The sequence below is a fragment of the Macrotis lagotis genome, chromosome X (assembly GCF_037893015.1).
Source record: "Macrotis lagotis isolate mMagLag1 chromosome X, bilby.v1.9.chrom.fasta, whole genome shotgun sequence".
Classification (NCBI taxonomy): Eukaryota; Metazoa; Chordata; class Mammalia; order Peramelemorphia; family Peramelidae; genus Macrotis; species Macrotis lagotis.
This window is the reverse complement of record NC_133666.1, coordinates 619,400,325-619,468,619: the sequence shown is the minus strand read 5'-3', so window position 1 is coordinate 619,468,619 and position 68,295 is coordinate 619,400,325. Positions and strand designations below refer to the sequence as shown.

Sequence of the window (68,295 nt, the reverse complement as noted above, 5' to 3'; positions counted from 1 at the left end):
GGGAGAGAGGAGCCTTCCCTTTTTTTTTAAATCAAGTCAACCATTGGTTGATCTGTTTTATTGATTTCTTCCCCTCTTTCCCAATCAACTTTTAATTTTATTCATTAGTTCAATAGTTTTATTACTTTCATTTCTGTTAATCTCTCCATTAGTTTTTAGGATTTCCAATTTGGTGTTTAATTGAGGATTTCTAATTTGTTCTCTTTCTAGCGCAGTTGATCATTTCTTTATTTTATTGATGCAAGCATTTAGAGTTATACGTTTTCCCCTAAGTACAGCTTTTGCTACATCCCATAAATTTTGGCATATTGTCTCATTGTTGTCAGTCTTTAATGATATTATTTCAGATTAGATTTAGTTTCCAGTTAATCTTCAATTGATGCTTCCATAGCCCTTTATTAAATGCTATTTTTATTATTGAAAACATTTATACATTTCTACATTTGGTGGAAGTTTTTATACCCTAAGAGAAGATCAATTGTCATGAAGGTGCCAAGTACCACTGCAAAAATGTTCCTTTCTATTCTTATTCAATTTTCTTCAGAAAGAAAATTTTTCTAAAATTCTACTTCATTTATTTGCCTTCATTCATTCACTCATTCATTCTTTACTTATATTTATCTAGTTCTGAGAGGGAAAAGTTGTTTAGAGGGTAATTTGGGAGAGACTGGATGAGTCCCTGCCTTCATTTTGCCTTCTTGCCTCTCTGCCCTCCTTACTTTCTTTCAATGAGGCTTCAACTAGACTTGCTTTGGGATAGGTTATATGCCTTAAGGATCTAATACCAAGGTATTTTCTCAGTAATCAGAATTTCCCTTGGTTTGTTCATCTCCTGAAATCTTCAGGAGCTGCATACACCCAGCCCTCCACCCAACCTGGTGTTTTTCCTTATGTCTCTTCAAAACTTATATGGCTTTTCTGTAGATTCTTAGGTTGGATGAAGGAGTCCAGAGTAGGGGGAGTAGAATAGGAGCATATTAGGTGCCTACTATGTGTCAGACAGTATGCTAAGTGCTTTCAAAATATTATCTCATTTTTGGCTATAGGTGATTCTCATTTCATTGCATAGTAGTGTGTTTCCAAGTCCTGCTATCATGTTGTATGTGAAGTAAGGGTGGGGAATTGTTACTTGCTATTTCCTAGCTTTGCATTTTCTTATCAAACTAACACTGCTCAGATTATCCTGGTAACTTTTTTCCTGCTTTATTTGGGAAAAAAAAATGGGATGTTTCCATTGTACTTTTATTTTGTGCTACTTGTTTTTCTATCTCTGCTTTTAAAAACGTTGTTTCTTGCAAAAAAAAAAAAACCTAAAAAAAAATTAGAAACAAAACTCGGACACTTAATAATGACCTAGCTGTATAGCCTTGGGCAAGCTACTTAACCCCATTTGCCTTGCAAAAAAAAAAAAAAAAAAAAAGTTTCTGCTTTTGTCACTTATCCCTCAGTTTCTCAACTGTTCAAACTATCCCATTTTTATTTCTCCCCATGTTAATCTTCTTAAATTTTTCCTTCTATGATCTGATTTTCCATCATGTAGCTTCTAGATTTTCCTTGAGATCCAATATAGTAATTTTTACCTACTCTAAAAGCTGTTGGTATGTACCTTCTTTAGATAAGTTGTTATCTTTCTTATTTGAGACTTTTGTTTTTCTTATATCACTATATTATCTTACTTGAAACTCTTCATTACTTTCTTTTGGTTATTTGTTTCTCTGCAAAATCTTTCCTTTTTCTTTCTGGTTTCTCTAAAAAAAAAAATTTATGTATACATACATACATATATATATATATATACACACATACATATACACACACACACACACACACACAAAATAATATTTTAGATAGTTCAGAAATCTGGGCAAATCTGGGCATTTTTTTTTTTAGTACTTTAATGCTTTTACTTAGGGACTTGCCAGTAAGTATATGGAAACCAGGAAAATGAACATGATGAACTCATGTCAAACCCACTCGCCCCAGACACAAAATGAGTTGTGAGATGTACATGTTATTCAAAAGTTTAAATATTCTTCAGAGCACACAACTTTTTCAATGAAAGTATTTCTTGTGTAGTTAGCTCAGACAACTGAAATTTTAGGATGTGTGGCAGATGAAGGTGTGCCTCCTCATGAGTGCTCTTTGGTGAGTTTTTTAGCTTTTGCCAGAGCTTCTTCAATGGGTCCTATCATGTAGAAGGCCTATTCTGGGAGATGGTCATACTGACTGCCAACATCTGCTGGAATCCTTTAATGGTTTCTTTCAGGCGTACCAACTTCCCCTTATGTCCTGTGAATACCTCAGCAACCTGGAATGGCTGAGAAAAGAAACATTGGATTTTCTGGGCCCAAGATACTGTAAACTTGTCTTCTTCTGACAACTTATCCATACCAAGGATAGCAATGAGGGACTTAGAATCCTGACCAATCTTTTGCACACCTCAGGCAACATCATAGTGCTCATTGCCAATGATGTTGGGGTCCATGTCTGAAAGGTGGAATCCAAAGGATCCACTTCAGGGTAAATGCAAATCTGGGCATTTTCAAAAACCCTCACTTGGCTTCTTTGACAGAAAACCTCATATTATAATTGTTGATCCAGGAGTTCAGTTCCCAAGACATTAAAGAAAAATTCCCATACCTGAATATGAATCTACTTTCCAACCTTTTTGATACGTACTGATGCAACTTTTTCTTGGAGTCCCCCAATATGAGAATTCCTATTTCCTGAGGGACCCCATCTGACTTTGGGACAACTTTATTTTCATGAAATATTTATGAGATCAAACTTGAAATGTACTTCTGCAGTTCCCATTAATTGTTTTTAGGTCTGTTCTTGGGACAAATATATCATGAAACAGATGCTTCCACAATAGAAGCAATAGTTTATTTATAATATAAGAGTATAAACATTTCTGGAAAAAGTCAAAATTATTTTTATGTATATGTATATACATATGTGTATGATATCTTAGAAGAACTTTGAGATTCTTCCCATCTCTGGTAGTTACTCCACTGCCGTATTTCAAAATAGTCACCCATGTCAAATGCAAAGTGAACTGGCATTCTTGGTATGAATAACAATTGGTGTAGATCCTCACAGTTGGTCAAGGACTGTAAAAGGCCTTGCTGGAAAGGGTTTTTCAGAAAAATTGGAAATGATAATACCTTCAGGTTGAGCACTTTCTTCTGGAGCTGTTCCTTCAGAGCCCTCAGACTCTTTATGGAGAGGGGGTTTCCAAAAAGAGCAAGGTGAGAAAGATTCTTGCATCGACACAAAGATGGTATGATAGCATGAAAATGAGTGTCCTCAAGCTTGCACATTGTAATATTTAGATATATCAATTTGTTTGAGGCTGCCTTCAGTAATTCCAGGAAAGAATTTAATTTGTTTGTTAAATTAGTGCCTGACAGGTCCAGTTTTATAAGATTGGGACCATGGCAGCTCTGGGCCAGGTAGCTGAAGTCTTTGTTGTCTAATGAACAGAATGCTAGTTCAATGCTTTCCAAAGGACCTTGAATATCCCTGGAAAAAAAAAAAAAGAAAAAGGTTGTTATTTGTTCATTTAAGTTTAGAAATCTATTCCTACACAAGCCAAGTAAAAAAGGTCTACTGATTTTCAGCTTCTCAGCTGACTCAAAAGACTTTTCTTAACTCATTTGCTAGAGAATGCCTATGGATGCTCTGATGTCTCTCCAAGGGACTATCCACTCTTATCCTAATTCTTCCAGAAGAAAGTTCCCTGGCCAGAGGCACTCTCCATGCTAATCCCTACTAAATAGTTGTGTTCTAAATCACTAATAGAGAAACACAAATTGAAACAATTGTGTTTTGACTTCACACCCATTATCTTTGCAAAGGTCATAAAAAAGGATGAAAATTGTTGGAGATGACATGGGAATAGTTAAAACTTATATACTTTAAAGCTTGCAAAGTACTTTAAGTCTCATTTTATCCTCGTAACAAAGTTTGGAAATTGGTTCTATGATCCCCTTTTAACAGGTGATGAAACTGAGGGTGCAAAAGGTCAAATTACTTGCCCAGGATTACCTAGTTGATGTTCCTTTTACATTTGAACTCAACTCTTCTTGACTCTAGTCTAATGTTCTTGCCCACTAGACTTAGCTGTCTCAGGCACTATTGCTTGAACTACAGTGTAGTCCAGCAATTGGGCGGGGGCGGGATAAGGGGAGGAATAGAGTTAAATCCTTATTGTAAGGGATCAGATACAATTTACTACATAAATATACCCATAGTATACATACATATATATATATATGTATACACACACACACACACACACACACGTGTATTCCTATGTTTTCAGGCAACTCAGGATATTTGTAGATGGAGTTTGGCATGAAGATCCACTCACCTGAGTGTATACTCTAGGTGTCCTGAAATCTGAATATGGCACAATGCAATCTCCTTAAGCTGTTTCAGCTTGCTTAGGTTATTAGCAAAGTTGTTAAAATGAGCCTTTTTTCTAGGACTCAGCCATAATCGTTCATCTTGATCCAAAAAACACAATCTCAAGCTCTGCAGATTTTGCAGCCTACTGATCTGTTTCAGACAATAATTTGTTTTCATCAAATCTGCCATTCCAGGTCCCAGATCCACTCTTTGGAGAAGCATAGGATCTAGAAGAAATAGGAATTCGGCCAAGGCCTGAGCAGAAAGATTGACATTCCAAACATCCCTGCAGATCAGGTGCAGAGGGCTTTCTGCATTGCGCTGGATTGTTTCTATTAGAAATCCCTTGGCCTCGATGCTCACTTGGAGGTCCACCAGGAGATCTACACGAGCTTCCTTGGGGATTCCTCTGAGGAGAAGTGCTTCCATCACTGGGTCCATGGCCTGGCTCTGTGGGTCATGTATGTTTTGGCCTGGGAACATGCCAGCTTGTATCTGGATCAGAGAGTTGGCCCACATGCTCATGAAATGGATATTCCATTCAAGTTTATTAGTGAGGAATCCTGTAATATCTACTCTCTGTAATCTCCTAAAGCAAGCAGAAAATAGTTTAGATCATATTGCATAAGGAAAATCAGAAACAATGAAACTCAAACTCAGCATTCAATAAACTGGAAAACAAATTACTTAAGAAAGAATGCCTTATTTGTTTAAAAAAAATAATTGGTTGCAGAAGTGGCAGAAATTTGGCTTATAATTACAATATACCAATTTCTATAATGTATTCAAAATGTAGTAATATTAATAAACATACTAATTTAAAAATAACATCTCAGATATTTCATTTTGGTGGTGGAATGCATAGACTGCTGGGTCTGGAGTTAGTAAAACTTCATCTATAAATTCAAATCTGGCCTCAGAAACTTACTAGTTGTATGACCCAGGGCAAGTCACTAAACTCTGTTTGTCTCAGTTCCCTATTGTAGAAAATGACTAGAGAAGGAAAAGGCAAACCACTCCAGCATTTGATGTCAATAAAACCCCAAATGGGATCAACAAAAGGTCAGAAATGATTGAAAAAAAAGTAACAATCACTCTTTTTACTACTTGGCTTCTCTACTATAATTTCAGTAAACTCATCATTGGGAAATCTTATCACCTAGCAAGATCCAATCAGTCTTGTTATTCACATCAAATCACTCTCCTCTGCCCCTCTGATTGGAGGACAGTACCCCAAACTCAATTTAAGGACAAGAGATAGGACAGGCATTTCCTCAAATATTTCCTCATTTCTCACCCAGCAAAACTCATTTTGGACTTCTTTGACTTCTCCAAAGTGTTACCCTACTGGGTATCTTCCCCTTTTGTCTGCTTTCTATTGTGTTTCCAAATCTAATCAAACCTTATTCCAATTGCTTCAAGTATTCCTTATCTCTACTCAAGTGACTTCTGCCATAGTTTATTGCAAGAAGAATTGTTTGAATACATTCTGAATGGTTCTCTCTGTTTCTTGTCTGCAAGCTCCAGCACAACCTCCCTTCAGCCTTCCAATTTGCATTTCTAAAACAAGTTTGATATATCACTCTACTATTCAATCTTTAGAGGTTCCCCATTGCCTTACAAAATTTTCAACCTGGCATTTCAGTCTTCAGTCTCATATCTCCTTCTAGTCTTTTTACCCTTCACAAACTTTGTCTCAATATATGTTCTCTGCTAGAAACTGTTCTTTCCCCTTTGAACTCCTTTTTGAGTTCAAAAAGACTCTTGCATCTTTCCAGACATGGTCCCCATTCCCTCCTCACCTCCTTAGCCCTTCTAGCTTTATTTTAAGTGCAATTCAGGTACCATTTTGTTTAGTTTTTGCCATTCAGAAGATGTCATAAGTCTTTTACTTCTAATTTCTTTAGCAATTTGTTTTATTCTTCACTTTGCCATTTGCTTATTTTTCTGTTAAACTGGTTTATTTCTTAGAGGACATTACAGATTCCTACCAATATTTTATTACACTATAATATGAAATGTAGTTAATTCTCCCTTTGTAAGTTTAGCTATTCAGAGCCCATCTCCTGTACTGTTTCTTATCTGTGACTTTCTCCCTGTTAGTATTCCTAGAATACCAGTTTTCTCAAAATTGCTTTATATTAACTAATATGAACTAAAACATGTCCATGCTATGTTGATTCTTCCAGAACAATGTAAGGGTTTGGAAGACAGAGATGGAACTCTTTCCTTCCAAAAACTGGCAAGCTTGTGGATAATAGGTGCTTATTAAATAACAAATGAAATTCACCCCTCAGGACCACCTCCCAGAATGGGTTAAAATCTTCCCACATACCCCAAGGACAAACCTGCTGGAGATCTGTTTGGAGCCATGATCCATTGCTTTTTTTATGTTGAGTATCACTCCTTGAAGGATGGCATCAAAAATATTCTTGTCAAATTCAGTACATGGGAGAGGCCCCAAGCAGTCTGGACAATTTGTATCAGGAGGGTGCTGAGATCTCTGACATGACTGCAGCAGCTTTTTAACTTTGAGATCTGAGTAGGGCCACATCTTCACCAGATTGAATAGAAGCACATTCTTATGGTTCCAGAAAGCCACCTTAAACAGAACATCAAACAGGTGCCAAGGTAGAAACTCCAGAACTTTGCATGCAACCTTCTCATCTTGCACTAAATTCCAAGCACTCAGGAACTGAAGAGAGTTCATGTCTAAATCTCTATCTGGAACCACACAGAGTGGGTAGCACCTGTCAAAGTAAAGATTGCAGAATGAGAAGTCAGTTCTATGAGCTTGAAGACTTTAATCCACTTTCCTATCCCCACCCACGTCACCCCAAGTAACTACCATATCTGTTTTTCTAGTATAGTTATTAACCTTTATTTGGCCTGTTATATTTCTAGAGACTACCTAGTGAGGAAAAGCCCTGGGCTGATTCTGGGCTTCACCCTTCATTCTCCACTCTTACTACTGAGGTAACCTTTAACTTACCCTATATAATATAATTCTGTGGGTGAGAGAAAGGAAGCGGATGTAAAGAAAGAAATAATGCCAATTGTACAAATTAGTTGCCATAGCCATGCCCTCTAAACAGCCTGTCTGATGGACCCACGTCCTCCAAATTCCAAAACCTATCTTGAAAATATATCAGGTCTGAAAGGCTTCCCTTAGAAATTTTACCTTAGTGAAGGTCCCTTGGTAGTTGCTGTTGTTCCAGTAGGCTCCACAAACAGGAACTTGCTCAGACTGACCTCCCTGAGCCTTTTATATGCCTTGTAGGTAGATTGGATAGTTGAGTTCTCACCTGATCCTAGTAATCCTATTGGCAGACTGCTTAGCACCTTCCCTAGTTAAGCACTAGCAATTTTGAATACAAAGACCTCTTACCAGGTCTAAACCTATTTTCCACCTGTGAAGATTACCATATTTCCCCATGTATAAGATGCACCTTAATTTTGGGGCCCAAATTTTGGAAAAAAAAAGTATCACATAATGTTATTGAGCTCAAGTTTTATTATTAAATTCAAGGACCTTCTTTCTGCTCATAGCTTTCAGGCATCTTTTGGGCAAGTCTGATGTATGGACACATGCTTAGTCCATTTGGTTTCCTGAACCTGAAGTACTAATTGTGTCCCCCTTTGAAATCAGTCACTTCTTTTTCCATCAGAAATTCTTTTTGCTTCATCTTTGTGGACACAGGAATTCCAGGAGCCCTCTGCTTTTCAATCCATCTCTTCAATTCTCTCTCTAAATCAGACCATTTGGCTGACTTGCTTCTCATGGCTTTCTTCTGCTGTGGAATTTTCAGTAGGATTTCTTCTTCCCTTAGCCAGTCTGAGATTGTTTTCTCAGTTGGAGGAGGACCAAACTCAATTTCCATTCATTTTTTCAAGCTGGATCACTTTGAACTTGAATTCATCACTGTGCAAAAATCTTTTCTGAGCAAAATGTAACCTAATATATCGGTAACAAATGTGAAACAATGAATGCAAAGACAAGTGTGAAAAAGTGAGAAATGCAAGTAAAAAATATCTACAACCACTGTATAAGATGCTTCCAGTTTTTCAACCCCAAATGTTTCAAATCAGGTTGCATCTTATACATGGGGAAATACGGTAATCAGACAAGCTTGTAAGACTCTCTAGAGGTCTTTGGAAACCAGGTAAGAGGATCTTCTTCAGGTGCTGAAAGGAGCACTTTAGCACCTAGTGATCTGTAAACTGATCCTTTCTCTTCTATTTCTTCATCAACTACTACTGCTGGGCTTTGTACAATGTTCTTGGAGATCCCAGTCCAAAGGCCTTCCTCTCTACACATACATTCACTTTGTGCAGTCCTGGAAGACAACTAGGATCCGGCCAGGTGGGACCCATAAGACACTGACTGCAGGAAGTCCAGGATAATAGGATTCTTTCAACAAGGAATGTTCCTTTTGGAAAGGTCCATAGACCCTTGATGAAGTATCAAAGAGGAGTCATATTAGCCTGTCTTAGCCATTTCTCTTCCCTTACAAAGCAGTCATCTACAACTCCATTTCCTGAGTTTCTGAAAACTCCCCACAAGGTTTTCTATTTCCCCCTGAGATCCAATGAGTGTAATTGGTGAAAGGAACATAGTGGTCATCTGGGGAAATATGTAACAAAATAAGCTGTGTGAAACATCAATGATGTCATGCTGCAGTTTTCTAAGTCATGTGTATCCACAAGGATCTTTTTGTATCCCATTTCTCTGTGTATTTGACAATTTGACATCATTGATTTAGTCCCAGTCTTCCATTTTCATTGGGCCGGAGCAAATTCTCTCTCTCTCTCTCTCTCTCACACACACACACACACACACACACACAAACATTGATATCACAGAGAAAAAATAAAATTGAATTCAAATGCTAAAAACTTCACCTCACCTCTTCCCTATCTTTTATCACTTAAACATCTTCCTCTACTATTTCTTCATTCCAGTCTTTAAGGAAGGGGTAGCTCTACTCCTTGTCAAGTTTTCCCCATGAATTCTTGATCTGATACCCACCTTCAATTTCTCAATCAAATTACAGCATCCCCATCATGCCTTTCTCTCAAATGTGCAATTCTTTCCTATCTGATGCTTTTTTCTCTTTTGCCTGTACACATACTCAATTTTCCTTCAACCTTAAAAAATGAAAAAATTCTCCTTTCTAATTTATCATGACTGTGAACTTTCTCCTTCTGTCTCTGTCTCTCTTCTTGTTTACTATTCTTTAACAAAATTATTTGTGTTTTTATCTCCCTCCTCTTCCTCTTAGCTATCTGAATTCCAACTTCGTTATTCAAGTGAAACTTCTCTCTATAATATTACCAATTTACTCCTTTTAAAAAAAGATAGATTTTTGATATTTTTGGTTTTCATCTCCTAATATTCCCCCCTCTGTCTCTGTCTCTCTCTGTCTCTCTGTCTCTCTGTGTCTCTCTCTCTCTCTCTCTCTCTCTCTCTCTCTCTCTCTCTCTCTCTTTCACACACACACACACACACACACACACACACACACACACACATATCCCCCAAAATCATCCATATAACAAAGAATTTTTATGGGAGGAAAAAACCTCCTCTTATTTATAATTTATATTTATATATAATTTATATGTATATATATAATTTATAATTTATTTATAGTCTATTTATTGGTCTGCATATCCACACATGAGACATTGTATCCAAGGTCCCACAACTGGAATTGCTTTTCTTATGTCTTCTTGAGGCAATGTTACTTCTTTGTGATTTTGGAACCTTTTCCTTTCATTTTCTTTGATGGTTCTATTTACTTTGTGATAGTCACATAAAAGATTTTGAGGAAATTATTTTTTAATTTAATTTTTAATTTAATTTTTAATTTAAAATTAATTTTTAATTTTTTAATCAATCCTATTGATTTTTTGTTCTTCCAAGTAAATTTTGTCACTTTTTAAAATCTCTATAAAATAAGTTTTTGATAGTAAGAAAAATGATTAATTCCTCATGAATTGGTAACCAATTTTATATATGGGACCCAAAGATCCCCTTTTTGCTTTCTGACCTTGCCCAAATGTTCACCCCACCCAGATCATTTTATCTAGGTGAAAATCTTTCTCTAAGCTTATCATTGTTAAACTTTGGTATAACTGAAGGGAGAATGGATTATTTTGTATAGATTGCTGGAGCTGCAATGATCTGGGAGAGTGTTGATATGCTCAAAGTCACATTCTCCTACCCCTCATTAGAAAAAGCCAACCTTGTATAATGAGCAGGATGGGGGTAAAAGTATAGGAACCAATGTATCTATTAGATTTGTGACCCCAATCTATGATTGGCACGAAGGGGCAGGAACAAAGTCTTTCAAACTGCATAAAAAAGCTTTTATTTTGGGATTTCCCCACCCCTCTTTGCCACCATGAGAGATGTGCCATTTTGTTAAGATGGCTTAATAAAAACCACTTTAATCACTCTAATAAAAAAAAAGAAAAGAAAAAGCCAACCTCAGGGGCAACTAGGTGGCACCATGGATAGAGCACTGGCCCTAGAATCAGGAGGACTTGAGTTCAAATCTAGACTCTGACACTTAAAATTTCCTAGCTGTGTAACCTTGGACAAGTCACTTAACCCTTGAAAAAACTAAAAAAAAGAAAAAAAGCCAACCTCTAATTATGATATTCATTTTATCATTAATTGTTAACCAATCTGGGCTGATCTCTGCTTGTCAGAAATTCCCAGTTTTCCAAAGCTATTTAAGGCACTCAGTATCTCCATTAGTTATCTTTGGTTATGAGGGAGACCACTGACCTCAATTTGTCAATTATTTGCTAACTTAATAAAATATTAATTACCCAAAACTCTGAAGAGGTATATTAATATGGGTAAACTGTCATTTTTATTATATTGGCCTAACTTTCCTATGTACAATTAATATTTTTCCAGTCAAAATCTGAATTTGTTTGTGTGAAAATTGTTTTGTAATTAATTATGTTCATATAGTTCCTGGGGTTGTTTTGGCAGGTAGACTCTCAAGTATTTTATGTTATCTACAGTTATTTTAAATGGAATTTATCTTTTGGCTTCTTCCTGCTGGACTAGGTTTGTAATATGTAGAAATTCTGACTATTTATGTGGGTTTATTTTATATCCTGAGACTTTGCCAAAGTTGTCCATGATTTTATGTTTTTAGTTTTTCAGTTGAGTCTCTGGGATTCTCCAGTTATACCATCATATCATCTGCAAAGAATGACAGTTTTGTTTCCTCATTGCTTATTCTAATTCCTTCAAATTTCTCTTTCATTTCTTATTGGTCTAGCTAGTATTTCTAGTCAATATTGAATAGTAGTGGTGATAATAGGCATTCTTACTTCTTCTCTGAATTTATTGGGAAGGATTCTAGCTTATCTTTATTACAGATAATATTTGCTGTTTGTCTTGCCTGAAAATCCCTTGTAATGGGGAAAAAGGAATTTAACATGATACTGAAGATAGAGGCCAGGGAATTCGATTGATTTTACATACATACATACATATATATATATATATATATATATATATATATATATATATGTATGTATATGTATTAGCTACTCACATTGGGGCAGTCTGGGATGGCCACCAGATGAAAAGTTGGATCCTCTCAAAGATTTACCAAAAGCTCTATAATTATAGAAATAAGACAAAGAGAGAAGGAGTTATAGAGTATGTTATAGTTTGGATTTACTAAGTTCAGTATTGGACTCAGATCCCAAACACCTGGTACCATATCAATGCTGTTTGATCTGGAGTTCCAGCCAAGTAAGACTATGAACTGAATATTCACCATTCATGCCCCATTCATATGCTGATCAGTGTGTTTTCCTTTTTTTTTGGCCTGATTAAACTTGGTTTTCATTACTCATGCCTTTCATTGATAGGGACTCCATATTATGGCTTTCACTGCTTAAGGAGTCCATAGGATTATTTTGACTTTCAGCTACAGGGACTTGCTAGTTAAGTCCACATTATTCATGGCATTTACTACTTAAACAATTCACATTATGGCTTTCACCAATATGGACCCCAAACTATTGGTTTTAGATAAATACTACTTATCATTTTAAGGAATACTTCATATATTCCTATGCTTTCTGGAGTTTTTAATAGAAATAAGTGCAACATTTTGCCAAAAAAATTTCAGAATTTGAGATATTTTTGTTAGTTGTTATTAATATGTTCAGTAATGGTAAGATTTTTCCTAATATTATACAAACTGTGCATACTTAGTATAAATACCACCAGCTTGGTGGTTTTTGAGCAGTGGAGGTATAAATACCATCTTTGGGATATATTGCTATAATCTCCTCACTAGTATTTTATCAATATTCATTAGATAAATTGGTCTAAGGCTTTCTTTCTCTGTTTTGTTCTTCTGGTCTATTGTTACCACCTTATTTGTATCATAAATCAAATTAGGTAAAGCTCATTTTTGCTTATTTTTCAAAATAGTTTTTACAGTATTGGAATTAATTGTTCTTTAAATGTTTGGGAGAATTCGCTTACAGATTCATCTGATCCTAGGGATTTTTTCTTAGGATTTTTCTTAATGACTTATTCAATTTTTTTTGTAAGATGTAGTTATTTAAGTATTTCTTGTCCTCCTGTCAATCTGGACAACTTGTATTTTTGTAAATATTCATTTCACTTTGATTCTCAGATTTATTGGCATATAACTGGGCAAAAATAGCTCCTGGTAATTGCTTTAATTTCTTCTTCATTGGTGGTGAATTCACCCTTTTCATTTTTTGTACTAGTAATTTGGTTTTCCCCTTTTTTTAAAAAATAAAATCAACCATTTGTTAATCTATTTGATTGGTTTCTTCCCCTCAACCAGTTTTTAATTTTAATTATTAGTTCAATAGTTTTCTTACTTTCAATTCTATTAATCTCTACAATGGTTTTTAGGATTTCCATTTTGGTGTTTATTTGAGGATTTCTAATTTGTTCTCTTTCTAGCTTGATTCATTGATCTTTTCTTTGTTTTATTGATGCAAACATTTAGAGTTATAAATTTTCCCCTAAATACAGCTTTTGCTACATTGCTAAAATTTTGGTTTATTGTCTCATTGTTGTCACTCTTTAATGAAATTAGTTTCTTGATTTGTTCTTTTATCTACTCATTCTTTCAGATTAGATTAAGTTTCCAGTTAATTTTCAAACTATGTTTCCATAGTCCTTTATTGAATGTTATTTTTATTGCATTAAATACTTGTACATTTCTACATTTGGTTGTGAAGTTTTTATGGCCTAATACATGGTCAATTATTGTGAGGAGCCCATGTACCACTGAGAAAAAAATATATATATGTATATTTCTTTATACTCTCATTCAGTTTTCAAGAGATTTATCACATCTAACTTTTCTAAAATTCTATTTGCTTAACTTCTGTTTTCTTTGCATACATATATGCAAATATATATATATATATTTATACATATGAGAGAGAGAGAGAGAGAGAGAGAGAGAGAGAGAGAGAGAGAGAGAGAGAGAGAGAGAGAGAGAGAGAGAGAGTGTTAGTTCTTTGAGGGAAAAGTTGTTTGGAGGGGAATTTACTTTGCCTCTACTTTGCCATCTTGCCTCTGTTGTTTTTTTTTTTTCAGTGAGGCTCCAAACAGCTGGACTTGTTTTGAGGTAATTATCTTCTCTAGAATTTATTTCTGTTAATATATACCTTAGAGATCGAATACCAAGACTTTTCCTTGGATTGTCCATCTCCTCAACTCTTCAGGAGCTACACACATCAAACCCTCAACCCACCCTTGTCTTTCCTCATGTCTCTCCAAAACTTATATGGCCCTTCTGTAGATTATTAGGTTGGGGTGGAGTAGTCCAGAGTAGAGGGAGGAGAATAAGTACATGTTAAGTGCCTACTATTTGTCAGACACTATGCTAAGTGCTTTAAAAATATTACCTCATTTGAGGCTATAGGTGATTCTCTTCATTTCATTGCATAGTAGTTGTTTCCAAGTCCTGCCGTCATTTTGTATGTGGGGGTGATCTCCAAAGTATATATTAACAGGCAGTAAGTATAGCTTACTCTGTCTCCTAGCTTTGTACTTTCTTACCAATCAATACTGATTGCTCAAATTGTCTTGGTATGTGCTTTTCAGTTTTATTTGTAAAAATATAAGATCATTTCATTGCACTTTCATTTTGTGATACTTGTTTTTCTATTTTTTAAAATTTTGTTTCTGCTTGTGCCACTTCTCTCCTACTGCCTCCACTGCTCAAACTGTCCTCTTTTTTGACATTTCTTTCCATGTGTTAGTCTTCTTAAATTCTTCCTTCTACGATTTGATTTTCTATCATATAGATGCTGAATTTTTCTTGAGATCCAGTATAGTGATATTTAACTACTCTAAAAACTTGTGGCATGTACCTTCTTTACTCTAGGTAAGTTGTTGCAGTAGTCTTCTTCAGTTTGGACTTTTGTTTTTTGTCATAGCACAATATTAACTTACTTGGAGCTTTTTTTCCTCATTCCTTTCTTTTGTATATTGGTTTCCTTGAAAAAAACTTTCTTTCTTTCCTTTCTGGTTGATTTGTCTAAAATGTATACTAATATTTTAGATGGATCAAGCAGATCCAGGCATATTCAAAAATATTTGCTTGACTTCTTTGTCAGAAGACCTCATAACTGTTGATCCAGGAGATTCATTCCCAAGAATTGAAGAAAAATTCACATTTTAGAAATGAATGGGAAAGAGGCCATCTAATCCTCCCCATACCTAAATAAGAATCTACTTTTCAACCTTTTGATGCATACTGATGCAACTTTTTCTTGGAGTCCTCCACCATGAGAGTTCCTATTTCCTGAGGGAACTCATTTGACTGGGAAATTTTATTTTTATGAAGTCTTTCTGAGATCAAACCTGGAATATTTTTTTTGCAGTTCCCATTATTTTTAGGCTTGTTCTTGGGACAAATATCATGAAACACAGTTTCTCTGTGGAAATAGTAGTTTATTTATAATAGAAAAAATATAAACAATTCTAACAAAAGTTAAAATTAATTATGTGAGTGTAAAATATCTTAGAAGAACTGTGAGGTTTTTCCTATTTCTGGTTAGTCAGTCCATTACCATATGTCAAAATAATCACACATGTCAAATGCAAAGTGTATGGGTTTTCTTGGTATGCAAAATGCTAGGCTTTGATCGTCACAGCTGGTCAAGGACTCTGATGTAATAGATGTAGGGCTGTGTTGGAAAGGGTTTTCCAGAAAGGCTGGAAGTGATATCACCTTCAAGTTGAGCACTTTTTTTTCTGGAACTGTTCCTTCAGAACCCTCAGACTCCTCATAGAGAGAAGGTTTCCAAAAAAGACCAAGGTGGGAAAGACTCTTGCATCTGCACAAATATGGCACGATAGCATGAAAGTGAGTGTCTTGAAGACTACACTTTGTAATATTCAGACAAATCAATTTGTTTGAGGTTGTCTTGAGTAATGCCAGGAAAGAGTTCAGTTTGTTAAGTTAGTGCCTGAGAGGTCCAGCTTTATAAGATTAGGACCATGGCAGCTCTGGGCCAGGTAGCTGAAGTCTTCATTAGTTAAAAAGCAGCAAGATAGTTTGATGCTCTCCAGAGGACCTTGAATACCACTGAAAATAAAAGAAAAACAAGGGTGTTATTTATCCATTTAATCTCAGAGATCTATTTCTGTCTCTACTCCTACCCCATGCCAAACTAAAAACTTCCAGCCTATAGGTACCACCTGCTGGAAATCTTTGCCTTGTAGTCAAGATATTTAGGTTTTGACAAAGTTAGGGGTATAGAGTCAAGGCAACATTAACTTAAGCAGAAAATGACAATAACTGGGCTAAACCAAAAATTAAAGCTAAAAGTCTATTTAGTGACCATCAAAAATGAATCTTTTATAGCTTAAAAAAAAAGACCTGCATATAACAATAAGAAATGTCCTGCAGTGGGTTGTTGTGAAGAATTGGGAAAGTTTCTGTCCAGAAACACATGAAAACTGGGTTAAAGGAGCATACTGTTGTTCATTCATTTCAGTTTTGTCTGACTCTTCATGATCCCATTTAGGGTTTTCTTGGCATAGTTCCTGGACTGATTTGCCCTTTCCTTCTCCAGCTCATTTTGGAAATGAAGAAACTGAAGCAAACAGGGTTTCCCCAAGGATCACGCAGCTAGTAAGTGAGGCTGGATCTGAACTGAGAAAGAGGAGTCTAACTCCTGGTCTTGTACTCTACTCTGTCCATTGCACCACTAAAGGTGACCTGTAAGGAAAATTATAAGCATTAATAACTACAAAAAACCATACAAATAAAATAACAAAGATTATCAGAGTAGATCAATAAAAGCAGAAAATACACTTGATAAAAATCCATCCTATTTCTATGTAAAAAACACATCCATCCATACACTTAGAAAGACTAGGGGCAATGATTCTTTTCTAAATATGGTAACTACTATCTATTTAAAATCAAAGAATCATCATTATATATAATCGAGAAATTCTAGAGGACTTAGCAAAGAATAAAAGGTAAAGCAAGAAGAATTGTTAACACTCCTGGCAATGATGCCAAAATGCTTTGCCATTTCATTCTCCAGTTATTTTTCATATGAATAAACTGAGGCAAACAGGGTTAAGTGACTTGCCCAAGGCCACACAGCTAATAAATTTCAAGTGTTTGAGGGCAGATTTAATCTCATGTCCTCCTGACTCTAGGGCTGGTGCTCTTCCACTGTGTCAATTAGCTGCCCCTAGTCAAATCTTAATTGTGCATATTTAAGTCATGCCAATATCATTAAGACATGATAATATTTCTCATATTTATCTCCTTACCTATGCCATGCCAACCAAACAACTAAATGTTTTCTTTATATAACTAGCAAAGATAAAGTTAAATGGAATTTAAATGGAGAAATAAGATCAAGAATCTCAAAGAAAATACTGAGTACAGAGATAAGAAGGAAAGAGGCTTAAGAGTATCAGACCTCAAACTACAGTACAATCAGTATGATAAAATGATTTAGTACTATAAAAAAATAGAAAAGTCAATCTGTAAATCAGATTAGGTACACAACAAACAGAAAACATCAAAAAACAAAGCAGCATAGTAGTATAATGTTCAAACTCCAAAGACTCTCAACTATTGGAGTAAAGCCATACTACTTAACAAAAATAGGAAATTAGAAATTAGAAAATTAGAAGGCATCTTGGCAGAAATTATGTTCAGACCAATAATCACACATATACTACAACAGGCTCCAAATGGATGACTTAGATGTAATGTCACATCATAAACAAATTAGAGATCTTTTAGGAAGGAAATACATTTCCAAAGAATGGATATGGAAAGAATTCTTTTAAAAAATTTTTTAATTTAGTTTTTAATTTTACAGTTTTCCCCCTAATCTTGTTTTTTCCTTCCCCACCCCCCACAGAAGGCAGTCTGATAGATTAATTTATAGCATGGAAACAATGTAAAGACTAAGTTGAAGGTATTGAGAGAGAAATCATATCCTTAAGGAAAAAAATAAAGCAGAAGAGATAGCAAAATTACATAACAAGATAACCTTTTTTTTTTTTTTTTAATTAGAGGTAATAGTCTTTGGTCTTTATTCAAACTCCACAATTCTTTCTGTGGAAACAGATGGTATTCCTCATCCATTGCAGATAGCCCCAAATTGTCCCTGATTGTTGCACTGATAAAATGAGCAAGTCCATTAAGATTGATCATCAAACCCATGTTGCTGTTATGGTGTATAGTGTTCTTCTGATTCTGTTCATCTTGCTCAGCATCAGTTCATGCAAATCCCTCCAGGCTTCCCTGAATTCCCATCCCTCCTGGTTTCTAATAGAACAACAGTGTTCCATGATATACATACACAATTTGTTCAGCCATTCCCCAACTAATGGACATTTACTCAATTTCCAATTTTTTGCCACCACAAACAGGGCCTGCTATGAATATTTTTGTACAAATGATGTTTTTACCCTTTTTTGTGATCTCTTCAGGGTATAGACCCAGTAGTGGTCATGTGACCACCTCATCTTGCACTAATTCCCAAGCACTCAGGAACTGCAGAGATTTCATGTCTGGAACTGGGGTATCTGAAGCCCACACACAGAGTAGGTAGCACCTGCCAAAGATAGAGGTTGTAAAAATGAGAAGTTAGATCTAGGGTCTCGAAGACTCTAACCCGAATCCCTATCCCCACCCATGTCACCCAAGTAACCACTGTATCTATTTTTCTAGCACAGTCATCAACTAACTTGGCTAGTCATTTATCTAGAAATTACCTTTTGGGCAAAAAGACTTTGATTCTGGGCTTCAATATTTTCTCCATTCTTACTACTGAGGGTAACCTATAACCTACCTGATATAATTCTTCCTTTTAAGGTTGGTTTAATTCCAGGGTCTTTCATGTCTCTAGTCATCATCTCAGCTTCTTGACATAAACTTTTTTTGTCTTAGGTCCTTCCACTAGCAGAGCTCAAGAGCCCATTGGTTACCTTTGTAGGCATGTGACAGGGTTTACTATTAATAAGCAATCCCTTCACAGTCTGTTTCATCAGTCTTTAATCCATCTCTTCCAACATGCTTGATCGAAAGAATGCCTTATTTGATTAAAAAACTGCTTGGAGGGGCGGCTAGGTGGCAGTGGATAAAGCACCACCAGCCCTGGAGTCAGGAGTACCTGAGTTCAAATCCGGTCTCAGACACTTAATAATTACCTAGCTGCGTGGGCAAGCCACTTAACCCCGTTTGCCTTGCAAAAAAAAAAAAAAAACTGCTTAGAAACTGGCAGAAATTTGACTTAGAACAACAATATTCCATTTTCTATAATGCATTTTAAATATGACATTAATATTAATGAACAAAGTACATTTAAAAATGGCATCTCATTTTCCAATTGGCTGCACTCATTTTGGTGGTGCAGTGCATAGACTGCTGGGCCTGAAGTTCATAAGATTTCACTTCCCAAGTTCAAATCCAGCCTCAGAAACTTTACTAGATGTGTGATTCAGGGCAAGTCACTAAGTTCTGTGTGCCTAGTTTCCTCATATTGAAAATGACTGAAAAATAACAAAGCACTTTTTTGAAACTTCTTTGGCTTCTCTACCATAATTCTAGTAATCTTATCATTGGGAAATCTTACCACCTGGCAAGATCTAATCAGTCTTGTTATTCACACCACATTCCTCTATCCCTCCAATTGAAGGACAAAAATTCCATTTAAGGAGAGGAAACAGGGCAGACAGACATTTCTTCAAATATTTCTTTATTTCTCACCCAGCAGAACTACTTTTGGACTTCTTTAACTTTATTTTGAACTTCTTCACTGTGTTCCCCTACCGGGTACCTTCCCCTTTTATCAGTTTTCTATTGTGTTTTTCCAAGTCTTATTAATTCTTATTCCACTTTATCTTTTGCTTCAGTTCTCAAGTGGTTTATGCCATTAGGACAGTTTGAATATCTTCTTAATTGGTCTCTCTCTTTTCTTGATTACACACTCTAAACCAACCTTTATTTGGTCTTTCAATTTGCATTTATAAAACAAGTTTGACATATCACTTTACTTGCAGATCTTTAGAGGTACCCCAATTGCCTTACTAAATTCTTAACCTGACATTTCAAGTCTCCAGTCTCATGTCTCCTAGTTTTGTTTTTCCTCTTTTTTACCCTTCATATACATATCCTTATCTCAGTCTGCCTGCTCTACTAGTAACTATTCCTTCCCTTTTCAATTCTGAGTCTTTCCAGAAGTGGTCTCTGTTTCCTCCTCAGCACTTCTAGCTTCATTTTAAGTTCAATTCAAGTGCCATTTTGCTTTGTCTTACCGTTCTGAAGATGCCATATGTCTTTTTGCTCTAATTATTCTAGCAATTTATTTCATTCTTTACTTTGCCATTTGTTTATTTTTCTGTTAAATTGGTTCATTTCTTAGAGGGCCTTAAAGATTCCTACTAATATTTTGTTATACTATATCAAGCAGTTTGGTTAATTCTTCCTTTGCAAATTTAGCTTATCAAAGTCCATCTCCAGGACTGTTTCTGATCTGGGGCTTTCCTCCTCCTCCCTAGATGTTAGTGTTTCCTCCAACTTGAAATTATATGAACCAATCTATGTCTATACTGTATTTGATTCTTCCAGTAGAATGTAAGAGTTTTGAAGACAGAGATGAAACTCTTTCCTCCAATGACCAACAAGTTTGCACATGAGTAGGTGCTTAGTATATAGCAAGTGAACTTAATCCAGCAGGAACCACCTCCCAGAATAGGTTAAAATCTTCCCTCATACCCCAAGGACAAACCTGCGTAGGGGCTGTTGGGAAGCATAATGTATTTCTTTCCTTAAATTGATTATCACTCCCTGAATGATGTCATCAAAAATATTCTTGTCAAATTCAATACAGGGGAGGGTCCACAAACAATCTGGACAATTCATAGAAGGAAGATGGTGAGGTCTCTCACAAGTCTGTAGTAGTCTTCTAACTCTGAGATCTGAATAGGGCCAAATTTTCACCAAATTGAAGAGAAATACTTTCTTGTGGTTCCAAAAAGCCACCTTAAACAGAACATCACACAGGGTCCAAGGCAGAAACTCAAGCTTTACATATGGCCACCTCATCTTGCACTAACTCCCAAGCATTCAGGAACTTAAGAGAGTTCGTGGCTGGAACTGGGGTATCTGGAACTCCACACACAATGAGGAGAACCTGCCAAAGGGAAAGGTTGCAGAATGAGAAGTCAGTTCTAGGGGCTTGAAGACACTAACCCACTTCCCTTTCCCTACCCATGTCATCCCAAATAACCTCCATGTCTGTTTTTCTAGCACAGTCATCAACCCTAACTTGGCCAGTCATATGTCTAGTGAGGAAAAGCCCTGGGCTGATTCTGGGCTTCACCCTTCTTTCTCCATTCTTACTACTGAGGGTAACCTATAACTTACGTGATAGAACTTTTCCTTTTAAGGTTGGTTTAATTCCAGGGTCCTTCATATCTCTAGCTATCATCTCAGCTTCTCAACATAAGCTATCACTTCTTTTGTCCTAGACCCTTCTACTAGCAGAGCTCAAGAGCTCATTGGTTACCTCTGTAGGCTTGTGACAGGATTGACTATTAATAAGCAAGCCCTTCACATTTTGTTTCATCAATCTTTAATCTCTTCCAACATGCTTGAGCTTTTCACCTGGTGATCATTATTATTAGTTAGAGTACCCTGGTCTGGGTAAGGTTATAAAATCTTAGCTACATTTAAATCTTTGTCCTCAATGAATCAAAGAAGTAGAGAATATGCCATCTCTAAATGTTATAAAAGATGTAGGGGGAAAGGGGGAGAGAGACAAATATTAAGTACTGACTATTTTGGGTACTATGCTTTTCATTTTACAAGTATCACTCTTTTGATCAAGGGAAAACAAGTATGGTCTGTAGATTGGAAGATTCTCACTAAGTGCAGGTCTAGAGACAAGACTATTAGAAGCTTCCTGGAATAGGTAAAACTTGATTTGGGCATTGAGGGAAAAGTGATAGTTCTTTGGCAAACATGAGGGAACAAGAACATTACTGGTAGTTTGATAGCCATATGCATAGAGAACCATCCAGTTGCATTCACTTAGTATCAGGTACCCAAAAAACCCATAAAGAAATAAACCCTGCCTTCAAGAAGCCCCCATTCTCTTGGGAGGAAACAAAACTGGAGAGGGGTAAAGATGAAAGTCATTTCCTGGAGGAGTCAGGACTGATCTGCTAAAGAAGGCAGCAATTGAATTGAGCCTAGAAGGAAGCTAGGATGAGGGGAGGAAGGAGTACATTCTAAGGGACCAGCCTGTGTGAGAGCCTGGGTCAGACAGAATAGAATATGGACAAACAGAATACATGGAGCATCATGGAAGAGAATATGAACTAAGGATGAAAAGTAAGAGTGGTGCCATATGACAGATAGCCTTGAATGACAGGTCAGAAGACTAGAATAAGATGTAAGTACCTTGAATTTAAGGATTATTCCATTCTAAATTCATTTGTATCCTCAGTATCTGGTACCTGGCTGACACTTAATAAAACAAAACCCAACAACTTATTGATGAACATATAGTTAGTTCTATATAGCAAGGAGATAGTGAATAACAAAAGCTGACCCCCAAATGGCCATAGGATTGGAAGCTTCCTGACTTAGGTGAAATGGATTCAAATCATTAGGGTGGTGACCAGTACAAGAGATAAAGGGAGAGTAAGGGGTAAGTTTCTGTTATCATTTTGTCAAAAAGTTAATTGAAGTGAAGTGGGTAGTGTGGAAGTAGAATAATAGAGAAGTTAGAAAGTTCAGAAGAAAGACAAACAAACAAGAAGGAACCAGTGTGGTCATCTCCAAGGTATGCTTCTTCACATGTCCTCACTGACACAGCCTCACTTCTGCCCTTGCTAACTCTTGCTCCCATGTCTTCCTCCATTAGAATCTAAGCTCCTTGAGGATAGGAAATGTCTTTGCTTGCTTCTATTTCTATCCTCTAGCACAGTGCCAAGCAGTGTTTAGTAAATTCCTTTTTAAACATTCAAACAGTAAGGAAAAAAAGCATAAAATGCATGACCCAGAGAAATTAGTAGGAGCTAAATTTGTCTATCCACTGTCTCTGTAAATCTAGCCAAAGTAGGCTCCAGTTGTTTAGCAACTGTTAGCAACAATTGTTGTCAATAACCATGCATTTTGGAGGAATCTAGGTATCTGTCAACCAACCACAGAACTAGAATATCTACAGAGTAAGGTGAGTAGTTGCTAGAAATAGGATTATGAAAGGGCTTTTTCGAAGTCTTAGATTTGCTTCTTAGAGTTTTTAGTTGCCAGACTTTGCTCTCTTCCCATGGACCGAAATTTTCAGTCCTTTGGCACTTTAGTCCTACTAAGCCTACTAAGGTTGCTAATAGCCATGACCTCCAAACAGCCTATATCTAATGGTTTCACTTCCTCAGAGGGTCCAAAAAGGATCTTAGAAAAAATTGCAGGTCTCAAAGGCTTCCCCTGAAATTTTACCTTAGAGAAAGTGCCTTCTGTTGGTAGTTGGTGTTCTTCCAGTTGCCTCCTCAAACAGGGATTTTCTCAGACTGAGCTCCCTGAGGCTTTTCTATGCCTTGTAGATAAATTGGAGAAATGAGTTCTCACATGATCCTAGCAATCCTACTAGCAGTCTGTTTAGCACCTTCCCTAGTTAAGCACTAAGAGGTAATGAACACAAAGACCTCTTACCAGCCATAGAGACCTTTCCCTCCAGTGAAGATTTGAAGGATCTAGAGGTCTTTGAAAAACCAGGAAAGATAAATCCTCTTCAGGTGTTGGGAATAAGCTCATTAGCACCTAGTTGTCTATAAATCAATTATTTCTCATTAATTTCTTCATCCTGTATCTTGATAGGTGTTACTGTACAGTTCAAGGGATCCTCCCCCTCAAAAATACTCCTCTCTGTACATATATTCATTTTGGGTAGTCCTTAGAGACTCCTAGTTTGCAACTTGGTGTGACCCATAGGATGTGGACTGCAGGAAATTCAAGCTAAAGGATTCTTTCAATAAGGAATGTCAGATGTGAATAAGACCTTAGCAAGTGGATTATAGAATGCTCCATATGGAAAGGGCCTTAGATCCTTGAAAGGCAGGACTGGAAATCACATAGAGTATCAGAAAGGAGTCATATTAGCTTGTTTTGACCAATTCTCTTCTCTTCCAATGCAGTAATCTTCAATGTCATTTGGATTCTTGAGTTCCTAAAAAAAAAAAAAAACCAAGCAAAAAATCACAAGGTTTTCTAAGGTGACTAACACCTGGAAGGGAACTTAGTGGTCATCTAGAGAAATAGATAATAAAATAAAAAGCTGAATGAAACATTAATGTCATGATGTGGTTTTCTAAATCAATGTGCACCCACCAGGGATCTTTTTACACATTTTTGTGGCCCCCATTTCTCTATGGATTTGACATCACTGATTTAGTCCCACTCAATCCTTCATTGGGCAGGAGAAAAATTTTTCTATCTTAACCCATTCCTTTGCTAGGAAACCCCTACAAATTACACACACACACACACACCCCTATATTCCCTGTTTTACCCTGATAGAAGTACTTAATTTTAAAAATTCTTTTATTTAGTATTTTGTTTTTCTCCAGTTTCTTGAAAAACAATTTTTAACATTCATTTGTAAAATTTTTTAGTTCCAAATTCTCTCTCTTCCTCACTCTCCAACCCCTATCATTGAAAAGGTAAGCAATTCAATATAGGTTATATATGTAGAGTCTTCAAAACATTTTCATAATTTTCATGTTGGGGGAAAATTAGACCCAAGCAACCCTTAAGAAAAATAAAGTAAAAAATGTTTGCTCTCATCTGGATTCTTTCACTTTCAGCTCTTTCTCTGGAGATGAAGGCATTTTTCATCCAAAATACTTGAGTAGTCTTGGATCATTGTATTGCTACCAATAGCTAAATCATTCACGGCTGATCATTTTACAATACTGCTATTACTTTGTTCACAGTTCATTTCATTCAATATCAGCTCATGTAGGTCTTTGCAGGTTTTTCTGAAAGTTTCCTGCTCATCGAACCACAAAAACACTGTACACCCTAACAGCAACATGGGGGTGATGATAACCTTGATGGACCCACTCATTCCATCAGTGCAACAATCGGGAACAATTTTGGGCTTTCTGCAAAGGAGAGTGCCATCTGCATCCAGATAAGGAGCTGTGGAGTTTGAACAAAGCTCAAGGACTATTCCCGTCAATTTAGAAAAACACAGATATCTTACTGACTGATCATGTTACCTCTTAGACTTCTTGTCTCTTCTCTAAGGATATGATTTCTCTCTTATCACACCCATTTTTGGATCAAGGTAAAACATGGAAACAAAGTAAAGACTGACAGAGGGCTTTCCGGGGGGGGGGGGGGAAGGGAAGTAAGATGGGGGGGGGAAATTGTAAAACTCAATATCTTAAATAAAAATTAATGAAAAAAGAACCATCTAAACTCAAAAAAAAAAGAAAGTTTCCTGCTCATCATTTTTTATAGCACAGTTGTATTCAATAATCGACACATACCACAATTTGTTTAGCCATTCCCCAATTAATTCCTTCAATTTCCAATTCTTTGCCAACAGAAAAGAGCTGCTATAATATTTTCGTACATAGTTGTACTTTTCCATTTTTTTTTGTCTCTTTTGGGATACAGACCTAGTAATGGGAGTGTTAGGTCAGAGGATAGGCTTGTTCTTATAGTCCTTTGAGCAGAATCCCAAATTGCTCTACAGAATGGTTGAATCTCCTTTTCCCCACAACTCCTCCAATATCTGTCTTTACTTTTTTTTTTTATTTGTTTTGCAAGGCAGTGGGGGGTTAATTGACTTGCCCAAAAGTTACACAGCTAGGTGATTATTAAGAGTCTGAGGCTTAATTTAAAGGCGGGGTCCTCCTGACTCCAATCTAATAGTTGTGAAGTGGTGCTCAAAATGGATTTAATTTGAATTTGATGGAATCAATTAAAACATATTGCTGACACCTGAGTCTAGCCACAGCAAGTCTCGTGTCAGAAAAAGAAGCTAGTGACCATTTTTAAAATTTCCATTCCTTTCCTCATGTGTGGGACAAGGACTCCCCCCAAAAACAAACCCATAATGTTCTTTTAACATCCTAAGTTTCCAGCTAAAATGAGGATCCTAGGTTAGAGGATGGATGGGGCAATAACATTCAATTCTCTCCTCTGCCAGATGAAGAAAATGAAGCCCTGAAGCTGTCCGAAGATCACACCTGTAGCCAATGACAGTTTGGATGCACACTCAGCTCCTATGTCCACTGGCCCTAGAACATAGAAGATGCAGATTGTAAATCTGGGATGACTATAGGGGATCCACCAGTCCAATCCATTCTATATATGGTTTAGGGGCTGGGGTGTGTGTGGGGGGGTGGGGAATCAACGGGCCTGGGTCTCCTGACTCCTTTGCCTTTTTCACTTCCACCAGCCCTAGTTATCCAATTCATCAATCACATAGTAGGACTGCCACTGCATACAATGATTTAAGTTTAGGTCCTTCTGATAGCTCTCTCCCTTTTGATCTCCTTGCTCCTCACCTTTAATTCCCTCCTGTAACTGGTCAATCAACCAGCAGCTCTCAACAAAGCATAAGACTGAATGAACATTGCTTCAGTTAAACTATGACCTGGGAACGACCTTTCTTTAAAAGCTAAAATCTCCCATTGCATTCAGGGCCATCTCCAGTTGTCCTGATCTTGACCACTGGACCCAGAGACTTTGGAGGAGAGAGTGAAGCTGGTGACTTTGCACAGCACCTCCTCACTCAAATGCAATTTATTTGAATGTCATGGAATCATCTCCATGATGCAATGGTCTTCTTTGAAAAGGTAGACCAAGTAACAATAATCACAACAACAACAAAGACAAGGACACCCTTCAAGGTGAAGAAATTTTTTCTGCTATTCAAAGTTAAGAATACTATAAAGGGGGTGGCTAGGTGGTGCAGTGGATACAGCACTGACCCTGGAGTCAGGAGTACCTGGGTTCAAATCCAGGCTCAGACACTTAATAATTACCTAGCTGTGTGGCCTTGGGCAAGCCACTTAATGCCATTGCCTTGCAAAAAAAAAAACAAACTAAAAAAAGAATACTATAAAGGCAACATGAAGAAATCTTTCTTACCATCAAACACTCATGTGCAAAAGTTTTTTCAAAAGTCTAGGAAGACTGGAACTAATTTTACTTTCATTCTGAATAGAAAAACAAAATTATTCTTGCTAGATAAGGAGTTGCCATACAGATCAAGATTGGAGAGCCTGGTTCAGGAATAGAGATTAGATAAGGTTTCATAAAAATCACTGTCCTCATTCCTATACCTTGCCACATTCAGCAAAACTAGTGAATTTGAAATTGATTTTAGAAGTTCTAGGAAGGGGGCAGCTAGGTGGCACAGTGGATACAGTACCTGCCCTGGAGTCAGGAGTACCTGAGTTCAAATCCGACCTCAGTCACTTAACAATTTACCTAGCTGTGTGGCCTTGGTTGGGCAAGCCACTTAACCCAATTTGCCTTGCAAAAACCTAAAAAACAAAACAAACAAAAGTTAAGGTAAAAAGTTGCTTCTATGACCACCAAAATGAACCTTTTTTTAAAAGATTTCATTTATTTTGAGTTTTACAATTTTTTCCCTAATCTTACTTCCCTCCCCCACCCCCCACAGAAGGCAATTTGTCAGTATTTACATTGTTTCCATGGTATACATTGATCCAAATTGAGTGTGATGAGAGAAAAATCATATCCTTAAGGAAGAAACATAAAATATAAGAGATAGCAGGATCAGACAATAAGATGTCAGGTTGTTTTTTTTTTTCTAAATTTAAGGTAATAGACCTTGTTCTTTATGCAAACTCCACAGTTCTTTCTCTGGATACAGATGGTATTCTCCATTGCAGACAGCCCCAAATTGTCCCTGATTGTTGCACTGATGGAATGAGTGAGTCCATCAAGGTTGTTCATTGCCCCCATGTTGCTGTTAGGATGTACAGTGTTTTTCTGGTTCTGCTCAAGATGAGAAATCTTTCTTGAAAAGATTCATTTGACCGAGGCCTTGAAGAATGGTAAAAATAGTACAGATGCAGCTGTTATGGGAAAGAAAATTAGAAGGAATTCTATGAGAAATGGCAGGAAAGGAGCAGAGGATGGCACTAACCTATTTAATCGTGTTAAACTTTTATCTGGTTCACATCATTAGTCTATTGCTTAAATTGCTTAAATTCTGTTATGTGACTTCTCTTCCATATCTAATTCTGTGAATCCAAGTTTCTGTGAACTGAACCTAGTCCTTTTATTAACTCAGAGTAGCCCTTCTGGCTTACTGGAGCAGATCACATGTTGTTTGCTGAATAGCAATGGAAAACAAGTTTGCATAGGATAGGGTAGGATGTATTTTTGTAGTCTACATTATTGGAGATCATGTCCAAATGGATATTATCAGGAGTTTGTATATTTGAAAGAGACAGGGTAGGATCAGCTATAAATAGTTTTCAAAATCAGAAGGCAAAAATTTGGGAGATCTTCTAGGTTTATGATTGGGGAAGGGATGTGAGAGAACTAGTATGAGGTAAAAAATAGCCTGATAATCAGGAGGCTTTGTAACCTGAAATAAGCTTCAATTTCTCCAGACTTCGGTTTGGTCTTCTATAAAACAAGGGGTCAAGCAAGTGATTTCTAAGGTAACCTGAGATCATCTGAAAATATAAGACATGTTTCAAGGAGCAAGTCATCCTGGTTAGCTAAATTATTGGGTGAAGAAAAGTAATATGAGGTTGGTACCCAAGCACAGGGGGATTTGGTATCCAAAGCATCAGGCTTTGGAATCTAGAGTTTACCCTGCAGTCACTGGGGAGCAATTTGAATTTTTGAACAAGTTAGTGATGTGGTCAGATCTGTGTATTAGGAGGATTCATATATCAGCATGTGGTTGGATTAGGTAGGCCAATTGAAAAAACCTTAATATCCAGAAATTAATGTTTTTGCCTGGAATTTTTCAATCATACTTTGGAACTATGGGAAGCAGGGTGTTGGAAAAGGTGCAGTGTTTGGGATTGTGACCCAATTCTAGTCCCCAGATCTGCCCTAACCAGCTATTTGATCTTGGACAAATAAACTTCTCTTGGTATTAATTTTCTTTATTCATAAAATAAAGGTATTAAATGAGATAACCTTTTTATGAACCCTTATAGGCCTAACATAATAACCATGGTAATATCCTTTGTTTTTCTGGTTTTTACTTTTATTGACTTTTTTTATATCATAATCATTTCCAAATATATGCCTCTCCTTCTCCTACCTATAAAGCCAAGACTTGTAACATAAAATAAAAGGGGAAGAGATGAACAGTTCAACAAAATCAGCAATACTATCTTCATTTTCAGGCTTATAGCCCCCTATCTCTGAAAAGAAGGGAGTTACATTTTCTTCTAGAGCCAAGCCTGTGGCCATGATATATAGTATTCAGTTCTGATTTTTTTATTCTTTCTATTTACCTTATTGTCATGTATAATATTCATCTACTGTTTCCTTCACTTCACTGAACATCAATTCATATAAGAGCGAGTTCAGATATTTACTATTTCATATAGTATAATCGTTCCATTACAGTCACATACTGCAATTTATTTATCTGTTCCCAACTAATGGGCATATATTTTGTTTCTAATTTTTTGCTGCCAGAAAAAAGTGAATAATTGGCAATTCCATAATGGTTTCTGGTTACAAAATATTTGTGCTTCTGTCATATTTTATATTTAAAATCCCATGAGATAACTAATATTAGGTATTGTTTTCATTTTACAGATAAGGACCTGTGGCTTAAAGAGAATAAGTGATTCACCCAAGGTCATAACACAGGTATTAAGCAGCAAAACCAAAATTTGAACCTGGGTGTTCCAAGTGAAGCTTGGATTAGCTTCTATCTTTCTCACTCCTATAGAGGGCATCACCATGCTCCCAGTCCTTCAGGCTAACAAGCTAGGGAGTCATCCTTGATTCCTAAAGACCTGTCAATTTTGCCTTTGCATCATGTCTCCAATATGCCCTCCCGCTTTTTCCTTAGATCTGACAGGTAAACTAGTCCTTGAGCTTCTAATTTGCTTATAGTATTGCTTTTTATGTCTAAATCCTGTATCCATTTCAATCCTATCTTGGTATAGTTTATGAGATGTTGTTCTAATCTAAGTTTCTTCCATATTAACTTCTAATTTTCCCAAGCCGAGAGACTTTGAGGTGGAGCTGATGGAAGTCAATCTGGCCCTTTACCACTTTTTCTCAGGACAAGGGACATAGAAAATGGAAGATCGGTGGTCTTGTTCAGAATAAAATGTGGTTGACTTGTGGCCAAGATGGCAGAGAGAAGACAGGCACAGTTCTAAAGTCTCCTGATCTTTCCCCATCTGTCATATGAATTAAACCTCTTAACAGAAATCTGACCCACAAAACCCAGAAAGAAAAGCCAGGAGAAAGAACATCTACTTCAGGATTTGTCTCCCTCAGCAGCACTGGCTGTCTGCTTGCCAACAGGCTGCGGGGAGAGTTCTGGTGCAGGAAAGCTGAGGACACCATCCCTGGGCTCCTCTGGTCTGAGGAACTCAGAGTCCATGCCTCCATTACAGCTGAGACCTCTTCCCTGAACAAACAAATGCAGACTACTTCTGCCTCAGGCCCAGGTCTGTGAGCAGAAGAACCAGCCCAGCTAAAGAATGACCTCAGGCCAGGGTAAAGAGCACCATTGATTGAAGCCAAAAGAATTCAATAGCTCCAACCCCTCCCTTCAAGCAAAGGGAGAAGGCCTCAATCAAGGTCACAGACACTCCAGAGAAAGCAACCACCTCTTCCTACTGTCCAGCCAGAGAAATTGCACTCAGTGAGTAAAGCCTCTAGTGATGCCAAGCCCTGTGAACCAGCCCCTCCCCAACGCAAGGTCTTAGCAAAATGAAGAAGGGTCAGCGGAAAGGTGGATCCATAGAAAAATTCCTGGAAGGGAAAGACCCTAACTCAGAAAGACCTAGAACCTCTGAGGAGAATACGATTTAGTCTTCAGCCCCGAAAGACTTCCTTGAATAAATAAGGAAGGAACTGTTTCTTCCTTAAGGATATGATTTCTCTTTCATCACACTCAATTTGGATCAATGTACAACATGGAAACAATGTAAAAGACTGACAAGTTGCTTTCTGTGGGGGGGGGTAAGATTGGGGGAAAATTGTAAAACTCAAAATAAATAAAATCTTTAATTTAAAAAAAAAAGTCCCCCAGCAGGCAAAACCACTGCTCCTACTTACTATCTAGCCTCAGGGGAGAAGACATGCCTTCCTCTGATACCACCTTCCATCTCCTACTATTCATAACTTCTGAGAGTAGGCTGGTGGGGTTTTGTGGTATACCTTCCAGCTCTCAGTGCAAGAAAACTTCCACCATTTGGGGGCAGCCTCATCTCCCACCTAGAAGTTGGAAAGCATATATGGAAGAGGAGCAACCTTTCCTTTGACCTTGGGCCTTCCATCTCTTGTTATACATGGAGGAAAGGTGGTAGAAAGCATAATTTCCATCTCCTACTGCACCATCTTCTTCTACCTAATCTCTAGGCTTCAGAGGGAAAAGGAGGAATGAAATGGGACTTTCCAGATGACTGTGTGATTTCCTTCTCAAGCTGTGCTTTTTTTCCTATCTGACCTCTAGTCTTCTTTGTCAAGAGGAATAGCACCTTTCATTCAAAGAGGTACATTCTCACAATTGGTCATACCCAATACATTCCACTGATTATAAAACCCTATAAGTTATTATCCAATCTCTAATCACTGTCCTCCACCTGATTTCTTGTTTCCATCCCTCTCAACTCTCGAACCCCAAAGTCCCAAGCAAACACCACTCACCCCTTCCTCTGTGCCTTCTTGAATACCTAATCCATAAACAATAAATTTACCTTCATGTTAAATCTTTCCTTGTCCCTCTCCTTCAATCGTCTAACAGTCACTGAAATCTTCCTTCCTCCAATGACACAGGCTACTTGGCCAGCCTTTCCAGTTCTGTTTGCCATCTCATTCTCCTCTGCTTACTAGTGGAATTCCCCTTGATTCTTATCACCACCACTTTCAGGTTTTCCCCACCCGCCTTCATTCAGTAACCTTTCCTCCTGTGAGGTCCATGCTATTCATATCTACCACTTCATAAAAATCCTAGTGGCTATTGTCTACAGACTTCCAGGTCATTCCCCTTACTTCTTCAACAATTCCAGTACCTTGCTCACGATTTCTTCTCTCCAGATTACTTTCGTATTAGAGGACTTCCATATATATATATATATATATATATATATATATATTATCCTTTAAATAAATTAACCACTCAGTTCCTCAACCTATTCATTTACCATTACCTACTCCACCCCACTTAAGTCATGCACAAAGACGTCCATACCCTTGATTTTGCCATTACCCACAAATGTACCATAACAGCACTATGTTCAAGAATTCCAAAATCCCCTTATCTGACCATAATCTTTTGGTTTTCCCCCTCATCCTCTTTCTCTTACAAAAGCCTGTTTCTTACCTTCACTATATCCTCCAATCCCTAGATTCCCTAAATTCTTGTCTAGGCCATCACCCCTGCACCAGCAACTCTGCTTTTTTCCCCAACTTGACTCCTTGGTGAACTTGGTGAACCAGTTCCATTCTACACTGTCCTCTTGAGCCCCTTGACCCCTTACCATATCATCAATTGCACTTTGCCAGCCTTGATGATTCCCACCATCCACTGCCTTCCTTCCCAGTAGTGCTGCTAAAGTAAATAGAGAAAATCACATAGCCATTTTAATTGGATCCACTAAAATTTACATTACACAATTTCAAGGTGCTCTCACTAATGAATTTAAATACAACTGTTAGCAATCCTTCTATACCTCTCTTATCAACTCTATCCTAATACTCTCCTCAGAATCTGTTTTGAACTTTTTCAACCCTCCTCAAACCTCCCATTGCTTTTCCTCTCCCAATCCCACTCTCAATTGCAAAATTTACCTCATATTTTATAGAAAAAAAAATTGAAGCTACTCTTGAAGAGCTTCCTCTTCTCCCCTCTTCTTCATCTCATATCACCTTGATGCCTTCTGCTACTATGTTCTCCACATCTGTCTCATACAGAACCTTATTCCTTACCAAGGTCCAACTCTCTTCCAAACACTGCAAAAACAAATCCATTCCATCTATTCTCCTCCATCATATTGCCCTCTCTGACATCCCCATTAAATTTATTTTCAGTCTCTTCCTGTCAGTTCTCCTTCTCTGTCTATAAATAGACTCAGGTCAACTCAGGTTTTCAAAAAACCCTCAGTTAATCCCTCCTTTCCTGTTAACTATTTTCCTACATCTCTTCTGTCCTGTGAAGAGAATAGATTAGATGGGGAAAATATAAGAAGCATTCTTGGGCTCTCTTGTGGACTGTCAAAGAGTTGGAGGTAATTTTAGACATATATTCTTATAGATACAGAAGCTGGGCTATAGACAACTATGCATAAACTAGGCATAAATATTTATATTATCAACCTAGGCAGCTAGGTCAATAGAGTTCAGAACCAGAAGTTAGGAAGATTGGGGTACACATCTGGCCTCAAATATTTACTGTGTGACAAGGCAAGTCATTGAACTGCAATCTGCCTCATTGTTCTCAATCTATAGAATAAGGATAACAATAGCATCTACTTTCTGAGTCTGCTGTGAAGATAAAGCATTGTTAAATCAATTTGTCACCTTAAAACACTATGTAGGCAGAAAATATAGTAGAACCTGAACCAAGAAAAAAAGATTGCTTTAGTTCCAGAGAATCTCCTGAAGAAAAGTTTACCAAGCACTCAAAGGCACTCAGGCTAAACCGGCATTTTTGGAAAAGAGAAAGCAAAAGAAAGGGAGTCAGCTCAAATCCAGGTGGCTGGAATTATTTGTCCATGAATCCCAACAGATCATTTATGATGTAACTCATCTCAGATGCCTGTATTTAAAGCCTGGGTGCCTTAAAGATCCATATTGTCTGGTCTTTGTGGTACATATGGAGAGGATTAATGGAGTGAGTACCCAGGTGACAAATATAATAGAAGAACTTCATCTGAAGAAAATGTATAGTGGTGTCTTTGTTACATGACTCCAAATTTCCTTAAAGAAACCTGAAATTATAGAGCCTCATGTATCTTGAGGATATCCTAACCTAAAATCTGTCCATGAACACATTCTAAAATGAGGATAAGCCAGGATAAATAATAAGAAAGTCTCTGTATAAATACTCTGATTAAGGGGAGATTTGGTATTATTTTCCTGGAAGATATTCATGAAATCTGCTCAGTAGGGGAGAATTTCTCTCAGATCTTAAGGTTCCTGTGTCCTTTTCCCTGTCCATGGTCTGCCATGCTGCCAAGAATAGAGTGGATTTTCTCAAGGAAATGGGCAAACTTGGTGACAGTATCATTCAACTCATTTGGAAACTGATCTCAGCCTAGGATCTCAAAAGATTTATATCTTTTCTACACCCAAAATCTTCAAAGATTTATTTTCTGCTGGAACTTTCTCCAGAAACTAATGAGATGGGAAGAAAAGAGTATCAGCTGTCTAGAACTTTTCCAGCTTCAATACTTTCCCCCATATTGGTTTGTCTAGCCAGCTTCATCTTGGATTAAAGTCTCACGAGCAGCAAAAAGGAGTGGCTTCATATTCTGGGATTGGAAGCTAGAGTAAACCTGTGTTTTTTCATGGTGACACCAGAGAGCAATCAGTTGTTGGCCATATATGATGGTTCTCTACTCTGAGGTTTGAGTGTTGTAAAATATAAGACAGTGGGATTTGATATGGGTTTTGAAATAACTTCCAAATATAATAGGCCATCATGTCTTGGACTCTTGTGTTTTTAATGATACCTCTATAGGGTCTGGCCTATAGTCTAGGTCGGCTTCCCATGCATTAGTATACGCTCTGATGCCACCACTGCACACCAGGTCCCATTCCTTCCTTTGACTGTAACAAAACAAGCAAACAAAGAACCACTATGTATATGCTAACTAAAATTCCCTGCACAGTTGTCAAGAGTAACGGCTTTATAAGCCTGAACGAAACCCATACCTGGATCTGTAATATTGCCAATATGGGAAAGTCTTGGTCCTTCCACCAATACAGATTGGCTAAACAACAAGCCAACCTAGCCTACTTGCTGTTACATGTGCACTTCTCATTTCTTTACAGAACCTGTCCCTCATAGGGACTGCAATCCCTACTCAATTCCACTTCTTGGATCCCCAGCTCCATTCAACGCTTAACTAAAATTTCACCTACATAAAGAAGCTCTTCCTAACTTCCCCAGTTAATGATTCATTCCAAAATTACTTTGTATATATTTTGTATCCACTTCTATGGATAGATGTTGTTTTGCTGAAGTAGAATGTAAACTCCTTAGGGCATCAAAAAAAATTAAATAAAAAATCAAATTAAATTACAAATCAGAAAGCCCCAGACACTCCTCTTAAAAGAAAAGTTCCTCTCTATCCCTGGATTGAAGTCCCTAGTTGACAAGTGAAGTCAGCATAATGACAAATGTTCTCCCAGTACTTCAATCAACTTTTGCAACCATAGTCAAAGACGGTGCAAACATGTCCTACTCTGATTCACAATTGAAAACATGACAAACAGCAGAAAATAGATCTAAAATATAAAAGTAACAAGATGTGAATCCAAGCTAGTCTTCCAAGTGGCTCTTCAGGAATAATCTACATAAAGAATGACATTAGTTTTTATGGGGCACTACAAGGTCTTCCAAAGGGGTAGCTAACTATAATTTATCTAGCAATCAGCTGTTGTCTAAGAAAAGCAGGATCTAAGAAAGAGTATGAAAAATCCAATTCCAGAGAACTCATAAAAACATGAAAATCATACACTTTCCTCCTCCTGCTATGATGAGAATTAGAAGACATGGGGCCACCCACCTTTTCCACTTGCCCCTAGGGGAAAGAAAAGGCTCAGATGTAATCAAACATTTATTACATATACATACAGCATATGTAAAACCATGTGTTAAGCTCCAAGCAACAAGAGACACACACCAGAGAAATCACCTAGAATATGGAATAAGCCTCCTTATTATTTGGATTTAGTATTAGGGAAAATTTGACCTCCTGATGCTTGGGTGTGTGTGTGTGGGGGGGGGTGTTTTGACCCCTAGCATCTTGACCAATGTTTTTCACAAAACACTGTGACCCTGCAGCTGAGGGTGGTTCTTGGTAGAATACAATGACTTCCTTGACTCCACAGCAATCCTAATCCTCTTTGACTTTCTCAAAATTCTTTACTAGTTCCTCCTTTTTACTCTCATTCTTAAATGAGTCACATAAATGTGAGGGTATCTCAGTGTGTTTGCTTATAGTGAATAGAGGAAGATTGAGAGTTGTCACTGGTATTAATCATAATTTCCTTTTGGCTAAAACAAAACCACAAAATTACTTTATAAATGAAGTTTAATTCTCTAGGATCTTACCAAAACTCATGGGTGGATGGCATCCTTACAACTGCCAACATTGACCCAACATTTTGGGAAATTTTTATACAGTTTGAACAAAGCATAATAAAACTTTAAGTGGCCAACCAATGAGATTTCACATAGATGACATGGTTTTACAAATACAATCTTATAATATTCCTATTGACAAGAATTCCACTTATGCTGAAAAATAAATGTTTACAAACAACAACAGAATTTTCTCTCTGCTCACCCAGGATGTCTCTTATCTTAAAGTTTATTGATCAGATACTAACATTGTGATAACCAGATAGTATTGACATAGGCATAGTCAACACTGAGGAGACAGGCCTTACATAGCAGACTGTATTTTATAACCCTTAATTAAAGGTTAAGAAATTAACTTTTGATAAGAAATATATTGCTCTGGGGCGGCTAGGTGGCACAGTGGATAGAGCACCGGCCTTGGACTGAGGAATAACTGGGTTCAAATCCGACCTCAGACATTTAATAATTACCTAGTTGTGTGGCCTTGGGCAAGCCACTTAACCCCATTTGCCTGGCAAAAACCTAAAAAAAAAAAAAGAAATATATATTGCTCAAGAAATATTAACTCCATCTTAAAGAATATCAGGTTAGATACTAGGTTTTTCTATCTCCCTCCTTCCCCCCAACTCATTAACCCTTCTTACTCAAGATCCTATATTTACCAACCCACCTTTCCTTCCTGAGAATGCTGGTGAATTGTCCCTTTTCTTCTTTTTCCCCAGATTGGAGATTCCTGAGTCACACCTAGTCAGCATGGTATAGGGGGTAAAAAAAAAAAAAGAGAGAGAGTACTGATCCCAGAATGGGAAGATCTAGACTCAAATTCCACCTCTCATGACTCTGTTTGATCTAGGGCAAGTTACTTATTTCTTCAAGCTTCAGTTTCCTCACCTCTAAGAGGGTTGAATGAGACTTAAGCCTTCTAGCTCTAACTCTATGATCCTATGATGGATTGAGTTACCAATGAAAGCCTTCCCACAGGCATTACACTCATCATGTTTTTCTCCAGCATAAATTCTCTTATGTAATAAGATGATACTTCCCTCTCCAGTAATATGGCAAATGGGCTTTCCCCAGAAATGCTAGGAGGGGTTTAAGTCACTAACAAAACAAATTCCAAACCAATTATAAGGCATTGGTGAATAGAAATCTTAACTCAAGTCAAGACTAAGACAAATAGTTCCGGGATCCTAGGCAAGTCATTTAAATTGTAAATTCCTTAAAGGCAGGGACTATCTTTTGCCTCTTTTTGTAGCCCTAGTATTCAATGATTGGCAAACATTAAGCACTTAATGTTTATTGAATGAATGAAACCCCCTGAAGCCTGGATTAGAAGGTCCCTTCCATCTTCCCATATATGATCCTGTAAAAATATGAGTGTGATTTCAACAACTGTTCCTGTATCAGAGGCACCCTCTGCTAAAGAAAGGACATTTGTGTTGTCATCTCCAGGGCTCTTGAGGAGACATATGTTTTTGAGAATATGGAGACCAAAAGTTGTTTTAAGTTTTAAAAATTCAATTTTCCTTGAATCTCGGGGGATAAACTATGATAGCTGCAGTTCAGATTCACTAAGTGAAATATGCTGACCAGCACTATGCAGCTTATTGTTGGTAAAACAGACTTATCTTCAGAGACTCAGAAGAAAGGATGAGGACACTAGAGTATCTTAAGTAGCATTTTTATGGATGAAGAATAGAATTAAGAACAGTATTTATGCCAGATCTAAGTGGAGAAGACTGATGGTAAATGAAGATTATTAAGTATCTAATATAAATTTAAAGTCCAATTGGGATTTTAAAAAAAAATCTTGCATGATTTAGTTAGAAAACGAATAAAAACCAATATACAGAAGCATAGACTATCAAAACTGATTGAGGTCAATCCCCTCAATTTACCAAGAAAATGATCCCAAGAAGAAAAATTATTTGTTTGATGTCAAACAAGTGAGTAGAATCAAGGCTGGGGTTAGAGTAGAGGTCTCCTAATTTTTAGCACATATTCTTCCCATTATACCAGTGTATAGACTAAGTAGAAAATAATAGACTACAACATTAATAAGGGCACATAATATTTGATTAGAGTTGAAAGTTGGGGGCTTCCTGGAGAAGAGATTTTTAATAAGATTTTGAAAAGTAAAAGGCACAGAGGTAGGAACTAGTAGATGTGTTGCTAAGAAGTTGAAATAACGGGGCTTGAATCAAGTAAACAAGTGGGGGGATGGTGATCCAGTTGAATTTAATATTCAAAGATTTAATCCCTTTTGTCTTACTGCCATCTCCCTTTTCACCCCCACAAAAAAAAATACAAAAACCTATGACTAAATTGACTAGTCTTTACTATACTAAATATCTATGCTGTGTTCTTCCTATTCATTATATCTATCAGCTTATGCTCTGGTATGAATTATCTGGTGTTTTCTCAAGTTTGAGCTCCATCTGAAGGTTCTCCCACATTCATTACAGCCATATACTTTCTCCCCAGTATGAATTATTTGATGTTGAATGAGAGTTGAGCTACGACTAAAAGCTTTTCCACATTCATTGCATTCATATGGTCTCTGTCCTCTATGAACTCTTTGATGTTGAATAAGGCTTGAGCTATGAATGAAAGCCTTCCCACAGGCATTACATTCATGGGGCTTTTCTCCAGTATGAATTCTCTGATGTAAAATAAGATGAGAGCTCTGACTAAAGACTTTTCCACATTCAAGACTCCCATAGGGTTTCTCTCCAGTATGAATTCTCTGATGTAGGATAAGATGTGAGCTCCAATTGAAGGCTTTCCCACATTCATTACATTCATGAAATTTCTATCCACCATGAACTCTAGCCTTTAAAAGGCCTGAAGTATCTAAGATATTCCTATATTTATTATATTGATGGGCCACCTCCCCAGTGTGAATTCTCAGGTGTTCATTTAGGTGTGAACTACGGTTAAATGCTTTTCCACATTCATTACATCTATAGGGTTTCACTCCAGTATGAATTAATTGATGTTGAAAAAAGTTTGAACTCTGACTGAAGGATTTTTCACATATATTGCATTTATAGGGTTTCTCTCCAGTATGGATTCTTAGATGTTCTCTAAGGTATGAACTTCGACTGAAGGCTTTCCCACATATATGACATTTATGGGGTTTCTCACCAGTGTGAGTTCTCTGGGGAAGTATAAGATGTGAACTCTGACTGAAAGCTTTTCCACATTCATTACATTTATAGGGTTTCTCCCCTGTGTGAACTCTATGGTGTTTAATAAGGGTTGAGCTCCTACTGAAGGCTTTGCCATGTTCTCTACATTTATGGGGTTTCTCTCCTGTATGGATTCATTGATGTAATGTAAGCTGTGAGCTCTGACTAAAAGCTTTGCCACATTCTTTACATTCATAGGGTTTTTCTCCAGTATGAATTCTTTGATGTAACATAAGTTGTGAATGCCAATGGAAATTTTTCCCATATTCATTACATCTGTAAGATTTCTCTCCTGTATGAATTTTCTGATGTTCAATAAGGTGAGAATTGAGCCCGAAAGCTTTCCTACATTCAGTGCATTCAAAAGTTTTCTCTCCAGTATGAATCCTCTGATGGAGAATGAGATCTGATTTGTATTTGAAACTTTTGCCACAAGTGTCACATTTATGGGATCTTTCTTCTATATGCTCTCTCTGCTGTACAAAAAAACTGGAGTTCATCCTGAAGTTTCTTCTAAATTCATTATATTCTTGGGCCTTCTTTCCAGTGAGTTGTTTTGGGTGAGGGGTAGTCACTTTCCTGAAATCTTTCTCCTGGAAAGAACATTTTCGTAAGTTATCCCCTGCAGAACTCTCCTTCTGTCTCTCCAGACTCCCTTCAGAGTCACAGATTTCTCCAAAAGAAAGACCTTGGGAATTTTCCAGTGTCTTCCCTTCTGATTCCATTTCTTTGGAAATTTCCTGACTATGAGTGGATAGCCTTTTCTCAGTCCTGATCTTAGAATATGGAAAAATAAACAGAAAATATAAATTTCTCCTATGTCTACACAAAAAAATGAAAAAGTACTTGACACATAGTAGGTTCTTAAGTATCTGTTCCTAAACTAATAAAGAAATAAGATCATAAATCTGAAAGTAATATCTAAGTTAACTTTTGGCAAAATAACTTTTGATAACACAAACAGGCAACAAAATGAGAAGTTGGTATAGTGCAGGTGGTCCACAGATTCCCTCCCTACCAAATTCTACCCCCACCTCCAATGGAATTCATGGCTAAATTTTAGGAAATCCTTAAACTTGAACAGGGGAAAAAACTGCATCTTTATTTCAGCAATATTAGCTTCCTTTGATAATCCTATGTACGTTATTATATACCTTTTGAATATTATTCTGAGACAAATCTATAGGCTTCGTCTGAATTTGTCAAAAACACATAAAAATTTAAGAACTCTAGGACAGCATAAAGAACACTGAATTTAGAGGCAGAAATCATCTGAAGATGCTATTTATTGACCACCTAAACTATAGAAAGTTGTTTATTACTTTGTACCTCAAGTTCCTCATCGGCAATCATTTGTTAGATGGGGCAATCTAACTAGATGACCTCAAAGGTCTCTTCCAGCTTAAGAATTTATAGTCTAACCATTTTGCTTTCATATGATAGAAGTTCCTCATTTACTGTCCTTTTAAAAAAAATTTTCTGAATACCATTAAAATTCAGGTCTATATATAGTAATTGTCATTATCCATTTTAAAGCATGTCTTTTAAGAGAAAATGGAATGAATTTGAAAATGGACTTTATGTTAAAAGTCATTGGTCTTGATCTTCCATAGCTCATTTTACAGATAAGGAAACTGAGGCAAGCAGAATTAAGCAATTTGTCCACAGTCACATAGCTAGTAAATGTCTGAGGCAAGATTTGAACTGCATAAATAAACATATAGTACAAATCAAATTTAAAAGAATTATAAATACCTAAATATAACTTGAGGACACTTTTAAAATGTAACTTCAATCAAGGACTAGTTTACCTGTCAGATCTAAGGAAAGGGAGCAGTTTATGACTAAGGAAGAGATGGAGAACATCACTAAAAACAAACTAGATGATTTCAATTACATTAAATTAAAAAGCTTTTGCACAGACAAAACTACTGTAACCAAGATCAAAAGAAATATAATAAACTGGCAAACAATTTTTACAACTAATGTTTCTGACAAAGGACTCATTTCTAAAATATGCAGAGAATCAAGTCATATTTTAAAAAAAGCCATTCCCCGGTTGACAAATGGCCAAAGGATATGCAAAGGGAATTTACAGATGAGGAGACCAAAGCAATCCATAGTCATATGAAAAATTGCTCCAGATCATTACTTATTAGAGAAATGCAAATTAAAGCTTCTCTGAGGTACCACCTCACACCTCTCAGACTGGCCAATATGACCAGAAAGGATAATGATCATTGTTGGAAGGGTTGTGGGAAATCTGGGACACTATTACATTATTGGTGGAGCTGTGAACTCATCCAACCTTTCTGGAGAGAAATTTGGGACTACACCCAAAAGGCAACAAAAAATGTGCATACCCTTTGATCCAGCAATACCACTACTGGGTCTATATCCTGAAGAGATGATGGAAAAGGGTAAAAACATCACTTGTACAAAAATATTCATAGCAGCCCTGTTTGTGGTGGCAAAGAATTGGAAATCAAGTAAATGTCCTTCAATTGGGAATGGCTTAGCAAACTGTGGTATATGTATGTCATGGAACACTATTATTCTATTAGAAACCAGGAGGGATGGGAATTCAGGGAAGCCTGGAGAGATTTGCATGAACTGATGCTGAGTGAAAAGAGCAGAAGCAGAAAAACACTGTACACTCTACCAGCAACATGGGGGTGATGATCAACCTTGAAGGACTCCCTCATTCCATCAGTGCAACAATCAGGGTAAATTTTTGGTTGTCTGCAATGTAGAATACCATCTGTATCCAGATAAAGATCTGTGGAGTTGGAACAAAATTCAAGGACTATTCCCTTTAATTTAGGGAAAAACTGATATCTTATTGTCAAAAAAATAAAATAAAATTTAACTTCAGTAAATGTCCTATTTCAGCAGATTCTCAATTGTCTCTGGCTTTGATGTTAAACCCTTTTAATGTGCTTCTTCTTGCTGCTAAGCTTAACTTATGCATAACTCTATTTTGGCTTGCTCTAGGACTTAACAATCCTAGGACCTTGAAGCCTGAGGAAAAAACTCTTTTACTTCAAGATGCATCCAGCTCATATATATCATTTATTAAAGATAAAATAATAGAGAAAATGGCACCATTTTCCCATCTGTATAATCCAACTAAATCAGCAAAAGAATTTTTCAAAGTTATCTTCCCTATAGCTAACATAACCCTATTCCTTTTTTTAAAGTCATTTTTATATAGAAAACAGATTTAATTACAGCTGAATTCTTTCTCAGCAATGCTTTCCTTCTCAAAACCCTTCAGTGTTATCCCAGTACATATGGGATAAAATGCAAATTCTTAACCTAGCATTTAAGGCTCTCTACAATCTGGCTTTATTCTTAGACATGTCATTCAACTCTCCTGAGAGACTCTAGATTCCAAGTACTGGTTTGGATAACATTATATTCCATCTTTTCTGGTAAACTACCATCTCTAACATTCCATTCAGTGTCTTCAATCACATCTTGCCTATTAGTTACTTCTATACTCCCTACAAACATGCCCATGTCTCCCCTATCCTTCAAGAACTCTCTTGGGGAAAAGGGGGGGGAGGGGGAGAAGAGTCAAGATGGTTTAGGAAAAGCAATGACTCCTTTGAATTCTCCCAAATTTCCCTCCAAATAACTTTAAATAATGTCTCCAAATAAATTCTGGAGCAGCAGAACCCTGAAAAAGATGAGGTGAAAAATTTTCCAGCCCAAAACAACTTAGAAGGTCAGCAAGGAAAGATCTATTGCATCAGGGACCAACAGGGAGGAGGAGCACAAGTAGTACAGGCCAAGTTCTAGCAAACCAGCAGCAAGACTTGGGAGCAAACAAACCAGCAGTGACAATTTCTGGAGCTCTCATTCTAAAGAATATTAGAGACAAGTAGTCAGAAGATTACAAGGATCCCTTTGCTGGCACTGGGGGCAGGACTCTGACGTATTAACTATATTAGGATCTAGAACAGTGCTAGGTCACAGTTCCAGGGTGAGGAGGAGCACTAGCATACCAAAGGGGAAGGAATAATTTTGGTGCTCGTAGTACAGTAGTAAACTCCTCTCCTTAGTTTATACCACCTTGGAAGAACTGAAAACTTACACATGCACAGAAGAAGTTCTGAAAACAGATGTACAGGGGTGGCTAGGTGGTATAGTGGATAAAGCACCAGCCCTGGAGACAGGAATACCTGGGTTCAAATCCGGTCTAAGACACTTAATAATTACTTAGCCATGTGGCCTGGGCAAGTCACTTAACCCCAATGCTTTGAAAAATCTTAAAAAAAAAAGAAAAGAAAAAAGAAAAGAAAACAGATGTACAGAAAACCTGAAGCTTGGAACAGAGCCTCCTCCACTCCAGGGGCAGAGTCCAATTTTAATATAAACTTAAAGGCCAAGAAACAGGTTGAGAAAATGAGCAAACAACAACAAAAAAATCCTGGCTATAAATTATTATGGCATAGAAACAATGTAAAGACTAGCAGACTGCCTTCTGTGGGGGTGCAGGGGAGGAAGCAAGAATAGGGGAAAAATTGTTAAACTCAAAATAAATAAAATCTTTCTTTAAAAAAAATTATTATGGCAGAACACAAACTTGAAAGAAGCCAACAGATTCAAACTGCTACATCTAAAGCCTCAAAGAAAAATGTGAATTGGTCTGAATTCTTGGAAAGACTTTGTGGAAGAGCTCAAAAAGATTTTAAAATTAAGAAGTAGAAGACAAATTGGGAAAGGAAGTGACAGTGATAAGAAAAAGTGAGTCATCAATATATGAGACACACACACACACACACACACACATAATGAAGAAATATCTTTAAAAAAAGAATTAAGTCAAATGGTAAAGGAGACACAAAAATCCATTGAAGAGAATTCCTTAATCAATAAGAATTGACCAAATAGAAAAAAAAAGATCCACAAAATTTACTGAAGAGAACTCTTTAAAAAGCAGAATTGACCAAACAGGAAAAGAAATTAAAGATTCACTGGAGAAAAGAACTTAAAAAAGCAGAATTATAGAGGCAGCTAGGTGGCTAGTGGATAAAGCACCAGCCCTGGAGTCAGGAGTGCCTGGGTTCAAATCCAGTCTCAGACAATACTTACCTAGCTGTGTGGCCTTGGACAAGCCACTTAACCCTATTTGCCTTGCAAAAACCTAAAAAAAAATTTAAAAAAGTAGAATTATCCACAAGAGAAAGGAGGTGCAAAATCTCACTGAAAAAAGCTAGTGATTCTATAAGACATCAAGAAACAAACAAGGGGTGGCTAGGTGGCACAGTGGATAGAGTACTGGCCCTGGAGTCAGGAGTACCTGGGTTCAAATCTGGCCTCAGACATTTAATAATTACCTAGCTGTGTGGCCTTGGGCAAGCCACTTAACCCCATTGCCTTGAAAAAAAACAAAAACTAAAAAAAAATTTAAATAAAAAAAAAGAAGAAACAAACAAAACCAAAAGAATGAAAAAACAGGAGAAAATATGAAATATCTTTTTGCAAAAATAACTGACCAGAAAAATTGATCCAGAAGAGATACTTCAAGAATTTTTGGACTAACTGAAAGTCATAATAATAATAACAATAAAAAAGAACTGGGACATTATCTTTCAAAAAATTTAGCAAGGACAAGTACACTGACAGTCTAGAACCAGAGGGCGAAACAGAAATTGAAAGACTCCACGGATCATCTCCAGAAAGAGATCCCAAAATGAAAACTCCTAAGACTGCTACAGTCAAATTACAGAGTTCTCTGGACAAGAAGAAAACATTGTAAGCAGCCAGAAAGAAACAGTTCAAATATCAATCCACCCTCAGACACTTAATAGTTACCTAGCTGTGTGATCTTGGGCAAATCACTTAACCCCATTTCCTTAAATAAATATTTTTTTTTTAACAAAAAGAACTTTTTCATTATTGGGCAGGGAGAAGGAATATACATAGATAGAGGATATGGGAGTAGGTCAATTATGATAGAATGATACATTTAAAAAACAAAATTAAAGGATGAGCCCGAAAAATGCACAAGGAAAAGGGGAAAGAGAGCAGTAGAACAAGCTAAATTATCTCACATAAAAGTAGAGGAAAAGAGCTTTTATAGTGGAGGAGATATAGGGGACATGAATGTGGCAGCATGTGAAGCTTTGGCATGGAAATTTATCTTACTCTATAAGAAAATAGGAGGAGAAGTGGCTAAGAAAAGGATGGGAGCTGACAGAAAGAAGGGCAGCTTGAGTAAAGTCCAAAGCAAAACACTTATGAGGATGAATAGAGTAAAAGGAGAGAAGAGTACAAAAGAGTACCAAAAAAAGGAGGAACAAAGGTATGGAAGAAAATAAAGTTAGTAATCATAACTATGAAACCAATTTTATAGCAATTTCTCAGATAAAGATCTTATTTTTCTATCTATATAACTATATCTATAGCTATATCTATATCCCCTCCCCCTCTCTCTTGTGGCAAGCAGTGCCTGTGGCACATTGTATACATTTATATATATATATATATATGGAGAGAGAGAGAGAGAGAGAGAGAGAACTGAGTCAAATTTGTAAGAATTATAGCTATTCCCAATGGTCAAAGGATATGAGCAATTTGGAACTATTCCCAAAGAACTATAAAATCATACATACCCATTGACCAAGCAATACCAGTACCAGGTCTGTATCCCAAAGAGATAAAAAAAACAAAAAGGAAAAGAATCTATCTATATATACATATAAAACTATTTAAGGCAGCTCACAAAAGCCATTCTCTACTTCCAGAATATGTGAAATCCATAGCTTTACCTCTCAGAATCCATCTTTCCTTTTAAGACTCAAAAAGCTGACACCTTCTTCATGAAGCCTTCCTTTAAACCCCTGCCCCCTTGTGCCCAAGTTGATGGTCTCTCCCACTTCAATTTTCTTCATATTATATAGATTTATATTCATTTTTGTATCTGTGCCCCAGCAGAATGGAAGCACCTAGAGGATAGTGTTTGCTTCATGATGCACAGAGCCTGGCAAATAAGAAGTGCTTAATGAATCTGTCAAGCAGTATTAGGAGACAACCTGTTTTCCAGTACTAAAGCCCAGCAAGCTCAGTGCCCTGAGCTTGGCAGAACAACAATCCTTTGAACTGAACTTCTCTTTCCATTCTGGGGGAAGTTTTGGAAGGAAAGAAAATGAATTCAAGTTTTGGATATGTTGGATTTAACGGGACATCCAGTTTGAGATGTCCAGGAGGACTAGCTTCAGACACCAGGAAGTACCAACAAGGCCATACGTGAAGCATTGTTCTGGTTGCAGAGGTTTGGTGTTTTCCAGTGAAGAATAACTGCTTGACTCAGGAATGCAGGTGTAAAAAAGAAAATAGAGATTTATTGAGAAGTTACAACACAAAGTAATAGAGAAGTTAAGGAGAGATTAAAGAAAACCACATGGATTGCTAATTAATCTTGATAGTCCAGCTGCTAAGATTAAGCAGAAGTCTGAAAGCAAAAAGAGGCTGAGCCCCTCCTGAAAACTCCTTAAATCCTCCCTCAGAGTCCATGGGAAGAGGTGGTGATTTGGGAGTTGCTCAAGAGAGTTTGCCTTTTGAGAAGGGTCGGGGGTCTCTGATTCCAGCCTAGGTGGTCTCAAGATGATGTTTCAGCACCTGCATAATCTAGTTTGCCTTACCAATGAGAATATGGCCAAGGTCAGACTGGAGGACAAGATGGAGTGTTTTAACAGTGATAGAGAGGAAGAGTCAAGATTTTTTTAACAGTGTCAACAAAAGATCTACAAAATTTTGTTTCCAATTAATTTCAATATTCCCTATGCCCATGATTCTCTGCATCACTGTGAACGGACTTTTGTCACTAGACAATGCCTCATTGCTGCTCTTATATCTCACTATTATTACTACACTTGATGTCTGAATCTTTATCTAGCCATAAATACATAAATCTGCCATTGGGGTGAAGGTGGGGGTTGGCAGATGTGTCTAGTTTCCCTCACTGCTTGCAAGTTATTTCCTTCACTATAGAAAACAAACCTCTGTCTTAGTCTCTGCACAGTTGATTTTGCCTACTTTGCTGTGGCTCCAGCCTCCACAGCAAGAAGTTGAGTCCAGTTGACAAATCTTTGCCATTTCAGTTGAACTGAACCTGATTCAGCTTCCGTTATAGCCTGTTGGGTTTTTTTTTTAAGGGGTTAATTAATACTTTTAAACTTCTCTGTTATTGTTAAGGGCACAATCATCCTCTCAGTCTTTCAGGCCAGCAACCTCAACTCCTCACTCTCACACTCCCCCACACATTCAATCTGTTGCCAAGGTCTGCTGTTTGCCTTTTTCTGAATCCCTCCTCTGTCACTGTCATCATCCAGATGAAGGCCCCCATTACCTCACCTTCCATATCCTTTCTCCATATCTGTGCATCAGCTCTCCCAACATTCCCTCCTCACTCCCCCCATATACTCTCTCTTTTCCTTCAAGATGCAGACCAAGCACCTCCTTCTATATGAAGTCTTTCCTGATTCCCTTCAAATGTCAGCCTTCTTTCTTAAACTTCTTTATATTTAACTACTCTGGATTTAACATGCTTATTCTCTTCATATTTGTTCTGTGTATATACTTCTCTTAATAGAATATCAGCCCCCTTCGAGGAGTGATTGTTTGCCCTTTGGCCCCCCAGCACCCAGTACAGTACCTCAAACATAAGAGGCACTTAATAAATAAATAGGCACTTGTTGATTTAGTGACTGATTGTGATGTCATTTCCCTACTCTGAGTTTCAGTTTATAACCTGGGGAAAGTAATACTTGTACAACCTCTTTTCATAAGGCTATTCTAAGGAGAGCCCTTGGCAAACCTTCACACACTATATAAACATGACTTTTCTCTTCCCATCTCTGCCTGACAACATCCTACCTATCCTTCAAGGCTCAGGTAAAATGCCACCTCCTTGGGGTGGCTAGGTGGCACAGTGGATTGAACACCAGCCCTGGAGTCAGGAATACCTGGGTTCAAATCTGACCTCAGACACTTAATAATTACCTAACTGTGTGGCCTTGGGCAAGCTGCTTAACCCTATTGCCTTGCAAACAAACAAACAAACAAAAAAACAAACCTAAAAAAGATGCCACCTCCTCCATGGAGCTGTAAGTAAGAAGTGATCTTTCCCTTATTTTATCTCATAGCACTCCTTGATCTATTTTAATTTCTGCTGTCCTTTCTTTATTTGTCCCTTTGTCTTGTTTCCCTTACTATCTCTAAAAATCTTTAAAGGAAGGAGTCATCTTACTTATCTTTTTGTTTGCTTCCAGGATCCTGCACACAAATCTTCAGTAGTTTCCCATTGCCTATGAATCAAAGTTCAAGTGTCTTTGTGTCCAGTATTCAAGCTAAAACCACCCTGTCTCCCTAGCTCCTTCAAGAAAGTCTTATATGACATGGGTACAAATAATGTGTAAAATGAACTGGAATACAAAACCTGGGTTTAGATCTAGTTTTGCTACTTATTAGCTTTATGGCCTTGGACAAGTCAGTCTGGGTCTCAGTTTCTTCATCAATAAAACAAGAAACTTGAATTAAATAATCACTAAGTTCTCCTATGATCTAGTCCAGCTAACTGCAAGGACTCATTCAGAGCTAGTAAATCAAACATTAGAGTAGGCCCTTCCCCTTCTTTCTCCTTCTCCCCACCTCCCCAACATGAATCTTTAGCCTAAATTGGTACAGCTTCATTTCTGGTCCCAAGAGAAGGACTGCATGAAGAAATAGAAACCTGTGATGTGAAGCCCAGATCTGCAGTGAGGGGACCGTGGTGGCAATCCTGGCTCTGTATTTCTCAGCTGGATGAGCTTCCTGCAAGTCACTTCACCTGGCTAGACCTCAATTCTCTCCATATAAAATAAGGATTCAGACTAGATGGCCTCTAGGGTCTTTTGTGACTCTAAACTCCATGAGCCCAGTTCTGAGTCAGCTCAGTCAAGTCCTGCAGAAGTCTCACAGCTATTAATAAAGCAGGCAAAGCCAAGAGCCCCAGAACAGCAGATTCCAGAGAATCCTTACCCAAGGAGACCATGTTCCCATCCTTCTCCAGCATGGTGTCCTGGCAGAATTCCTTTTCATGGAGGTCATAGCGCCATCTTCTTGTACAATGATGACTCCTAAAAGAACACATCCAGGGGGACGGAGAATGAGAGGAAGAAGAGAAAGGGGAAGGGATGGAAATATAAAGGGCTCTTAGTATTTATGTCCTTGGGGAGACAAGAGACCTAAAGTCAGCATTATGCTCTAATTGTGGGGATCACGGGACTCACTGGCTCCTGCTTTTGCCTTTCTCTACATCCATGGTGCTCATCTCAGGGTCTGGTACACAGTAGGTGCTTCACGAATGCATATTCTTATCAGTATTCTTATTCTTATTCTTATTATTACCACACCACCATACCCAGTCCCTAGGTCTCCCATTCCACTCTGGCCCCTCCAGTTTTCGGGATCATTGCCCTGACTGGGTCATGCTTTCACCTTGCTCCTCCTCCACGGTGCTCATCTCAGGGCCTGGTACACAGTAGGCGCTTCATAAATGCCCGTGACCTGCATCTGCCCTGTGTGCGGCCACTCTCTGCCTCCCGCAGGGGACCCCGGGGGCGGGGTGGGGCCACGGGCGGCCAAGGCCAAGGGTGACCAGAAGAGACCCGGGAAGCCCGCGGCCCCGCCGGGTTCCAGGAAAGCTCTAGCTTCATGGGAGGACCCCCGTCTCAGTGGTGAAGCCGCATCCCCCCGAGAGCCGAGGGGGTGGGGAAAGAGGAGTCGAGGGCCTGCCCCTCCTGTAGCTCCTGGCTTTGAACTTCGACCTTAACAAACCTTAAGTGATCACCTAGAACCCTTCTGCTGTTATTGCTGTTCAGTGGTTTCAGCCGAGGCCCACTCTTCCTGACCCTGCCTGGGGTTTTCTAGAAAAGCTCAGATCTTCAAATCCAGCCTCAGACACGCACCAGCCGTGTGACCCTGGGCAAGTCGCTTAACTCTGCCTCAGTTTCCTCATCTAGGAAATGAGCTGGAGAAGGACATAGCAAGACCATTCCAGTGTCTTTGCCAAGAAAACCCGAGGGGGTCCTGATGGAAAAGACTGCATAACAACAATAATCTCAGACTCAAAATCCATGTTTTTGCCACCAACTGCGAGCGGGGCATTGTGCTCTGTAGGTTCCCTGGCTTCCTCCAATTCTGACTAAAATCCCACTAACTACAGAAAACCTTGTCCAGCCCTTTGCAATACCCCTTCCCTTTGTTGATCGCTTCTGATTTATCCCATCCATGACTTGTTTAAGAGTAGTTATTTGCATATTGTTAGATAAACTATGAGCAAGGGTAGGGGTCTGTCTTTTGCCTTTCTTTGAACTTAGTAGATTGCCTGGCATTCAGTAGGTACCTAATAAATGCTTATTGGCTATGCCAGACACTGAGGGGATGAAGTCACCTGATTAAATCTACGTCATGAGAGGGTCAATAGAAAGAACTGGAGATGTTTAGCCTGGAGGGAAACAACTCTTCAGCTTTTTGAAGGGCTGTCTCATGGAGGAGGATTTAGAAATGTTCTCTTAGACCCCAGAAGACAGAATCAGGAGCAGTGAATGAAAGAAGATTCAAAGATGGACATATCATTTTGTCAGGAAAACCTTCCAAACTGTCCCAAAGTCAAATGGACTGCCTCAGAAAACGGTGGTTCCCCCCCATTGTGGGTATTTGAGTAAAGACGATGGTCTCTTGTGGAGTTTGTTTTTATGCAGGTGTGGAACCAGAAGTCACTAAGGTCCTTTCCAATCCGTGATTCTGATAAAATAACAAAAACCAAAAAGTCCAACATAAAAGGGATAAACCAGAAGAACACCAACAATTGAAGTGAAGGAGAGTTTTGCAGTCTTAAAGCACCACGGTGGGGAGTGAGTATATTTCAGGGAAAAAAGGATAACCTTCTTAGGGGCATTGAGAAAGTAGACTCATGTTGATGTAGGAGGGTTGATTTGAGGAGCCTTTGATCAATTTAATGATCCCTCTCCTCCTCCCCCAATTAACTTGATGGGATTATAGGGCATTGGTCTTTGTCTAAAAGGCATTTCTTATAGGGATGGACATGTACTCTAGTACCTTGCTGAAAAAAATGTTCCCAGTCATTGTGACTGCTTTCACAATGATTGGTAATGAGTCAGTAAGGGTCAGAATCTTATTGAAAACAATCATCTTTTTTTCCAGTAGCTAAATGATTCTGCCTTTAATTTCTCATTTTTTCTCTTTATTGGACTTTCAGAATATCATGCAGCAAGATTGGGATAAGATTTTCTGTTTTCTTCCTACATCCAGAAGAAAATGGTGACTGGCAAGGGAAGCACATGGAAGTCTATTGGATGAAAAGGCAGAAGAAAGCCAAAGATTTGGACACAAGGAACTAAAGTTCCTGAGAATGGTCCAGAGTTTCTAAGAGATGTAGAGCTTCTAAGTTTGAGTAGGACATTGGTCTCCTAGAGAGAGATTTTTTTTCTTCTTTTTTTTGGGGGGGGGGTTCAAGGCAATGGGGTCAAGTGACTTTTCCAAGGCCACACAGCTAGGTAATTATTGTCTGAGACCAGATTTGAACAGTTTCTCCTGACTCCAGGGCTGGTGCTCTATCCATTGTGCCACCTAGCTGACCCAAAGGAGAAGATTTTCTTAAACTTTTACCTATTGAAAAAAATAAAAAGATTTTCCACAGAGGACTAACCTATAGATGAAGGACGAAAGTCATAATATGTTTAGAGTAGGGGAGGGTGAGGAGAGCAGGGTGGAAAGAGATCTAGACTTTCTCACCTCTGCAATTGCTATGAATTGCTTGAATAGTGTTTGTTTGACAATCCCTCAAAATGTTTTCGCCTTTTTAGTAGCGAAAGAATTCTAATGAGTTAAGTGTTTCATGTTTCTGTATTTGTTCACGAACTCCTCAGTCTTAGGTATACCCTATAGTGGGTGAAACGAAGACTCCTGTATATTGTACAGAGAGCTTGTGCATGAGTCGGGAAGCTGTTACTCACTTTTGGAAAAAACTTAGACATAAACCCTACCTACACTTTAAAGATTTCACAGAGCAAAACTTCAGGGTCAGGGCATGACCCAAAAAGAAATTGCTTTTTGGTACAAAAAGAATAGAAGGCCACAGACTTGAAGCTTGAAAAATGATGTAAAAATGAACTGGGGCTTGATGGATAGAGTACCAGTCCTGAAGTCAGGAAGACCTGAGTTAAAATCCATCTCAAAGATATTAGTTGTGTGACCCTGGTCAAATTATTTAAATCCAGTTGTCTCAAAAAATAAAATAATGGATTGAATTCAGCTAGAGGTCAAGTGTGGATGAGAAGAAGAAAGAAAGCTACCTGGCTGGGATGGAAATGAGAGAAGTTGGTGAGACCAAAGATCAGCTCTATCCACCTCCCTAACACACACATAATTTTCATTTGGGCAAGTTTCTCCTTCTCTGCTAACCTTGCTAGGATAGCCTAACACAATTATGCAATGAACTCCCTTGCAATGCCTACCAGAGATTTCTTGCTGACAGTTAGCATTGTACTGTTCAGGGCTCAACTTTGAAATAGAAACTTCCTGGTATAACAGGAAAAGTCCTGGAGATGTCAGGACACCTATATTCCAGTCTTAGCTCTGCCATTGACTCACTCTTTGAATTAAGAAAGGTAATTACCCCCTGCCCCGGGCTTCATTTTTCTTGTATGTGAAAAAGGAAATAGAACTAAATGATCTCAGGAAGAAACAAAGGGGGGAAGGAGAGAGGAAGGCAGGGAGAGAGAGAGAGAGAGAGAGAGAGAGAGAGAGAGAGAGAGAGAGTGGGAGGAGAGAAAGAAAGGATAAAAAAGGAGAGAGAACTTGTTCAACTGGCTATAGATGAAAAAGGACACATTATGGTATATGAATCTGTGGGAGTAAATGAGACAAACAGTGTCTACACAAAATTCTGTGTGATTGGGAATAAAAGAGAGGGAGGCATTATTTATTTAAGTATACAGGGCAGCAGGAGCCTTCATGTCAGCTGCTCACCTGCTTCCTGCTCACCTCTCCCTGCCTCTATTGATTTCCCTACCAGTCTGGCTTTGAGTCCCAGGCAAGTCAGGACCCTGGCAGTCAGATGTTACTCTTGGCTCCAGAGATACCAAGGAATGCAGACACGCTGGCTCTCACTGGGAGTGGGCTATGGTCAAGACTCCAGGCATCCAGACACCTTCCATCATGGATCGCTCCCACAAGTCCCCATCCTACCTTTAGAAAACTGTAGTACAGATCTCTATCTTTCCCTTCCTCTCAGGGACTTGGGGGGGGGGGGGAGGGAGTAAGAATGTGAGACTTATTTCAGACAAAACTCTGACTTAAATTACCCTGCAGTACTCTCCTCCACCAACACACTTGCATCCAGACCCAGTCCTGCCCCAATTCCTTCCCATCACTCATATCTAGGCCAGCTTAGGACAAAGAAACAGATCAAAAACACAGACCACTGTACTACCTAGGAGACCAAGGTTCCAGCAGAAAGAGCCAGGACCTATTGGTCTGGGTTACCCCAGGAACAGGAAAACAAGACTGTGAGACAGCCAGAAAGTAGGGAAGATACACAGTGGGAGAAAGATTGCAAAGATAACCCAAGGGATAAGGAGACAGAGGCAGTGAGACTGAGAGACAAAGATAGTGACAGGGACAGAAAGGAAACAAAGGGGTTGAGAGGGGAAAAAAGTAAAGATGATCAGAGATAGCAAGAGATAAATATCAGAGATACAGTAAAATAGGCAAAGACAGAAAAGAGATCCTGACCTAACTGAGAGAAGCAGGATAAGAGAGAGATAAGAAAAACAAAAAGAGACTGTAAGTCAAAGGAGAGTAAGTTTCAGAATTGGGGACAGGACAAAAATCAGGTAAAGAGACAGAACAAGTGATTATTAGGCAGTTCTCAGTTTTAATAGAAGCTGCCCAATAGTTAGCTATGTCCTCAACGCCGCCCCCAGTTCTAGTCCCTGAAGGCCTCTCCCCAGCCATTGTGGGAGGCTCTGAAGCCCTCTTGGGCCTGGGGGGGAGAGTGCTGCTGGAAATTTTTATGCATTGTGTTTGGGGTAAGCAGGCCTGGGTGGGTGGGCCTTGCCTCCACACCTGTCCCAGCTGCCTGGGGCTGACCTCCTCTACTTGACCTCTGGCTTTTTCATGGTCCACAATGCTCTGACAGGTGACTGGGCTTTTGGAGATACTGAGTGTTGTCTTGTCCTGGCATTGGACCTCCTTGCCATGGCATGCTGCCATTTTCCTGTTAACTGGCCTTGGTACCTGTTGCTACTGAGCTACGGCCTACCCATTATGCCCAACCCTGGGGACTTGGCATGGCTTGCTGCAGCAACATTTAATAAGTGACTTTCATTTATTCAGACCACAAATGTCTGGTGCCTATCCATTACTGCAGAGGCCCAATGGAGTAACCAATTCTTCTTGGTCCTACCTCTCCCAGGTCTCCCTAACATCGCCTCCCCTTCATCATACTTCCTCTGACCTTTCTCCACCATCCTATTGACCAAACTCAAACTCTGGTCTTCTTTTCTGAATCTCAGGATAATCATATAGAGATGAAGGTGAGGATGTTTCTTCCAACCTCTGTCAAGTCAGCATCTGCTTCCAATTCCCCAGCACAGAAGACAGTGAAGTAGGGACAAAGCTGTAGATACTTGATCCTAAGAAAATTGTCTCCACCATCTCCATACTTTCTCTGCTCTGTTCCTTCCTCTCTCTCCCATCCCCTTTTAAGTAGATAGGTGGTATTAGATTGCTAAGCAGACTAAGTTATCCATCATCTACTGAACCAAAGGATCTATTGCATATGCTTATCCAATTGGCTCCCCTTCCCTAAATTATAGGTGAAACTTCTCTAATAATTCATTCTCTTTTGGGGGGAGTTAACTTCCCTTGCCAAGTAATTCATTCCGTCTTTCTTCACATGGCATGGTTTGCTTTTCATAGTCAATTGGGGGCAAATGGCTATAGACAGTAAAAAAGAGAAATTGAAAAACCTTGTGTTCTTTGTTCTCTTCCTATCCTGCAGCTCTTAATAGCTGATGATTTTATTTTTGAATATATATATATATATATATACATATATATATATATATATATATATATCCTGAATTAGTTGAAAGTCTTTAAAAATTTTAATTCCACTCTCCTATTTTGCCAAGTGTTCTGTTCTCTTCCCAAACTTCCAGATTCAGTCCAAACCAAACATTTCATTTCTCTAAAACATAGATCCTTAACTTTTGGTCCATAGTTTTTTTGGGCTTTCATTAACTTAAACAAACTATATCTCGTCAATTGAGTGACTTGCCTCACAAAAACCATAATGGAAGAAAGTAGGGAGAGGGTAATAGAAAGTAGAACGAGACATGAAAGGGCAAAGGGATCCTTATCAAAGCTATGAGTTGTTCTCAGTCCTTCCTACTTGTGTGCCTCACTGCCAGCAAGTTTGTCCTCAATCTTCCCATTAATACTTTGTGTAGTAGGGAAAAGGCCCTCAGGCTCAAGGAAAGGGGGGAAATTTTGTTACTACTACTACTTTACAGTCTTAGAAAGTGCTTTTGTTTCAATCTAATTGTGCCTACTGGTTAACTAATAAAGGTAAACACATTGTGGGGGGTCATGAGCTATAGTTCAGGAGTGCAGATCAATCTATTTTCCTTGAACCTGAAGTAATTGTTCCCTTGAGATCTAACTTGCAACTTTTGAGTGAAAATTGAGGTGGCAGCTTCAGTAGCTCTCACAGGGAGCAAAACATACATGTAACAGGGCTTATGGGATGGGGGTACATATATTCCACTCCCCATAAAGGGAAAGGTCTGGCATAGACTCTCATAGACATCTGGGAATATGAGGTTTTGCTCATCAACCTGACAAAGTGTATTAAGATTGTATCTTGTGACTCTTCTCTTAATCTGTCCTACCCACTTGTAGTCAGTGTACTAAGTATATATGTAGCCAGTATAAAATAGATTGCAGAATAAATTAATAAGATTAAAAAGAAAACTTAGAAATCATGTACAAATCATTTGAAAGATCAAAGGAGCAAAATTTGCAGACTATATCATGTTAACCAAAAATTACATCTTAGTAATATGTGCTGAATTGGAAAAGCCATCTAAACTTTGGTGTCAGAGCTTTGTGGGTTTATGATAAGTAAATCCCAGACATTTGCATTGTACCATATGATGTTGATGGCAGCAGATTGTATCTTAGACTGAGTTCTTGAAAAGAAAAAAAGAAGAGAACCAGGCTACCTATATGTTGCATATACTCTGAATACCCATGTTTTCTTCTTTTTTTATAAACTCTAATATTTCAAGGATTGTCTTCATATAAGCTTATTTTAACTTAACAAGACTAGGCCAGAGAGATCATCAAAAATACTCTTTTTTATAAAGTTACCTAAAAATAACTTGTAACAGAGTTATTTTTCAGAACATATTTCAATATAGCTATTTTTCAAAACTGTCATTCTATTATTTCATTAGCAAGCTGACCATGACCTGGATGCCTTACTATCACTGGCTTAACATGTAATTTTAAAAAGAATATTGTGTTAATTTAACATAGGCATGAGAGAAACTATGTTAGAGGGGAATGCTTAAGGCTTCATTTTGTTCTACCAAATCAAACATTTCTTCATAATCTTTGCCATTCCATCAATTGTGCAACCATGAATATGTAATCTGCTGTAGAAAAGTTTTTGAAAGTCTTTTTCTCTTCTCATATTTTCATTGAGAAGCTCAATATATGCATAGATTATTCTAAAAAAAATTTATACTGATGATCAAGTTGGTGCAGAGAATGCCTAGTAGCTAAAGAGTTGACCTTGGAATCAGTAAGACCTGAATCTAGGCTCTACTTCTGACACTAGCTGTAGGTTCTACACTAGCTGTGTAATTCTGGAAAATCAAATAACCAGTAAGAGCCCCCAGATAACTTTCTAAGGCTAAAGATTATATTACAAAATCTTTTTCTACAAAGAGGAAAGGCATCGGATGGAGCCAAGATGGTGATGTGAAGGCAGGAATTCCCAGAAACTCGTTCCACCCCCCCAAAACTCCAAAAGTCATCAAATTATGACTCTAGCCAAAATTTAGAGGGGCAGATGCCACAGTAAGACTGAGTGATATAATTTCCCAGTCCAAGACAACTTAGAAGTTCCACAGGAAAGGACTGTTTCACCTGGATCATAGGTTGAAAAGAGCTGCAGCACAGCCACATCACAGTGCAGCTGGGCAGGAGAAAACCAGCTCCAGCCTTCCAGGAACAGCCTGTGGGGAATCTAGGTCCCTGGGGGCACCTGGGTTGTGGCAGAGGAGGCAGTTTCCAGACCTCTTGGCACAGGGATCACTGAGGACAGCTTGAAGGGGTGGTGAGAGAATTCTGCCACACCAGAGTGAGCATGGAGTTCTGGCCTCAGAGCAGCCCTGTGGTGAGAATCTGCAGTGGGAATTGGCAGAACCACCCAGTACTTCCAGAACTCCTAGCCCATAGACAGTAAGGGGGTTGGGGGAGATAGCAGAGGTCTCTCTGCTCTCCCTGAGGCAAGACTCTGCTGTATCCCTGCACTCAGATCCAGTTGCAATTTGGGCCCCTATACTACCATAGCCGAGCAGGGACCCTCCTCACAGCTCCAGGGTATAGGGGAGGGCCTGTGATCATCCACATACCAGAGCACAGGCAAGAGAGCAGTCAGAGCCTCTCATAAGACCTTGGAGGAATTAAGGTCCCTGTGGAGTGTCCCAAACCCCTTCCCCCAATCCTTGGAAGTGTGGTAAATCAGTCATAGGCTGAGGAAATGAGCAAACAACAGAAAAAGAAGAATCTGACCATAGAAAATTACTTTGGTCCCATGCAGAATCAAAATACACACTCAGAAGATGACAGAGTTGAAGCTTCTGTATCCAAAGCCTCCAAGAGAAATGGAAAATGAGCCCAAGCAATAGAAGAGCTCAAAAAAGACTTTGAAAAACAATTAAGGAAGGTAGAGGAAAAATTGGGAGGAGAAATGAGAGTGGTGCAAATGAATCATGAAAACCAAGTTAGCAGCTTAGTGAAAGAAATACAAAAAAACAAAAAACAAAAAACAGGAGACAATAACATGTTAAAAACTAGTTTAGGTCCAGTGGAAAAAAGGAGCCCAAAAGTCAAATGAGGAGAAGAATACTTTAAAAAGCAGAAATGGCCAGCTGGAAAAGGAGGTAAAAAAGCTCTCTGAAGAAAATAACTCCTTCAAATGTAGAATGGAATTTAAAGAAACTGATGACTTTGTAAGAAATCAAGAAACAATAAAACAATACCAAAAGATCCAAAAATTAGAAGAAAATGTGAAATATCTCACTAGAAAAACAACTAATCTTTCAAACAGATTCAGGAGAGATAATTTAAAAATTATTGGGCTGTGTGAAAGTCATGACCAGGAAAAGAGTATAAATTTCATTTTCAAGAAATAATACAGCAAAATTGCCCTGAGATCCTGAAAGCAGAGGGTAAAATAGAAATTGAGGGAATTAATCAATCACCTCCTGAAAGAGATCCCAAAATGAAAAACTCTCAGGAATATTATAGCCAAATTCCAAAATTCTCAAGTCAAAGAGAAAATACTAAAAGCTGTCAGAAACAAACAATTCAACTACCATGGCACTATAGGATGATTACACAGGATTTGGTAGAGTCTACATTAAGGGCTCATAGGGCTTGGAATATGATATTCTGGAAGGCAAAAGAACTTGGATTACAACCAAGAACAACTACCCAGCAACACTGAACATTCTCTTTCAGGGGAAAAGATGAACTTTCAATTAAATGGGACTTTCAAACTCTCATGTTGAAATGACCAGAGCTGAACAGAAAGTTTGATCTCCAAGTACAGGATTCAGATGAAGTATAGAGGGGGTGAACAAGAAGGACTAATTATGAAAAACTTAATGATGTTGAACTGTTTGTATTTATGCATGGGAAGAAGATACTGATAACTCATATGAACCTCATTTATAAAAGCAGTTAGGAATATATATATATATATATATATATATATGGAGAGAGAGAGAGAGAGAGAGAGAGAGATAAACAATGCAAAGGAGGAAGTCAAATATAACAATTTATTATATGGCATAAAGATGGAGTCAATATGTGATAAAGGAAAGTACTAGGAGGAAAGGAGAAGAAGAAGAAGGAGCTAAGGTATTTCACATAAAAGAGTCAAAACATGGAATGGAACAGGGAAGGTGAAAGGGAATAAGTGAGTCTTCATTATAATCACAAATGGCTCAGAGAGGAAATAATATACTTACTTAATAGGGTATAGAAATCTATCTTACTTTAGAAGAAAAATGAGAGGAATGGGATGGGATAAGGGGGAATGGGGAGAGGTATGGGGAGAGTAGTTGATAGAAGAGAGGGATGATGGTGGGAGCGAGCACTTAGATACAACACACTTCTGAGCAGAGACAGAGTGAAAGGAGAGAGAGAGAATAGAATAAATAAGAGTGGGAAGAAATAGAGTGGTGGGAAATACAGCTAATAATAGCAACTGTGGGAAAAATATTGAAGCAACTTCTCTAGTGGACTTATGGTAAAGAAGGTAACTCATCCCAGAGACAGAGCCTTTGGAATTCTGAACACAGACTGAAGTATACTTTTTTTCTCTCTCTCACTATTCTCTATCTTTTTTTGGGGGAGGGGGGTTTATGTTTACTCCCAAAGCAAGATTATTGTAATAATATAAAATAAATAAATAAACCAAATTGTCACAAAAAAAAGATAGGAAAGGCATCTCTTGGGAGACGCATACCCAACATCAAGTCCAATGACTTGGTCAAAAATAGGAGGCCAAACTGAAAGCAAAGAAATATATGAGTATGATAAAGAAACTGATAACTGTTTCAACTTTCTAGGACACAGGTATGATTTTTACAAATTTGAGGCCTACTTATAGTATATGATCAAGCAGTATTAGTATATAGTATTCTGAGGCAATTTAGGCTAAATAACATCTTTGACAGTAGAGGGAGGTGTAGAGAAAGGGGAATCATTCAAGAGAGAAAAGGGAGGATTTCTGGGAGAATATTTGTTTGTTACTGGAATGCAAAGACATTCCTGTTCAAGGGTAGGAAACAAAGGGAGTCAACCAACTACTTTTGATGATGTTTGTCCTTCATTTTCTTTTTCTTTCTTTCTTTCTTTTTTTTTTTCAAGGCAAATGGGGTTAAGTGGCTTGCCCAAGGCCACACAGCTAGGTAATTATTGTCTGAGACCGGATTTGAACCCAGGTACTCCTGACTCCAGGGCCGGTGCTTTATCCACTGCACCACCTAGCCGCCCCTGTCCTTCATTTTCAAAGAAGATCATGATACCAGGGAAGTATTGCCATGACAAGCACATGAATTGGATTTGAGTGAGAGGGTACTATGCTAAATCACCAGTCTCACTTTCTCCTCCAGGGCCATCTGGGTCCAGTAGCCAGAGTCATCAGGTTCCAGTAGCCATATATGAATCAGGACGACTGAAGATGGCCCTGGATGCAAGGCAGAGTTAAGTTACTTGTTCAAGGTCACACAGCTAGTAAGTGGCCATTGTCTGAGGCTGGATTTGAATTCCCATCCTCCTGACTCAAGGCCAGGGTGCTTTCCACTGGCCACCTAACTCCCACTTTTACAATTATGAAAGAAGACCCTTCAGACAAAACTTCAGGGTGAAGTAATACCATAATAATAATAGCTAATAACATTTAAAATTTACATAGTACTTAATAGGGTATAGAAATCTATCTTACCCTAGAGAAAAATATGAGGAAAGACATTGCACTAAGAGATTTAAGATTATTTTCTCATTTGAGCTTCACAACAAACCCTAGGAGGTAGGTACTATCGTTATCACAAAACAAAATTCTGGTCATCCCTTGAGATCTAGCTCAGATGTTACTTACTTCAAGGTCCCTTCCTTAATGACCCAGATGAAAAAAAAAATCCCTCCTTTGCACTCAAATGATGAAATTCAATGAACTCATGAACTTACGAGATACCTCACTACATTGCCTTGTATTTATAGAGATTTATATTTGTTTCTTAGTTCTTCCACTGGACTAGAAATAATTAAAAATTTGGAACTATATTTCATGCAAATGAAAACAATCTCTCCTCAAACTGCTCACAATATTTTGCCTGACCCTCTGAAACAAAATTATTAGAGTACATTCCTTTATTACTAACATTTACCACACTGTCTTACACATGGTTGATGATTAACAAACATTTTTAGAATTGAATAAGATACTTTTATTCAATTGAATAATTTGGGAGTGCTTGCTAGTTTGTATTTAACACACTTGCATGTTTCTGTCTAAAATGAACTCACTGATGCTTAGTAAGTTGGGAGCTCTGACTGAATGCTTTTTCACATTCCTGACACTTATATGGTCTTTCCCCAGTGTGAGTTCTCTATGATGTTGAATAAGTAATGAACTCTGATTGAAGCTTTTCCCACATTCACTGCACTTATGTGGCTTCTCTTATGTGTGAATTTTCTGATGTTGAATAAGGCATGAGCACTGACTGAAAGATTTCCCACATTTTTGACAACCACAGTTTTTCACCTGCATGAATCCTTTGATGTTGAATAAGTTGTAAGCTTCAACTAAAATCCTTTCCACATTCACCACATTTATAGGGTCTTTCCCCAGTGTGAATTCTTTGATGTTCAATAAGGTTTGAGCTCTGACTGAAATCCCATATTGATTACATTCAAAAGGTTTTTCTCCAGTATGTATTTTCTGATGCTGAATAAGTAGTGAACTGCAAGTGAAGCCTTTCTCACATTCATTACATGTATAAGATTTTTCTCCAGAATGAGTTCTCTGATGTTGGATAAGTAATGAATTGCATCTAAAGATTTTCCCACATTTATGACACTTATAGAGTTTTTCTCCAGTGTAATTTCTCCCATGAACAATATGACCTTGATTTGGTGGGGGGGAGTTTTTGGCATGTATAGCATACTTATGGAATTTCTCTTCTTAAATTTCCTTCTTATATGTGACAGGATTTGAGGTCACACCCAAGTTGTTTCTATATTTATTTTATTCTTGGTCTCTTTTTCCTGTGACAATTTTCTTGTAGGTCATATTTACTTCTTTTTCTTTTGGGATGGTGAGTTCATCAAAATCACCTTTTGGAGGTTTCTCTGATGATTCTTTATTTTTAGTTGAAAATCATAAGTTTCTTTAAAACCAGAGTTCTCAGAACCATTCTTTTTTTATTGAAAGATTTTATTTATTTTGAATTTTACAATTCCCCCCCCAATCTTGCTTCCCTCCCCCTACCCCCCACAGCAGGTAGTCTTGTTAATCTTTACATTGTTTTCATGGTATGCATTGATGTAAGCTGAATGTGATGAGAGAGAAATCATATCCTTAAGAAAGAAACATAAAGTATGAGATATAGCAGAATTACATAATAAGATAACTTTTTTTAAATTAAAGGTAATAGTCTTTGGTCTTTGTTCAAACTCCACAGTTCTTTCTCAGGATACAGATGGCATTCTCCATTGCAGATACCCCAAAATTGTGCCTGATTGTTGCCCTGTTGGTATGAGCAAGTTCATTAATGGTTATCATCACTCTCACGTTGCTGTTAGGGTATATAATATTCTGGTTCTGCTCATCTCACTCAACATCAGTTCATGCAAATCCTTCCAGGCTTCCCTGAATTACCATCCCTTCTGGTTTCTAATAGAACAATAGTGTCTATCACATACATATACCACAGTTTATCAAGTCACTCCCCAATTGATGGACATCCCCTCAATTTCCCATTCTTTGCTGCCCCAAACAGAGCTGCTATGAATGTTTTTGTACAGGTTATTACCCTTTTTCATAATCTCCTCAGGGTATAGCCCCAGTGGTGGTATTGCTGGATTAAAGGGTATGCAATGAGAATCATTTTTTAAGAACATTTCTGAAGCTATTCTATGTAAGTCTCTATCTTCTGAACTGTCTACCTTTTCAAATGAATGCTTGTCCTCAGTTAATACCCTGGGACCTGAAACAAGAAAACGAAAAGGTCACCAATTTTTTTCTTCTATGAGAAGGAAAATTTCTGAAATGGAAAAATATTCTTGAAATAAAATTCAAAGGGGCAGCTAGGTGGCATAGTGGATAAAGCACTGGCCCTGGAGTCAGGAGTACCTAGGTTCAAATCTGGTCTCAGACACTTAATAATTACCTAGCTGTGTGGCCTTGGGCAAGCCACTTAACCCTGTTTGTCTTGCAAAAAAACCTAAAAAAAAAGAAAAAGAAATAAAAGTCAATAAGTTTGTAGGCCTGAAAGGCTCTCAAAATATGACTAAAGTACCAAAAGTCATAGACCTAAGCTGGATGAGACTGTGGCTAGTTCATTTATTTTACAGATAAGAAAACTGAGGTTAAAGGGGTTAAGCCCAAGATTATAAAAGGAGTTAGCTGTAGAGGTGGGATTCATAACTAGGTCTTTGAATTCCAAACCCAGAGCTCTTCCCAGGACACCATACTGAGAAACTGATTGCCTGTAAATGGTGAGACCCTCCAGTTGCTTCTAATTATAGATGATATTGTGCTGACTGACTCGAACTTCTGAATAATACAGTCCTACTTCAATTAAATCTGCCAGTCTTCAATCAGTTTACAATCCAAACAGGACAAAAAAACAACAACAGTAAATTGGCAGAACGATCTATTGTCCAAACTATGGCATGCAACTTGAAGTGAAGTGAAGGGAAGTGAAGATTAGGTAATCAGGCAGTTGAAATGTTGGGGCAAATATTTTAAACTCATAGGCCAACAAAAAGAAGAGTTCATTGATATGTGCCCAGGGAAATAGCTTGGGAAGCTTTGAAGATACAATAGAGAAGAATATGTACAGGGAATGATGGGGCAAGATGGAGGACAGAACTTCCACCTTCAACCTTCAACCCCTTGCAGGATCTAAGACCCACTGCTCTTCCCCCTATTCCAGCTGGGACATCAGATCAAGTGTAGGTCTAAAAATACTTTTTTGTGGGAAAAATAATAGGAAGAACTAAAAGTTCAGGAAATTGAGTTTTAAGAGAATATGCCAAAGAGCATCAAGGATGTGCTAAAGAGAAGGCCAAATAGGTAGATCAGAAGAGGGGGGAAAATAGACTAATAGTTGTATCAGAGGAGGGGAAAGAAGTAATTCCAAAGAGGAAGAAAGTATTATATCAGCACAACTTCTCTTACAATAGTTGTCACCCTCAACTTTTATCTCATGGCATAGACAAAAGAGCACTGGATTTGAACTTGAGACCAGAGCTGGAAGGCTTTCTTTACTGATTATATGATCTGAAATAAGGAGCTACAACTTTCTGATCTTCAGTTTCCTCATCTGGAAAATTAGAAGACTGGATTAGGTGATCTCTAAAGATCTTTTACAAGCCTAAACCTAATGATCTCTTTTCTTCTCATTATATGTTGAGTCTATGGTCCAGTTTCCATGGGTTATATTATTGCTATGCAAATAACACACAAATCATCTTTTGAAGACACCATAGAATCAGCTCAGAGATGTATGACAACTCTGACTGATTATCTTATCAACAAGCCTTCCCATAAATATTTCTCTAATATATTACCACACTAAGACATTTTTTTATATCCATCATCTTGACTTAGAGCCTTTCTAAAGGCTACCTAATATCTGGAAAGTCTGAGTATTTGAGGCAATAATAAGGCCTATTGACTCGTATCCTTTCCCTTACCTGAACAAAAGCCTCTTCAGGTCTCTTTCTTCTCAGTTCCTTGCAAACTTAGGACCCATAACTCCTTCCCTTGCTCCAGCTGGGAGATTAGGTAAGGTTTGGAAGCTGGAAAACCTGCTTAGAGGAAAAGAAATGGGACATATTGATTTGTGTTGGGAACTAAGGGATGCCCTAGGTTTTAGCACCAGCCTTTTAGTCTACAAGGGCCAGATAGGAAGAGGAAGATACATATTCCAAGGAGTGGAAAGGTGACTCAGGTCTGAGGTACAGAAAGGCAATAAATTCATCTGATTTATCTATGATTCTAGAAAATGCTCATATTGTGGGAATCTCTCAAACTATTAGAAAATTCAAGAAAGCTTCTCATTTCCTTTTCTGCAGAAATCATTATCTAAAGGAAAGATGAAGAAGAAATGTCCTATCTCAGGTCCCAGTGAGCACCCAAAAATTGTCACACATAAGAAAGGCAGAATTATGAAATGAAAAAGAGCACTAGTCTTGGTGTCAGAAGACCTGAATTTGAATCTGAACCTTTCTAATACATCAAGATCTTTATCTTAGTAAAACATAGCAGTCTCCTTCTACATCTCCACTTTATTGCTAAATACTGCCATTTCTACTTCTTCATAATCTCTCTCATCCAACCACATCTCTATGATACAACTATTACCTTCATTCAGGTCTTTATAGATCTTACCTAGATAACTAACTGAGCTCCCTGCCTCAAGTTTCTTCTCTACTCTGTACTGTCTTCTGTACTTCTGACAATGTGATTTTTTTAAAACATAGATATGATCATGTCCCTCATCTGCTCAATAAATTCCACTGATCTCCCATTGCTTCTTGGATAAAATATTAACTCCTTTGTCTTAAAGTCCTTTACAACCTGGCCCACCCTTTTTTCCCAGACTTAACATACATTATTTCTGTCTCTTCACTCTGTATTCACTGAATCACTGATTCAGTGAAACTGGACTTCTGTTACTCCCAAGGCATTCCAACTTGCATGTCTTTGGACCTGATTGTCCCTCATACCAAAAATATACTTCTCCTTCACTTCTGACTCAAAAATTCCTGTTCTCAGGGTGGATCCAAGATGGTGGCGGGAGTACAGCCTTACTTAGGTGCTCTCTCCAAAATATTTCAAAAAACATTAAAATTGTGACTCTAACTAAATTTTGGAGAGACAGAACCCACAGAAAGATCCAGTGAGGCAATGTTCCAGTCCAAGGTTACATGGAAAATAGTAGGAAGTCTATGTTCCACAGGGTTGGAAGGGCAGCACCAAAGAAAAGGAGCTTCAGCTTTCCAGGAATAGCCCCAGGGCATGTGGAAGTGCTGGTTGCTAGCAGCAGAAGCAGTTTCCTGACCTGCACCCCAGAGAGCACCAGCACAACTTGGAAGATCATCAGGGTCACCTCTGCCAGAATGAATGTGAAGCCCAAGCCAGCATGGCCCTCCTCAGTGAAGCTCTGGCCCTCAGCATAGCCCAGATCTCAGGAAATGGAAGCAGGCCCATGGAGCTGCCCAGCAAGATTCGTCCAGCAGGTGCTCCCTAAGTGCTCAGCCCACCGAAGGTAAGGGAGTGGAAGGAGACTACTGAGGTCTGTCCTCTGACCCTGGAACAGGACTCTGGGTCTTTGACCACATTCAGATACTAGTCACACTCTGGGGCCCCCATAGAGTAGGGACCTTCCTCATAGCTCTGAGGCAGAGGGATGCATTTGTGGTCATTCACAGACCAAGAGAACAGTCAGAGCCTCACATACTGAGGTCTTGGTGGGGGGGGGGGGGCGTGTGGGTCTCAATAATACTGAAAAGCTCAGGAAGCATCCCCAAACCAGGCACAGGCTGGGAAATAATGGAAATAAGTAAACAGAGAAAAAAAAGAAACCTGACCATATACAATGACTTTGATCCCATGGGGGATCAAAACACACAATCTCAAGATGAGAAAGTCCAGGTTTCTGTATCTAAAGACTCCAAGAAATATAGAAGTTGGGCTCAGGGTATAATGGAGCTCAAAAAAAATTTTGAAAATCAAGTAAGGGAGGTAGAAGGAAAAACTGGGAAAAGAAATGAGAGAGATGCCTGAAAAACATGAAAATGGAGTCAGCAGCTTAGTCAAGGAGATCCAAAAAATGCTGAAGAAAATAACATGTTAAAAATCAGCTTAGGTCAAATGGATAAAACAGTTTAAAAAGTTATTGAGGGGGTGGTTAGGTGGCGCAGTGGATAGAGCACCCACCCTGGAGTCAGGAGTACCTGAATTCAAATCCAGCCTCAGACACTTAATAATTGCCTAGCTGTGTGGCCTTGGGCAAGTCACTTAACCCCATTTGCCTTGCAAAAACCTAAAAAAGTTATTGAGAATGATTTAAAAAGCAGAATTGACCAGATGGAAAAGGACATAAGAAAACTCTTTGAGGAAAACAAATCCTTCAGATGTAGAATGGAGTTAAAGGAAGCTGATGACTTTACAAGAAGTCAAGATACAATAATTCAACACCAAAAGAATGAAAAACTAGAAGAAAATGTGAAATATCTCATTGAAAAAGCAACTGATATGGAAAACAGATCCAGAAAAGGTAATTTAAAAAATTATTGGGCTACCTGAAAGTCATGATAAGGAAAAGAGTCTTGACTTCATTTTTAAAGAATTTCTACAGGAAAATTGCCCTGATATCCTAGAAGCAGAGGGTAAAATAGAAATTGAGAGAATTCTCTGATCTCCCTTGGAAAAAGATCCACCCCCCCAAAAAAACCCAGTAATATTATAGCCAAGTTC

At 38.1% G+C, this 68,295-nt stretch overlaps 1 protein-coding gene and 1 pseudogene across 1 annotated transcript; one reads left to right on the top strand and one right to left on the bottom strand.

Moving 5' to 3' along the window:
- The first annotated feature begins 15,952 nt into the window (after positions 1-15,952).
- Positions 15,953-34,462, top strand: LOC141499433 (large ribosomal subunit protein uL30-like; annotated as a pseudogene).
- Positions 34,463-38,902: 4,440 nt separating this feature from the next.
- On the bottom strand, positions 38,903-50,016 carry LOC141499432 (uncharacterized). The gene is given in 4 exon segments (XM_074202150.1): positions 38,903-39,325; positions 39,404-40,110; positions 49,734-49,831; positions 49,985-50,016. Coding segments are annotated over 4 exon segments (1,260 nt in total).
- Between the last annotated feature and the right edge of the window lie 18,279 nt (positions 50,017-68,295).